This window comes from Struthio camelus, chromosome 2, assembly GCF_040807025.1.
Source record: "Struthio camelus isolate bStrCam1 chromosome 2, bStrCam1.hap1, whole genome shotgun sequence".
Taxonomy (NCBI): domain Eukaryota; kingdom Metazoa; phylum Chordata; class Aves; order Struthioniformes; family Struthionidae; genus Struthio; species Struthio camelus.
In genome coordinates this window covers 125,453,677-125,525,765 of record NC_090943.1, presented here as the reverse complement: position 1 = coordinate 125,525,765, position 72,089 = coordinate 125,453,677, and positions in this window count along the sequence as shown.

Here is a 72,089-nt window from a genome sequence, read left to right as displayed (position 1 = left end):
GAAGAGATTCCTTTTCTTTTGAAACAGCACCTTAAGCTTTTTAAATGCTCATTACTTCCTATGTTTAAAGAGACTGTGAACAATCGTCAGCTATTTGCTTTCTCTGTATCACTTGAGATTTTATAGATAAAATACACAGGAAGTTCCACCTAAACCTGGAGAAAAAAATCTTGACTGTGCGGGTGACAGAGCATTGGAGCAGGTTGCCCAGAGAGGTAGTGGAGTCTCCTTCGCTGGAGATATTCAAAACCCGTCTGGACGTGAACCTGGGCAATATGCTCTAGAGGTCCCTGCTTGAGCAGGGAGGTTGGACTAGATGGTCCCCAGAGGATCTCCCCTTCCAACCTCGACCTTTCTGTGATTCTGTGATTCCAGCAGGTGGAAATAAAATACTTACTTCAAAGGGCTAGAACAGCTATATGGGTGCAAACCTACAGGCTATAAGATGATATCACATTAATTATGTTAATGTGATACAGTTCACTATGCAGAACTGTAGAGGAGGGAAAGTAAGTACAACAGAATTAGTCTCATTGAAAAACTGCCTAGTCTATCTTGCCTAAATGAATTTGCAGTTTTTAAACAATACTTTTGTACATAACCAGCAGTCTGATTTTGCAATGCAAGGTCATAAGTTTCAACCCTGCTGAAAGCAACAGATGTCAGACATTGCTTTCAGCAGCCAATTTCACCGCAGAGTTTTCTGATTTATTGCTAGTGATCAAAAAGTACTGCTACCTATATGTCAACATGCCAAACTAGCACTACAAGTACACATACCAGCATACTGCATAGAAAGAAATTTTTGTAGCAGTATTTTTATGCATCTGTACTAATGACTAAATGTTCATTGTGACCACAGTCTCTTACTTAATGCCATTATATCTTTACCAAGCATATTGGGAAATTCATGGGACAGACTGATCATGATAGGCATTACAGTATCATGCTGCATATATGTCAGGGGTATTTTTACAGACATCAAAAATAAATTTGCATTAAATATTTTTAACTTGCTTCACACTTAAGTAAAAGGGACTGGGACTTTTTGAGCAGTTAGTCTATTGGAAAGAGATACAGACTCGGACTTAGCTAAATAATTTTCAAAGGAAGTAGAGGGTATGAATGCTAACATTATTTTAGTGAACACATCTGACGTTGACCATGTTATACCTAACAGATCAATAATTTTCAGCTACTTAATTATCTGGGTGACTGCATTTACTAATTCAAACATAAATAAATATCTTACCTGATCAAATACCTTAGAGAGGTCAAGAGAATTGCTTCAAAAGAATAAGAAGTTATAATCTTAAGAAGTCACAATAATTCCTACAGCACTGACTACTTGACTTTTTTAATGTAAACTGATTTCTTTTTTTTAAACATTTCTATTGCAGAAGTGACATTAAGAGGCCATTATTTGTACCTCAGAATAGTGTTCTGTCCAGGCTCATTTCCACATGCTCACAAGGAGAGTTTAAATGCACAGCCAAAGATGTAGAAACTTGCTAAATATAAAAACTCGGGCTGCCTCTGCAGGTGAAAGATCTGCTGCTATACAATTCTAATGAAACAGGAATGCGATCAATTAAATCATCTAAATAGTCAAAAGGAATGCAAAGTTTGTTTTTTTCAATAATGCAAAGAAATATTGGCAAGGCCTTTGCTAAGCTTTGTTTCCACCTAATTAAAGCAACACACATTGTATCTCCAAAAACGAAGATACCGTAAAACTAAATGTGCCATCAACAGAAACCCAGCTAAAGTGTACGTGTTTAGAGGTTATGGGGTCATTGGTAGTTAGTAGAATGTAATTCATCTGTGTGTGGAAATGATAACATTACTTCTAAAGTAGCATATGCTGTAAGTTGCCTCTTGGGGAAAAAAAAAGAAAAAAAAAGTTAAACTAAGGGAATGCGTTTCAGTGCTTAAAATAGTACATGGTGCTTTACTGTTTTTGTAGGCATTTTGTGAGAAATGCCATACGAAGCAATGACCTTGGACCCTATTAGATTATTCTTGTTCTTGTACATAGAAAGATTCAAATTTCAAGATTTATTCTATAGTACGGAAGAACTACGATATCACTGCTGGTATTTAACCACAGCACTATAGCTCATGTTCAGTTATAAATACTCACACTTCAAGGCATTGTCTGAAAAATATTAAGCTGTGGTGGTATGAAAGAATTCTTTTCTTTCCATATGTAATTTCTGAGATTGCAGTCAGACTGATTTTGGAGTCTGTTTTAAAAAGATAAAAATTGGAAATGGTTCAGAGAAGAGTTACAAGAATGACCTGTAGTCAGGTTTGGGAAAAATCTTAGGAAACAGCTAAGAACATTCAGCTAATTGATTTATCATAAAAGACAGTTCAAACGTAACCGTAACAAGATTGAATGCCTGGAAGATGAACCACTGTACTTACATATTAAGAGCCATGAAAAATTGAAAGAATGCTTCAGAGTGATAGATTTTCTATGAATTTGAAAATATCAATTGATTTAATAAAATATACTACCTCTCCCTGCACATCTTAACTTGCTTTTATCCTTAGACCATCACAGCTACAAAAATACGGACTGAATCTTCGAAAAGATACACTGTGGTTCGTCCTCAAGTTATTAAGCTAGTTTGAGAGCTCATTCAAGGCATGTTATACAGAAGATCAGACTGGAAACTCAGTTTAATTTCTTTTTGGCAATCATTACAAGTCTTTAGGAAAAAAATTAAATACTTAAATTTAGTCCTAATTATTCTTAGAGAAGCCTTGACCAAACAATTTGGATTTTTTTTTTTTTTTTTTTACATTTGAGGATTTGATTCAGAATAATTAACCACTATTTCAAGGAAAGCAAGGAAAAAATTCAAAGGATCTTTTTCTTTTATATTTTTTTCTTGAGTGAAATGATTCTTTAAGCTTATACTTTTTTAATTCTAAGTTTCAATTTTGAATTTTTATGACAGGGGAGTGGATTTGGGAGAAGGTGGGAATTCAAGACCTGATAATAATTTTGATCCTAAAACATTAATTTTAACTGTCTTATCCCTGTTATTTCCATTTAAACACTTCTTGTTCTTTTTCTTTAGTCATACTAAAGTCTTTGCACTTATGAAAAGAAAAAAACATTTTAAGCTAGTGCAGCTCACATCTCTGGTGGTATGTGACTTGACACTTCTGGAGGCGGAACTCTCTGTCAGAGACTGACAAATTTTTGCTACAAGCAGTGCCTTTCCTGACTACAAAAAGGCTGGGTAAAAGCAGCTATGTATGATATTTAAACAAAGGTGAAAAATCTAAGTTAAAAATATTTGTTTGACTCATATCATATAAAGGAAAAAACTTCAGACAGGATGGAGATAAAGTGTCTTCATCTTGTACTTAATCTTCCTAATATGCAGAGAAACTAGGCCATGAAAGGAAAGCAGGAGCAATGTGAATTCTTCCTTGCCCCCCAGATTTTTTTGAAAATAGATAGTCCAAAGTTCTGACTAAGATCTGAAGAGTTTTACGGGAGTGCTGTGGTACTCAGAGGAATTTTTGAAATTCTCCACTCTCCCCTTTCCCTTCCCACTCTGCCCTGGAAACACCAATCTGTAATTCACTGAAATTGCTTATGGTTAGGCTGGCCATGAAATAGATTTTTACTTCCTGGGAAATTCCACAATCTTGACCCCTCCCTGCCCCCCATTTTGTAATAAGATCAAACCCAAAGAATTTTCAAATATTCTCTGAAATGAACACAAAATCAATGTTTATTTTACTCAACCAAGATAAAATCAGAACATCTGTTGCAATGTTTACTTTTTAACTTAAAAAACATATTAAAATTCATTTCAGAACCAAACACTTTTATTTTTGGATGCTGCCTACAGAGATTTACGCTTTACCTTACTTGCTCTCTTTCCTCACTACATAAGGAATATAGATCTGCTGAGCTCTTGTTTATAATCGTTATTGAAAGAGCAGTCTGTGTAGGGTTTTGTGCTGTAAGAGAGGTATCCAAAAGGATCCTTCAAAGTTCTATAACTATGCAGATATTTTGCATTGAAGAAATAGAAATCTTTTCTACTTTGCTTTGTTTGATTGTATGTACCAAGCCTCAACAGCTGCAGCACCAGTAAGGATGTGGAAATCAGTATCTACTTAAAGTAAAGGGATGCCTTAAAATGCAACTTTTTCTACAGTTTCACTTTTTCACTGCCAACTGATTTATGAACTTTACTGATAATTGTGCTTCTTGCAGCATTCATGATGTGTTGCTTGCTATCTACACGTATCATAGTGCTGGATATTGTTGAGGATTATCAGTTTTCTTTGAGGATAGCATTCAAATTCAAATGGAAATGGATTGTTTCCTAGTAACACCATTAATATTCATAGTAGTCCTAATTGCTGTGCTTATCAAAATGTAGCAGTAGCTATTGTGTCAGGTAAGCTAAAGCGTTAATATCTTTTCAACGCTGAGGATGGAGAGGATGTTGGTTGTTGAAACATACACGTGCTATAGAGCGTAGAATAATGCTCTTTATTTTTCCACGGTAAGCCATGGACTTGCAGCAGCACCAAACATAATAGGTGAAAATAGAGTTATGATTAACAAGGAAGGCTGCAGCTTAGATCATTGTGGCTAGAAAAACTGAAAGGACAGACATGTTCCTCAGTACAAAACAATTCTCCTTTTTATTACAGTAGTGGAAAGAGAGAGAGAGAGAGAGAGAGAGAGAGAGAGAGAGAGTTGGCAGATCACTAAAGAGAAGTTCTCCTGACATAACCACTTTGTTCCTGTCTGAGCTGTCTTTTGGAGTCACCATGTAATGTTATATGTATGGGCCTGCTTCTGGAGCTTTGGATACTGCATTGCTGCACTACTGTAATTTATTCACTTCATGGGGTAAAAATAGTTACCTGAAACATTTATTACATGTGAAAAAAAAACAGGCAAACAGGCATCTGGGTAGACTGTATTGTTAGGTACCACACAGATCAATTGATTAATAGGGCAGAAGGAGATCCAGGAGGTGTTATGGCTCATATACCCTCCTCAAAATAAATATTTTCAGCTGAGCAGCTCGGATTTCCTCTGTAAAGTAACTTACCCACAATATTAATGAATGTTGCACACTCTGTCCAGTCCATTTAGTTTTAAACATTTTGTGAGTCAGGATGAACCCAATTTATTAAATTAGATGCTGAAAATGTTTTAATGACTTATGTCAAACATTCAGGCACACAAATATTTGAAAATTCACACAGTGGTACATTCTAATTCCATATATGTGCATGTATGTTAATTCAGTATCTTGTGCGTGTGTACACTGAGATCTGTATGCACGTTTTGCAAAACTTAGTTCCGTGCTTTTTTGTTCTTTAAACTTCAGTTTCCAAGAAGTGAGTGTATGTTTCTTGACAGAAAATCACCAAGCTGTCAGAGGTAGTTCATTTCATGAGAGCAATATGTATTCATTTTGGAGGAACGGTCCTGAGAATTTTAAAGAGCTGTCAAATGTAATTCAAGTCATTACTGATTAACATTAGATTGAGAAGTAAAGCCAAATAAAATCATTCATTGAAATAAAGTAAAAAAAGTACTCCTATCTGTTTTTTTGGACAGTACTGTGGGAACGAACTATATTGTTTCTGCTTTGCTATGGGAGTTTAGACTCTTACAGGAATTTCTTTGCAAATTCACTAATTGCAATGTTTGGGATTTAACATATTCAAAAGGAGAAATGTAGATAAGATATCATCATTTATTAATTATAAACAAATTCATTGTCATATAGATTAATACTGCCTGATATTTAAAACATGCAATAAGACTATGTATAAAAACAAATAAAACTTGAATGAAGTATAACTTCATTCAGTTTAGTCACAATGCTTATGTCAAAATGATGCATCTAAAGTGAATGAACAAATAAGTAAATAATTACATTTTCTTTTTATGTGAGCATATGATATAATTACCAAGATTTATGGAGAAGATAGACAAATGAAAAAGATGAAACAGGTTCCTCTTAGAGTTTATCTATTCAGTAAAGTCAATATCAAACCTACAAGAAGTGCAGTCAATAGTGTAGACAATATTTATTAATATTATTGTATTAACACATGCAGGTTCCAGACAGATCTATTATTTCTGTAGTCTAAGCTAGCAGATGTCAAACTCTAGTGGATAATTGACTTCAAAATGGTACATGAACTCGCACAGTTCTAGGCTCTACCACTAACAAAAATGATGTTTATCACTACATTTAGTGTGAAAAGGTTCTGATTCACTAATCTGCAGGGTACAAGTTGAGAAAAGATAACATAGGAGGGAAGAATGAATTCTCAGTTTGGTTTGACATCATATGCAAAAAATGGGCTACCAATGCCATCACTGTGTTCTTTTATATATTTTCTTGAGAGCAGGACACTTTTCAAGTGATGCCAGAGTGTGCGTGTATTGATTTTGGTATATTTTATTTCTAAGAAAGGTATAATATTGCTAATATATAACTTCAAAGATAAAAAATGCAAATAGACAATCTCATGCTACATAAATTTGGCTCTCCCTGGTAAAAACATCTATATTGTAAGTGTATAGGTTGCAAGTGAAAAAATAGTGGCTGTTTCTATCTTGTTTGCAATCTCTTTGTAGAAGGGTGTATACTTCTAAATATTCTATAAAAATGCATCTAAATTTTCATAGGCTTTTGAATAATAATAAAATAAGATGTAAAATAAAGCGAATGGCTGATCCTATTTAAAGGAAAGCATGCTGGCATTTCAGCCTTATGAAAAGCACACATTTTAAGAAAAACTGCAAAGATTTATACATTATTCATGTCTGAATTTCAGCAGTCCACATAAGCCATACTTTCAGTGTTGTTTCACACATGAAGATAGCCTCACAATTTCTCATCTCCTACCCAACCAGAAACGTCTCAGGCCGTACAGACTCTTGATTTTCAGCACCATGGATAGTTCCACATGTTCCTTCCGGGCAAAACATCACTTTCTTATCTTACTAAACAGGAAACATATGTTGCAGTCACACATCAGAGGCTGTAAAATAGGAAACCCTTGTTGTTATTAGCATATCTACCTCTGTTTCCAGCAGGTGGAGTGGCTTCAAACGTCAAAGAACACAACAGGCTATTTTTTTCATGCTTGCTGAGGAAATGCAGCAATTTTTTCTCTAGGCTATAAGTAAAACCAGAAAACAACTTTTTAGGAATTTGGTTTGAGCAATAAGGAGTTCTGGCTTGGTCAGCTTCTGGTGTTGAATGATCAGGTGGATTAAGACCTTCAGGCAACTCCTAAACCTTTGCATTCAGCCTTGACTCCTCATCTAAAAATGAAAAATGTAGCTGGACACAAACCTTTATGCCAGTGGAACACTGCCCTCAGGTTGAAGTCTAAGGACCAAGGTGGTAATTTATCTTAATCTACTCATATACTAGGTTTATTAATAGGAAGACAGATTTATGCATTGTTTATTACTGTGAAAGTTGACCATTGACAGATGTTTATCTAAAATAATACTTTCTTAAATGACTTAAAGTGTACCAATAGAAGCGCTGTTTAGCACTGGTGATTACTATTATCATATCTCTCAAAATATGTAATACTATAGAACAGTAATCTAGAATTAAACAATGTGCAAGTAATTACATTTCTGTTAGAAATATCCACTTAAATTCATCTAGGAATTATAAACTGCTTAGATAATTAGAAAAGATGGAAACAAACCAAAGAGTATAGGGAGCAAACTGTAAAAGATCATTCTCTCTTAAATTCTATACAGAAAGAGAATCCTGTGAAGTTTGGTACTATTACAGTCTACGCAGCTTGCCCATATGGGTATTCCAAAATACATTTTTGATCTGAGTATCAGATTGATCCACAGGATGAGTACACTATTAGATATGAACTATCATATACAGAGGGTACAGGATCTCTAGTGTCAAAGCTATCTACAGACAGTAGGATATATTATGACACTAAAAATTTATCTGCCCCAGATGAAGCCTAATCCACTGTGCTTAGTAGGGTGCTTTTCCACGCAGCCTTTGGGCCCAAGCCAGCTTGTGCACGGCCCTGTTGCTGTGCCCATCAGCCCAGCAGCTAGCCACGATGATAAAGCAGAGATAAGGTCTGAGCATCCTGGACATGACTATATTTGAGCTTGGATAATTATAAATGAACGTGAAGAGTTGAATACAGAGAATCTATTCCCGATATGGTAGCATTAAAGAACTTAAGCATTTAGAAAAACAAATTAAGAAAAAAAGGATATTCATAGCTAAATGGGTTTATGTTCCATGTTGCAAAATGGAACAAGGATTGAAAAGATATGTCAGTAATGTTTAGATGTGGACTGTGAATAAGCAAAATGCTCACTAAATATATAATATTATATATATCAAGGTATTTGTAAAAGCAGTATTTAAGTGAACAGTGACCTTGTCCAAAGTTTCAAAGTCTTGTATTTTAAGCTACTTGTAGCTTTAAAAAAATTGTTGTATCAGGAGTGATGGTTTGGCATCTGCTGTGCTACCTGCATCACAGTATTGATACTGGTTTACGTTACTGGTTACAGAGGTCAGAATCCTCGACTACGAAAGGCAGAGCCAAAGTCACATTGGAGAAAGAGTCAAAAACTTAACAGGAGTTCTCGCTCATCACTTTTCATTTATTTTATTTTATTTTATTTTATTTTTTCTTTCTTTTTTTTTTTTTTGGCCATTATTTTAAAGGTATTGCTTGGGAAAAGGGTGCCCAGATTTTAGGTGCCAGAAGTTCTATGATTTATTAAATCTCAGAAGAGGTATATATTGCTATTTTTCAAATCCAACTCTTGATTTATGTTAGTCAAGTAAATGAACCCAACCAAGTAAAATTCTACATTCTAGATCAGAGTATGGGTCTTGGCCCCCTGACTTCACTGGGAGTACTTATATGCTTTAAATTATAAAGATAGTCAAATACTTTCCTGACTGAGAGTCCAATTGACAAATGAGTTGCATTTATATTTAAATAACTGAATTTAAAGAAAAAAAAAGACAAAAATATCTACTTGCTAATATGATACGTTAGAAGAAAACATATGTCTATAAAACTATTGCAAGATCATCTTGTATATAATCCATTCTGTATTTTTGAAGAGTGTCTCTTTTGTATCTAAACGAAGACAGATGCATTTAATAATCTTTTGGAATTTTTTCTAAACTGTAATACTAATTTTATGACATTTTAGTGCTGCTACATATTAATCCCAGAACATGCTACTCAGAAAGTGATAAACATGGAAAGTATAGTACAGAAGACCTTGATAGCCACTAGCTTATCCAGAAACCAAAAGGTAGACTCATCTATACGGAAATACATTTCCCATATACTTGCATATCCTATCAAAAATATCAACAAAATTTAAAATGCTTTAAAATCTAATGCAGATATATTTAAAGAGAAAAGATATGGAGAATTATAGGTCTGAATAACACCTAAGCAAGTGCATCACAAGGAAATAATTTTTTGTTTCGCATGAAACATCTGTATGCTACAATTGCTGTGTTGATTTGCAAATGTCATGAAGCAAAAAAAAATCTTTATCACTTTCTACAAGTGATATTAATTATTTAAAGTTTATGAAGTGCTTTGAAATGTAACTCATTTGTAAATACACTAGATAAACGTTAAGTAGTGTTTCTATAATTTTACAATGACAAAAGAAATCTAATATTATTTATTTCATTGATTTGCTAAAATGACAGCAACAAGCTGCGTTTGTTCTACTGTGTAAATGATTTTATGTTAAATTGCAGTACAACTGTTTTTTTTTTTTTTTTTAAAAAAAAAACAGCTCTGGGAAAATTACCTCTACATCCATGAGGATCTCTGTGAGCCTGCAAGAGAAGTAGAGGTTTTTATGTCACATAACGAAACATGGATATGGCTGAGGGACTCTGTGGAATGTTAATTCCTCTGGAAACAGTTGCAACCAAATTTCTGGAACATCCCTGAGTAGGCTCTTTCACAGAAGAACCATTAGACTGGCATCAAGAAAACATAAAAATGAAACTTCTATCTGGAGAATTAAGAGTCAAAGCTTCTTTTAAACTCAAACGGATTATTGCAGAACACCACTGTCTCTGAGTGAGTGACTTCTGTACGGAGTTAACCATAAGCAAACAGTTAGATCTTGAAATCAAATCAAGATTTTCAAATTTTTCTAGTGCTGTACCTTGGTTGATAAGTTATATTATAAAATACGTATTGAAACGGTATTGAATTTAATCTAATATTTTATAGTCTAAAAAGGGTGCAATAGTCTATTCAAATTATTCAAAGAGTGTCAATCAGAAAGTAAACTTTTGAAATGCTTTATTTTTGTCTTAGGTACTCATCAAAGGCTTTGTTCTTTTACATTTAGGCCACAGCTCCTATCCTTCCTTTATAATGTATTATGAAATGCCAGTGGATTTTTCTATACTTATTGGTGTATCTCTGTATATATCTGTTCAACATGAATCCTTCTATTTATTTTAAGCGCTAAAAGTGATTGATGTTTTAGTGAGCACCAACATAATATTAAACAGAGGAGAAAGCTTCTTCTAAGTTATCATAACAATGATGCATTCTTTCTTTAACGCCAAGTAAAGTATTAATTTATTGAATAAGTGTAAATAAATCCCTGATATAGTGTGGAGGATTACATAACATTTATTTCAGAATGCACAGAATCACTCCTCCCTAGTTAGAAATGATTTATCATTACAGATAAAGAGTTTTTAAGCATTGTGATAGCAACAAGTTTTATTTTGAACAAGAAAAAAGTATAATTCAGAAGTGGAATGAAATGTATATGTGGAATGAGTGTTGCATATAAGTTATATCCTCTATAGTGCATGAGAAAATGTATTTATTTATCACTGGAGTAGAACACATTATTTATCTTATAAGTCTACCTAGATCCTCTGTGGCTGAGGAATATTTAATGGTAAATGGAGAAAGAATGGATTTTCATAACTGGCAGTGAAATTCATGCTGCTAACAGAAAATTGTTCCACCAATGTAAATGAAATAAAAGGACTCCCTTTTGCAGTAATACTTGTTCTATTTGATCTTCCATTGCTCTACAAATGGCATTTTTGTGTTCAAAATTTACCTTTTGTATCCCATCCAACAGAAACCAAGGACTCTCAACACTTCATCTTTATGGAACTCTGAACTTCACCAAGGAACTCAATAATATTGTATGAAGTATATTGCTGGAACATACATACATCTGAGGGAACAACAAAACAGAAAAAAGGGTCAAGGTGTTTTATGAAAGCCATATCTCTTAGTTATGACTCTTCTCATTATTCTTTCTTTTAAAAAATGAAAGGAAAAAATAGGATGGTGTTTCATCTTATAGTAGTTTGTCATGCACATATGTTCTGGATGTGGAAATAGAGAACTGGAAAATGTCAGTGCTTCACAGTCAGTTCTAGGAGAAAAATCATTTTTTGTGGCTTGATTAAAATACTGCAAACTCTAAAGGTGTTTTTTTCCTCAACTCAATCATATAACACCGATGTAATAACACATATTATTGAGTTGCTCTTAATATGAATAGTGTATGACTAGTATATGACTGGGTAGTTTTTGTATGACTAGGACATTAAAGGAGCAATTCTAATGCCAAGAAAATGATGTCTAGTGCCATTAGATTTGCCCTAGAGGGTCTGTTGTTCCAGAAAAGCAAAGCTCGGGATCTTATCTGCCAGTCCCATGAGCATGACTTTAGCAGTTCCTTAGGGATCCGGCATGGTACATGGCAGCTGAATTGCATCCTAAGCTAACCAGCACTTAGCCATCTAATCCCGTGTAGTTGTGTAAGTCCCATTAGTTAAGAAAAGAGAGGGTCACCTGTAGAGACTGATTCGTTAAAGGGATGAATGAATTGCCCTCCAGAAACACTTCTTTCTTTCCACTGTGTATAATGGAAGATGATATGACTAATTTGGACTAGATGTCTCTCCCCAGTGTGTCCAGGGAGGTGAAGCTCACTCTAAGATGTACTATGTGACCCCTTATTAGGATGCACTTAATTTTAATTCAGTCCACTGTCCCAAGAATAGGCTTCACTGTTTCTTTAAAATAATTTAGCCCTTTTTTATATCATTGAATTAAAATTCGATGGAATACAGTGTGCTTTGTGTTAGAGGGGTAGTCATCAAACAAAAGCTTCCTTCATTATGCTCCCTCAGGATTTCCTTCCTGAAACATTAGGTATTTTACTGATTCATAATTATAATTAGGGTATAAAACTACCACAAAATATAAAAAAGACACTTTTTATTCTTACTAACATTGGTAATGCTACTTTGTAGATACAAATATTTATTTCTTAAGTATCTTTCTATGCTTGCCAAACTGACCTTAGCACTTTCTTATTTTCTATAAGATCAATATCAAAAATGGATTTAATATTTGTTTTCAAGTTTCCTTTATATTTTTATGCTTACATCAAGTCTGGCTGAGTCCGTCCTTGCTTTAATTTGACACAGAGCTTGCTAGCTAACACAACTCTTTACTCATAGGATACAAGAAAGCCATAGATTTTTCAATAATTTGTGTAAATTTGTAAGGTTTAGATTGTTTTCACATTTGTGAGTGATTATATAAAATTTACCTGATTTGCTAGTAAAAGACCAACTACGTTTATCTGGTTGATAAAATAACATGTTTTGACACACCACAGTGATAAAAATGAACTAGAATGGCAATTAAAACAAGTGAAAATGGTTGATGTATGGAATGTCTATTCAAGTTGTCCTTAGCCTGAAAAGTGATAAAGCTATGGAGTTAGAATGTGTAATTTTACCTGAAGTTTTAAAAATAAGTCAAGAGATAAAGATACCTTCTCTTAGATGAATGCTGCATGCAGTGAAACAGACTATGATATAATCTGAAATGAAACGACCTTCACTTTTCTGTCAGACATTTGATGATTATTTTAAGTGTGGTCACAGTCTTTCCTAGCTGGGACATTTTTTAAAATGATATTCTTACGTTCTTCGTCTTCTTAGGGTTTTCAATGAATATTTCAAGTATTTCTGGAGGAAGCAGATCTTCAGGCAATGTTGAAATTTCCCAACTGATAGAATGAGCATGTAAACAGATTTAAAGCTGAAGAAATAACTGTTTGATATTTGAGCTTAGCCATTTATCTGAATGCATGGAGTTATCTTAAAACAAACAAACAAACAAAAAAACCCCAATCACGGAATTGTTATTCTCCTTTCAAAAAATGCAAAATACATTTTCAGTTTAGACATGAATAAATTGTGGTAATCTGTTGAATAAAATGGTGGTAGCTTGTGGAACAGGACCAATAAGCACTGGAATCCATGGGAAAATGTGCTGAGCAGGAGAAGGAAAAAAGTGATTTGTGTCACCTGATAAGGGAAGAGAGTTAGAGGCAGGGAAAGAAAAGGAGAAGAGAGGCAGAAATAAGATGATTGGGACAAATTGCTAATTCTGACCTCAAACAGGCTTGGGAGTGAAGGCAAGGAGTTGAATGTTGGTATGGCAGTAAGAAGAAATAGAGAAAGCTTTAATTTCACATAGGATTATATACCATCTCACATGGCCCGCTTCATTCAAGTAGTGTGAGAAATCACAGGATGACATGAAATCTAACCAAAGTCACTTCAGAAAGAAATATTTTAATATGTTTGTTTGGTATATAAACAAATACAGTGATGCAAGAATATGAAAATGGGAGGAAATTACCCGTTTGAGGATTCCAGTGACAAGACATCTAGCTTTCATGTGCACAGTTTATGGTGCTTCAAGGAGCTCTTCACAGAGTTATATCCATTTTTTACATGGTTGCATGCCTATTACTCTTATTACATTAAAACTCATGCAATTACTAGTGCCCAGGCACAGATCTTATGTATAAAAAAGCCTATTTTTTTTAGTCAGTGGAGTGATAAATTGATTATGAATTCTTAAACAGGTATTTCTTCAAAAAATGTAATTACAGAGGCGCTCTGGGAAACAGGACTATACATTTTCACTCAGATATACTCTGACTTTGTATTAGTTGAAAAATGCTCTGTTTGTTTTCAGTCTTCACAAAACAACTGCAAAACTGAATACTGCCACCTAAGAAAACATTCAGAGACATGCTTATTCTTCCAGTTTCCGGAAAGAGAGGGAGACTGGGTTTCTCTTGTTGGAAATGTTAAGGAGAAGGAGCAGGGTTAGAGAGGTGTTAGTGGTAGGGATAGAGAAAACAGTGCAGAAAAAGTTACCCCAAATACCTTTTCCCCAATTTCTAATCAGTCTTTAGTTTTTCCATGTTAATTAGTGTAATGGTGCCTCCTATGGCATATGCAAGCTGGCATAAGACCAATATTAGATGACTGTATTCTCTTTAAACAAGGACTAGTGGGTTTCACTGTGTGCACACCACTTTTTTTTGTAGGTACACCTCTAGATTGAGGTGTATCTCACCTGGAGGAAGGAAAACTCAACCGGGCTATGAAGATAGGCAGATGGGGCATTTACATTCCTTAATATTATTGCCTTAATTTATGTGGATGTTCAGGTAGACACTACTCGACTGGCTGCATGTGAGTAACATTTACAGGTATTTTGTCATAACCATTTTCATAAGAAAAATATTTCTAAGATTCTGATGCATTCCCACTGTTTTTGGAGAAGGAGCAGTAATTACATTATTATACTACATATGCCTTAATTCAGTGTTATTGTAGCTCCATACAGGAATGATCTTATTCTTGTTCTTATTTATAAGATAATTAGTATATTTTTCGAAAGAATGTGTATAAGTAGGGAGACAAATAATGAAAGTTAAAAAGGCAATTTATAAGCTGGATCAGAAGCAGGAAAATTTGTAACAGAATGAGTTTGCTAAATGATCAGAAAACAGAGGAAGATGGACATTTCAGAGAAGCTGATTCTGTTCTTTGCATCTCTCCTCTCTGCAGAGGTGAACCCTGAATCTATTCTCATTTCCATCTTTTTCTATTTCTGTTAATTACATTGACATAATTGCTGTTTTTGTTGACCTAAAGCCACTGAAAGAAGGAAAAAAAGAGTGCAGGAAAAATAGGTGTCATTGTAGAGAACTCAGCAGGATTATTAGTTTGCAGTCAAAAGAGAGAAAAATTGAAAACTATTTCCTTTGGTATTCAGTAATTGTTTCTAGTTCTGAGGAGGCAAGACTCTTTTTAAACTCTTATAGAATTTCATAGATTCAGTTCCTTCTAGCAAACTACGTAAGCTTCAAATGCAATGCATATTGGAGTTAGGCACCCATATATCTTTAAACAGAGGAATGAAGAGTACAGTAGAGGTACCCAAGCTATCTTGTGAAGTAACAAAGAACAATCTACCAGAGACTGTATAGAAAGTGGACAATTTGCTATTATGGCTAGGCTGTAGTGTGGTGATCCTCCTTTTCTCTCAAAATACGGGAGATCTTTGGATCGTGTGAGACAGAAATGATATTTTAATCTGTTTACCATAGGTGGGAAGAAGGAGAAGGGAAGCATTTTTCTTGAAACTGCATTTTATATGACATTAGGAATGATTAGAGTTGGGTGGGAGATGAGATGAGCATGTGGCTAGATACAGATTTGATATTGGAGTGGAGCTCTAAAGTGTTATAATGGCTCTCCATGACAAAAAATGTGCGATGCACTGGGCAGTGCTAAAGGTAGAAAGGAAAGAAGGGGCTAGAGTACTTTTCAGCTTCCTACCAATCCATTCATGACAGTAGAGACATTGAGTTTTTGAATCCCAGTAGCTCTTTTAAGATGTAGGTGCGTTCTGAAGCTCTAATTTCTGGATTGCCTGAGGTGGCAAGTAGGTACTGCAATGTGATAGATGATGCTAGGCTTAAAGCCAGATATTAAGGAGCTTTAAAACAGAGAGGAATGGAAAGAATAGAAGTGAAACAGACTAAAAAAAATGGTGTGTATGAAGACCAGACTAGGCTGCCTTGACAAGAGAATATAACATTGGTTTAATTGCTCTTTGAACTATGAGATATTGTGAACTATGCTATTAAAATCAGCAAAAGAATAAAGTGTAGGGTTCTGTGGGTGATTTGTGTAAATTTTTAAACTGAAGTCTACACTTTGGTAAGGAGAATTTTTTAGTTTCAGTATTGACTTCCCTGGAAGCCCCCTTGAACCCAGGCAACTCCTAGTTCTGTTGTGATTTTGGCAGAAGCAGCTGTATCCTCTTAAAGACTGTCTGTTTCTATTCAGAATAATATCAAGAATATTCTTACTGCCATTCTGCACTAAGGTTGCATCTCAGTGTGACAGAAGAGCTACGTGTAAGTTTATGCGACTTTCAGGTTCTAAAACTCAGGGTATTTCTGAGATTTTGCTCCTACCATTGCTTCAGGCTGCCTAAAAACCCCACCAGCCTTGGCGACAGGTAACACTGAGGGCTCCTTCAGAAGCTGGCTTCACAACCTGATTTTACTGACGTGGCACTGTTGCAAGGGTGCAACATTTTAGATGGACTAGTGGCAAATAGACATATGAGCATGCTGCAGCTTCTTGAAACCCCTCCAAACAGCAAGTTGACAATCTCCTGGAGTGTGCTTTGAAGTATAGGCATTTGCAAGGTTTCCCTTCCATAGTGCTAGAATGGTTGCTCCAGATCTGGCTGTGCAGGAACTACACCTTGTAAATAATTCGGATGTATGTCAAATCTGATTTCAAGCCTTACCTCAACACTGTTCAGTACAGCCTTGCAGATGCAACCAGTTATACCTGGCATTAGGGCTGCATGATTCCAGGATTCTGGGGCTACAGTTATATTCTGAACATCAGAAGACAAGGGCCTTTTTTCTGCAGTGAGTTCTTAACAGTCACAGTGATATTAAGGAGAAAGTACTTCAGCTGAAGGTAAAATAAATGGGATTGGAGTGCATTCTGTGAAGTTCGTGTCATATACAAAGGTATTTACAAGGTTTGATTTGAAAGCTAAAGCTGATTTGACTAGACGAAGTATGCCTTAGATTTTATCTGATGTAAAGTAGCCCTTCTACCATGAAATGCCAGGGAATGGCAATGTAATCATCATTCAGATAATCTGGATTCTTGGATCTGTTACTGATTATCAGTTTTATGTGCTGGTGGGCAAGCCACAGTTATTGCTCAGGGCCTTAGTTTCCCCATTTATAAAATGAAGGCGATGCTGCTTTAGATGTGATGAATAATGTTATGTAAGAATGATTTTTTTTTAGGAGTCTCAATATAACGATTTACACGAGCTAAGAATCTGACCTTGAATGACTAAGAATACTCAAGGGACACACGGAAGGAATAAAAGTGAAGGTAATTTTCAAATTAATTTTCACCCTTTCTCAGATAATTTTCTATAAGAAATAATAGAAAAAAAGTTACATTTTTCCATCCTAGCCAGGATTAATATGATGATATTCATTTTCTTTAAAAAAAAATAGTTTGAAAAGGACTATCATTTTGAGTAATTTTCCAGTTAAATGAAAGAAAGAGGTCATGGTTCATACATACATATTAATTTTGTTAACAGAAAGCAATTTACTTTTCCTTAATTAAACTTAACCACTGTGGTCTTTGTTTTAAATTGATAAAGGGATTGCGAAATTATCTTTTCAGGTTTGTATAGCAGTTAGTGTTTGAATAAAAACAGCTCTTGCCTGAACTGAAGTTACATTTCAGAATCATAAAGAGAAATGCTTTTCAAAAAATTAAAGTCATCTTGATGTTTCTTCATTAAGTGGTAGAGTTCCCTTTGCAGTCCTACAATATAAGGTTTGTGTGATTACCAGAAAACTATAAGTTGGAATTTGTAGGTAAATCCTGTCAGTTAAAATACAAACTCCATTAATTAAATGCATAGCTACTTTCTATGGCTATGCATTCACCAATATTCAAAAAAATAAAGTTTCTATCCTGAGGGCCAGGCACTCTGACTTAGTGGTGAGTAGAACCCCACTAACTTCTATGCAAGTATTGTTAATAAGAACTGAAATGCCCACTGAGAGATACCCATTTCTCTCATTTGCCTCCTGAATAATATGAGTAAGGTACAAGGAGCTGTAATCTTCTTCCGACCCTGCATCAGGGATGTGTCCTTGAGAACAGGGTGCTGGTATTCAGTAACTCTGAAAATCAAACCCTATTCTATATCCCAAAGAGATATAGACTGACCATATAACACATACACAGCATATAAATGAAAAGCTGAGATTTATCTAGCTGACTTTTGCTATGATTTGTCTATTTGGAACATCACAGCTGCATGCAAGAGTTATGTGATAATGAGCAGGAGTGCTTAGCTTAAAAGCTTAAGGCAAATGAGTAGGGAATGGTTTGAAACTGAGATGGATGAATAACCACCTAAAAATAGAGTTAAGAGGATGCTGAGAGATAAAATGTAACAGAAAAAGAAATAGTTGATCAGAACGGGAACACATTTTGAAGACAGGAAAATGAGAACAGGATTAAAGTGAGAACTGACAAAAGCTGAGCTTGACTACAGAAAGGTGTTTAAAACAAGCACTACGAATGTCTTCTGGCTATGAAATGAATTTAATTATAAGGAAAGAGCACAGACAAGGAGTAGTGAGGCCTCAATTCAGTGAGGATAAAAGTGAATATAAACGTAATGTATCTTGGGCTCCCAGACAGGAGGGTTTTCCTTTAAGTTTTCCACAAGGACAGCTATGCCGAACAAAGCAGCTGAGCCAGATTGGCTTGGGGAGGCAATGGCATGAGGATACTACCAGCAGAACATGAAGACCAAACAAAACTGAAACTAAGAGGGATCAGATAATCTGCCTTGGCCTTTGGAAAGAAGTGGCACAAGAAATTGCGTTTCCAGTGCAGATTTTTTTGCAATCAAGTCTCAAATAGTACAAGGCAAGAATACACAACAGAATACTTAAACCTGGGAAAGAAGGAAAGAGTGATTGATCTTATTACTTGTCCATTAATCTGTGCTTAACTAGAAAGAAAAAAAAAAAAAAAGAGAAGAAGATATATAAGCAGGAAGAAAGTGGAATAGAAATCATTGTGTGATTTGTTTAAAACATAACTTTTTTTGACAAAACAAAAGCAGTAGTTTTAATTTCTCTCTTCTTCCTGAAAAGGTTTGATAAATTCTCACAAATGAAATCATTACTTACGCTTTAAAAAGGAAAGATTTAAAATCAACATATTCTGGAGCAGCCAGCCTCTAGATGCTGTTCCAGTAGAAGTACTAAGAAAAAAATCTAACTTGTGTCAATATCCAACTAGATGAACATCTGAACTAGATCAGCGATAAAGCAGATTATGTTTGCAACTTGAGAAGGATGGAATACCTGTTGAAGAGGATAGCCTCATGCTCTGAATATATTAAATACTCAAATTTAGAAAATGCTAATTAACATTGAAGAAAGGTTATTATAAGTTGTGGCTTTAGCATGTAACTCTAGGAAGGAAGCAGGCAGTAGGAGTGTAATTCATAAGCCTGACCATAGGTGTCCTAAGCTCCTTTTGGAGTAGATAGAAACTAGGTTTCCAGTGCTGGACTGACATCATCATGCTAAGATTTGGGATATCTATGGCATTCAGTTGGAAATACCAGAGAGAAGAACATGTTTGAAATGATTGGTCTATATGGATCTGGGCTCTGAATTTAGAGCTGCACGTGGGATCTTCCTACCTCTTTTTCCTCAGTAGCACAACAAACACCTCTCTGGGAAGTGGGAGGACACCTTCTCAGTCCTTTTCAATGCGAGGGTTTGAACCTGCAGGTTACGTGGGTCATCAGATATTTTGCCAGGTGTAGTTGTCCATCACTGCTGCTTCCTTCAATTAAGCTTAATGTAATATGTTACGGTCAGAATGTTCTTAGGAAATTAAGCTCTTCTGTGGACATGACGTGTTTGTCTTTCTTATCCCAAGGTCTATAGGTGAAGGTTAGGCTCCTCAGTATTTATGTTAGTCAATACACCAGCAAAACTACTAGTCATACCTAATACCATCACTCAAACTATCCAGTGAGGCTAAATTCATTAAAACCAGGCTCCTGATTCCATCTCAGATGAAGTGTATATACCTGACAGCTTTGCTGACTGCCTGCTGGGGCATATGACAGTCCTGTGCAACTTTGCTGATTTACCTAGAATACATGCTTAGTTCTTTGGTTTAATCTTTAATATTTTTACTTAAGGATTCTAAAGTGCATGAGAACAAACATGAGTTTTATTGAAGGAAAGTATATCTTTAAAAACTGAGTATATACTTGTACAACTTCATGTGTATTTGTACAAATTACCCATGGGATTAGCTCATCAACACCGGTATGATTTGCAGTGTGTTCTAATATTGTACTTTAATGGGTGCGGCAGCTGCTAATTCCTTAGCTAACATCTTGGAGTAACCTCCAGATCAAAAAGTACAAGCTGACTCTGTTTGAGTTAATGGGTCAGTGCTATGCAACTGCAGAGGTAGAGAAAAACGTTTTTGACCCATGAAGGACCTGCTGCACATTGTTCCTGTAAGTTCCGATAGCTTGCCTTGTTTTCATTTATGTTCAATTCCATCTTTGCTTTTGTATATCACTAAGAATCAAAATGTAAACCATTTTCTGAACTATATTGCAGTACATATAGACTGCCTTTCATTTAATGATCTAAGCAAAAAGGAGAATTTTAATTTTGGTTAGATGAAAGATGTTTAAGGTTTTTTTTTGTTTGTGCTTGACCAAATCTTTGAAGTAATTTCTGGAAATAATATGCATACCTGCATTGTCCGTCATCATTGAGCAGAAAGAAAAAAAAAATCACATAATTATAATGCATTTATAGCTCAGATATTTTGTGTGTGCTATTCTTACTCATTTAGGCCTCACTGATTTTACTAGTGACTTTCACTGTCAGACAAGAAAATTACTTATATTTATATGCTGCTCACTTATACAACTTTGTTTAGGAAAATTATGCATTTTTTTAAAGGAAAAGTTCAGAAGCAGTGAACTGGTAGATCCATTACAGTACCCCATTCTAAAGAACTAGCTATGATATGTGAGATTAGAAATATTGCTGTTAAATCTTGTATAACTTTTTTCTATTTGTAAAGGTCAACCTTATATTACATCCTGTAATACTACCTGTAACAGTCAGGAATCCATGACAGTACACTTTACTGTGTGTAAACTCAATATACACTAGTGGGGCTTCATTGGCGTAGGCAAAATGTTACTGGAAGTAAGTACGAAGTAACTTTGAACAACATCACTGTTTACTAGAGCGCGAAAACAGCTGAGAGAAAATGTAAAACAGAGAGTCAGAGGAAAGGGGGACTTTTAACACTTCCATTATTATAAAAAACAGTTCAAAGAGTGTATGCAGCTTAGTTCTATATCTTATAGCCATAAACATGCCTTAAAAATAGGGCATGCAGTTAAATACAAAACGAAAGCATTATGATGGTGCATTTCACTGAATAAATATTTTGCTCTGTCAGGATTTCATCAGAGAAAAAATAGTATCTCGAAGTTTGTGAGGACCAACTACTATGGTGAGACTAAAAGGACTAACAGATTTTCTAGAGGTTTTTTTAGCATTTATGAGTTGTCCTTGTGCTCAAACTCTGCAAATGAGTGAAAGAGTTAACATCACCATTTATTATCCAGAAGATGGAGGAATTAGTATGCTAATAACATTCATTGGAGATGCTGAAGTAGGGGAGTGGTGAATACCAATTATGATAGAGTATATTACATTGAGTTCTGAAATTAGAAATATAGGGAGGGAAGTGACCAATTGTGGGGGGAGTTAACTTCAGAAAATTGAATAGAAAATAAATATATTTTAGACACAATTTTAAATCCTTAAGTAGCATAAATTCTCATAGGTACTGAGACTGATTTACCCAGCTGCTTTAACTCAGAATGTTTTAGTGTCTGCTGAAATGTGTGATACTGATGCAATTTCTTCTGTTAATATTTATTGTCAGTAATTATTATATACCATGCATCCATATTTTGAACTTGTAAAAGCACCAAAAAATTGAACAAAAAGAAAATTGTTGCAAGAGTTACTTTTGCTATAATTAAGATAAGCTTTTATAGAGTTGCTGAAAAGAAAGTAATGGTGAATATGGTAGAATTAAAAAAAAATTATGATATAGACAAAGACAGAGATAAGGCTTTTTGGTTTAATATTCAAAAAACAGTGTACCACATACTTTCTTACACTAAAAATTGTTCATATTCACTCAGATCTGAAATCTGAGACAGAGAAATTAAATACCTGAGGTGACTCTAAGTGTCATTATATTACGTATTTCATTCATTTGGAAACAAATAACTTGAGCAGCCAGCTTGATGGCATTATAGGGTGTTTCTTTTGAGCATATAAGCAAATAGAAAATTTGTTTGTTTGTGAATACGTGAAAATGAAAAGAAAGGAATGTGGTGCCATCCAAAAAAGACAAGCTTGGTGGACAGAAATTTTGAAAGATCATATTCAAAGTAGATAACATTAAAAGACAGGGATAAGAAAAATTATTCTGATTGCTAGTAAAAAGTGGATGCATATCATCTTTGAACAAAACTGGAACAAGATGTCATGGATAAACTGTCCTAATTCAGGATCCTCATGACAAAGAAATACACCTCATAAAAATTGCCGGAGGAAATTTTTTTTTCCCCTGTGCTCCAAGAAGAAAGGGTAGTGTTTCTTTAGACCTCTGCTTGTAGTGAATAATAACATAGAAATTTGAATCTATTTCCAATGTTATTGCAGCTTAGCCAAACCAGCTTGCAAGTTTCTGCAATCTTCTCCGCCCAGCTGTCTTCCTAAATTTCTACTTCCTCTCTTATTTTTTCCCTCTCCTAGGGCTGTTGCTGCTTCTTCCATCACTGCTGTTTCCTTGCAGAAACAACCTGCAGAGCTCTAAAACCTTTGCCATTGCCTCCCCTTCTCTGTGGTCCTGCCATTGCCTCCTCACATCCTTCATCTTGACTACTCCTTCCAATATCAGCTCTGAGGGTGCTGGGGCACTGCCCAAGCTAAAGGCCTCCACAAAGTTGACTGAGTTGAACTCCAAACCACTCTGCACCTCTCCTCACTTTTCGCATTGGAACGCCTGGACAGGAGATGTACTGTGAAAGTACCAAAATTACACAACGTATCAACTGTACAATGACAAAGCCGTAATGGGCTGTAGTATTCTTATATGACTGAAAACTATGCCATTATGAAACAAGTTATGCCTGATAGCTCCTCTCGGAAATCTAACCTTAGCAAATTATTGATTATAGAATACTTCACCCAAAAAGCACTCATAATTAGTGGAAGAATTAAGATTTATCTTCATAAACAAACAGATTCTAGTAGCACTAAGAATAGAAGAGCAGTTTTATTTTCTAGTGGTCTAACTGGATGATTTATGAGGCAGAGTTTTGTAGGACTGAATACTTACAAAACAAAGCCTGTCAGTAGCACGAGCAGACCTTTAAGCTGAAATACCTGTCATTCATGCCACTCTAAAGAAACAGGCAAATGAGTTAAGATGTGTCATGTCCCACTTCATGAAAGGAACTCAAAGAAACAGGATATTTTTCACTCCTGCTAGCAGGACTGTACAACTGATGCTTAATATGACAAAAAGTCATATGCCATGAGTTTGTAGGATTTGGTCACATAAACTGGACAGGCAGGAACAAATATAGCAAACAAAAAATAACTGCATACTGGCTGGAAATGGGAAGAAAAGCCTAATATTTGAAAAACAGAAAGTATGCAAATTTAGAATAGTCTCCAGAGAAACAAGAATGACCTACTGAGGAAAATGTCTTCATAGAAGGGAATGACTTATATCTATTAGGAACAGGAATTCAAAACATCCAGAAATTATGGTAGAAGCAGATTAAAGAGAAAATTATTCTTTTGTAACTGACATATACGGCCTATTCCTTGCTGCTATGAATATTCTAGAAAAGATTTAAGGAAATACACTTTAAGATGGAAACATTTTCTCAGGTCAAATGGTGTTTACGTAGAACTAATAGTGCCACTAGTTAATGAATAGTGCCAATAACCAGTGCATTACAAAGAGCAGTGTTGCAGGGTATCCATGTGTTTGTGTCAGACCTGCCATCCAGAAATTGCCTCCACATCTTTAAGGAGAACTGGTAGAACATTACTAAGATGAATATAAAATGTAAATTTGAATAACTCCTGTCTGAAGACTGGAAACATGTTATAAATTTTGTAGCACTGCGAGTGTGTAGATTATACTGAATAAACTGGTAAAACTAGAAGGTAAAATAGAAGGCCTGAGAAGGATAGTTCATTGGGTTGTTCTGGAGAAAGCAGTGCCTGAATGGATCGGTGAAAATGGAAGAGATCCCAGTGTTCTGACAAGATGAAAAACTGTATTAACATTACCGTGCATGTAGCAACAGGTCTTTAATTCTGAATTTCTAATTCCTGAATTACTAATAGACATTAGAAAAATCCATCAAAGTAGGATGAATTGTATCACTATATGAACTCTTTAGATTTATAGAATAGTTTCTTCTGAATGGTTTAAATTGCCACCAGCTTATTCACAGTTATTTATGAATAAAATTCTGTATTTTTTCCTGGAAAAAGAAGGCAATACAAAAGATGTCTATATGTACAAAATATGTATATCAATATAAGAAAGGAGCAAACCTTAAAATAAAATCACTTATTCAGGGATTTTCAAGAGATGACACTGAAAAGTAAAACATAGATCTAAAATCAATATAAGTTTCATGGTTGTAAGATATATTAAACAATGGAATACTCTCTCTCTGACACTGGTAATAGTTTTGCATTTGATATTATTCAATATTTTTTCAATGTACAAAATACTAAGAAGCAGTTCTACTACAATACTAACTAATTCTTCTACAATACTAACACCCACATGAGAAAACTTACTGAAGTATCTAACGATGGTATTCACTAACACCAAAAAGACGACGGTGCTCTCTAGCTCCTAAGAATTCGACAGCTACATGACATAATGGCATTCTCAAATCTCTAGGAGAACTTAGAAAACTTTGGGTAACTTTTCAGGAAAAAATAATCCTCTAATGAAAACGTAGGATTTTGTAAGTGCAAAGGGATGTCTAAAATTGGCACAACCTGAAAAATGTCTAATACATCTGAAAACTTTGCTTCTGAATTCCCTTTGTAGAGTCTAAAAAACATTATTTATTCTCATGTAATATTCTTAATTTTCAAGGCTAATAAAACAAAGGGTCAATTTTATAAATGATTTTATACATAAAACTTAGAAGCAACTGATTCTGAAACATTTATGTTTCAGTACTGAACTATGCTTCCCAGGAAGTTTTCACAACCCCAGATTCTCTTTCGTTATTAACTTAAAGAAGCAGATCCACCACTGACATTTTGTAATTATGTAACCTTATTTATATTTTATATAGAACAAAAGTATAGTAGTAAGGAAAATGTTAAAAGATTAGTTGTTTTTGTCAGTATTTTCAATATATTTTGGTTACAGTTCACAAAACATTGAGTCCTTGTCTCAAATTACCTTGATTTTCCTTCTGTTGTAGTTTATACCTTAGAGCACTTTCACAGACAGATATAATGTTAATTATAAAGATATTTTATATGCATAGTGACTTTAGGGTTATTAATCTACTGTTATGCTTAAAAGAAGCACAATTAAAATTGGCTTTGCTGATAAAGCTAATAGTGCGGCATAAGATTTTGTGACACAGTCTATCAACCTTAAAATTATGAATATTTATTTTAAAACATCAAAATGCTTGTAAAATATGTATTTGATAATCATTCTGGAGGCAATAACAATTCCAGAATTGTTATCTGTTCTTCTATCAAAAATTGCCATGTGGAAGTAAATTAATTTCCTCTAACTTTGCTCTAAAGATTTTCGACACAATTTAGCAATATTTTACAAAATAATACTTTTTATTGACATGAAAAAATAGTTAGCTTTGAAATATACTATTTTTTTCTGAAATGAAACAATCCCCAGTGACTTTCGAGATATTCTTATAAAGCTTGCAAAATAGAGGCTAAACTGTAATATAATATCTTATAGCAACTGACAGATTTAGCAGCTGCCATGTGAACAGTACATTCAAAACCTGATAAAATGTCCAAGCTTACAAACTGCAAAACCTCAGATAACCAGACTATAACAGAAAAAAACCCTGTATCTTACATGGTTTCATTGAAACATAATAGAGTAGAATTCAAAAAGTGGAATACTTTAAAGCGGAATCAATGGTTTGTTCCAAAGTTATCAATTATATAATAGTTATATATCAGTAAATTAGAGCTGAAATTAGCAAAGTCAACATATTTCACTATTATATATTTGGAGAAATTATTGTAAATTTAAATATAAGATATGGAGTTCAGAAGTTTTTAAAGGCTCATAACCTGACCAGATTTACTTGTATGGATGCATAAAGATATAATTAAGTCCATGGTTCAAAGTAAATATGAGCTACAGCTTCGAGGAAGAGGAAAAAGAAGAGGAAGAAGAAGTGGGTAAAAGTACCAAAACCCCACACCAAAACCCTGGCAGGGAAAATCTATTTATTCATATTTCAATTCTATTCCATTCTGTTTCCCTAATCTCATTCTCAGAAACATTTGACTAAGCGTTGCTAGCACTTCCCAGCAGTTTTAGCCTGGATCAAGGCTGTGTTTTTAGCCAGAACCTTTTTTTACTGTTTAGTTAAGATTGCCTTGCATTTCACCTTAACTTATAACTTAAGAAGGTGCTCTACCTACTTTACCTGTAATTGTCAGATATATTTTTAAAATGACTTCCTTTTGACACATTAAAGGATTAAAAGAATACACAGAATTCTTGAAAAAAAAGAAATATATAAAAACTAGCATGAAACTATCCTATTTTATGAAAAGGATAACAATAAATGATCAGATCTACTAATGAACAAATTAATAAAATTTAGCATTCTAGTGAAAACACTTCTACTAGTGTGTATTTCTGCTGTGGCTTCTTTCTATTTTTAAAAAATGTTTGAAAATGTTTGAAACTTTAATTGAAAAGCAATGAAAAAGTGAAAATTTGAGAAGACTGTCTGATTGAATGGACAGGAAACATGGAACTGCAGCCACCAAAATCTTAACAAGCTAAGACAGATTAGTATTTTCAACATTTCAAAATTTCTTTACCTACTAGGCAATATTCAGTTTTAGTTCAAATTTTCTTCATTGTATAATTTGATATAATAGCATATTCATGCACAAATGTTTCCTAGGCTAGACAAGTGTGCATCCTATGATCACCTCAAGTTCCTAAAAGAGTTAATTTTTATTGTAAAAACTGGTTACATATATCCTAAAATCATATTAAATCACATAAAAGTAAAGGATTTGTAGAGACGTTATTCTCCAAGTTCACGTCTATCATGAAGAAAAGGATGCAACAAGAAAATTTTCACAGCCTCTGAAATATATCAGATCATTTTATCCATGCTTTTGCAGCAACATAATTAAAAGAACAGTAAATTACTGCAATCAAGATGATGAATATTTTTTGTGATCCCTAATTATGCTTACTTGAACAAGAGCAAGAACTGATGAAGTATAACTCAAAAATGAAATTGTCTCTGATTGTAAGATATGTATTTTGTTCAATATATTTCAACATCAGAGTATTTTTTTTAATGAAAGTTTTCCATTGAAATGAATGGGGCTACATGGCTCAGCTTAATCCTCAGATTTAGGATTTTGCATTATCTGCAGAATGACTTTACTTTTTTCACATCTGGAAATAATAAAATAAAGTCCTTTTGAAATAAGTACATTGTTAAGATTCCCATTTTTGATAGATACATTCTTACCCCTCCCTTTTTTCAGTATTGAAACACTTTTTCACTGTTTGATGTAGATTAGTTCAATGACTCTAGAAATTAAAGTGCAATCCCTTGATAATTCTGGTAAAATAAGTAATATTTTTTAGCTGACATTATAAAATTATTTTAAATCTTTACTCAGAGGAAGCTACCCTTGAGAATGATTGGTATTCTTGTAGTTTATTTCCTGTTTTGATACTCTCTCATAACTAAATGTAGCTTTTCTGACTATATAGTGAAATCAGTTTTGGAAATCTAGTGTTACTTTAACCTGTTGGAGGTGCACAGAAGGAGTGGTAATGAACAAAAATGAGTACACAGAAAATTCCAATTTAAGTTTTTGCTTTGTTTTTTTATTTATTTATTTTCCATGAGGGTGGTCAAACACTTGCCAGAGAAGTTGTGGAATCTCTGTCACTATGAACCAAGTCCCTGAGCCTCCTGATCGAATTAAACCTGTTTTGAGTAGAGGGTTGGATTAGATGACTCCAGAGGTCCCTTCCAACCTGAATTATTCTATGATTCTATGGTTCTGTCAAAAACAAAATGAGACAAAGCCGCTCAGTCTTTGTCTTAGCCGGATTTTGCAAAATGAATACTGCACAGATGCATCCTCAACAGAAAGACTTGTCACTGTCTCATGTTTCTCACTGGTTTTGCACAGTGGGTGAGCTTGGCTTGTTCTTACACTGAAATTGCTTCTCGTTGTGCAGAACATGAGGAGCCATTGGAAGTTCATCCACGCTATTAAGGTAAGCAGTACTTTTTTTATTACTAGGTTGCAAGATAAAAAACATCATAGAAGATAAAAAACCGTGTCATATTTCATAAATGTCTCCTTAATTTATTTAAATATCTTTTAAAAGTTAATATACAATAATTATTACTTAAGCTTTATTATACACAAATTAATTAGTCCAGTTGGCAAAGAAAAACAAACAGTATTTTTACAGAATTAATGAACAAATACTAATTATGCAACATGCAGCCTTATTCTTTGTTTAATGAAGTATCACAAATATCTGTCTTGTAGTTTTGGCTCAGCCATGTGCTCATCCTCAGACAAGCTCATTGGAAGATAAAGGGAGTTTTTACAGAGGCACAGTACTCAATAATATAGTTCTATATCTGTGTCAATTCATCAATTAGCTCTTCCTGGAATCATTACATGGTAAAAAGGTACCCAGTAAATAGTAAATAAAAAGAACATATGCTATACTTGTTCCATTTTCTTTAAAGTGACTTTAAGTCACTGGCAAGAATCTGACTAAGTAAATACAGGATTATGCTGTTAGATCACATACTTGGGTGAAGAGCGACCATACTGATTTTTAAGTGTCCACGTACTTTAAAGATTTATATACATTCCCAGGTCCAAGGAAAATGCAGCTATCTAAAGACTTTAATGGCAGACACAAAGCGAATCAGTGGGACAAACTACATGTTTGAATTTGCAATACACAGTGTCCTTTGTTCTTTCAGTTTTGAGCGGTATCTCTGAAGTTCTAAGTGTCTATGGACTAAGCTGTTTATTGAGTGCGTAAAAGCTATCTTCAACCTAAATAGGGGCTGCCAGTCTTAGAAAACAAATCTCAAACCTTTCTGTATCTCCACTGAACTTTTCCAATAGCTGTTTTGTTTCAGTTATCTGTTACCTCAGGCAGACAGTGTCTCATGCCCCAGGCTTAGGGAACTTGCAGGATGGTTTAACTCTAGCTGATACAATTAACACAGCCTTTCTCTAAGCAGAAGAAAAATGTATTTAATTCCATGGCTGTTAGTACATCAAGACATCAGCAGGAAGCCTGAGAGCGGAGCTCACAGTTTTCCTGTAAGATTGTCCAGATATTTTACTTACCTCTGGATAGTATATCATAATAATTTCAGATTTTAAGAGAATCTTAAGAATAAAGTTAATGGTAGAGTTTGCATTTAAGGCCTGCTTACTTCCCAAACTTGAGATACACTGTTGCTCTGAGTTTGGGTAGAATGCATGAATATTCCACAAATTCTCTATTCTTCATTCTTCTGAAAAGTATCACCATATGCAAGCAGTCATATTGCACAATGGATTGCATTGAGGGGGACATTCAAAATATCTTACAGGATCTAAATGATATTTCATTGCAGTCAGAACTCCCACTGACTTCAGCAGAACCAGAAAAAACTCCTCGTAGCTACTCTCTCTGCAGTGGTATTAAACAAAATGAAGAAATATTTGCTGAGTCAAACTCTCAGTAGAAGGTTGAGGGAAACAGTTGTAAATGAGGAGATTACTAACCCATGTCTACTTTTATAGGAAGTGAATCACTAGCGAGTCACAAGAAGACTGACCTCCCCTCTGGGTAGTTAACATCAGTGAAAAAGCAGAAAGAAGGAAGAGGATGCCATAGGATGTTGTCCTGATACTTTTAATGGGGCAGATTGTGGTGCTAACAGCAGATCAGTTACCAATGAAGTTGATGATTTGGCAGGTAGATATCACAGTTTAATTTGTGTTAAGTGGTGAGATCCGTAATTAAAAAACACTGATCTACAATATCTAATATAAACTTATACGTACCAACAGAAATATGGCATGTAGAAATGGCAGATCTTATAACATTACAAGAATATTTTGGGGATATTACTTTGTTAAGAGTTATGGTAAGCAAGAGGTGACATTCCTGGGGTAATAGGAAAGGGACAAACAACACATGGCTTAGATCAATGTTGTTTCTAAGTACCATAAGGAGACCAAGAAAGTTATAAAAATAGTTCTAACTGTTAATATGAAAGTTTTACAAGGGAACAACTGATATTGTGAGAAATAACAGCTGCATCCCTTGACATAAACATTCTGCATCAGAACACAGCATGTATATTTATTGTCTTCTGAAAGGTCTGCATGCATGGCATGGAGAAGAGAGTTATTCCCTACAGGAAAAAAAAAGGTTTTTGTGATATAAAGTATATGAAAGGAAAATATTCCAGTGAAAAGAGATCACATTAAAAAAATGTAAGAAAATAGATCCTGCCTGCTTCTCAAGCAGGATAATTGCATAAATTATCTTAAATTAAATAAGATAGTGATACAAATGCTTGGAAATGATAGAAGGATCCTATCAGGTAACACAAACAAAAAAACTAGTAAGTTCACATGAGATTCTATTAGTTTAGAAACTGAAACACCTTTTACTCAGGTAAAAAGGGATTTGGGATATTTCTGGAAAAAAAAACCTGAGTATGAACATTAATGAAAGAAATACCTTTGAACCTAACAGAAGACTTAAAATGAAAGGCGTATTGTATCCTAGCATGGCAGTGTTAATACCAGAACTCTGGTCTCTGTCACACAAAGCACTTGATATAGTAATTAAAGTTGACAATGTGCAGTCCTCAGTGACCAAGAAATGAGATGACATAAACTTTTCCCTGTGAAGGAATTCAACCCCTCCATGCAAAGAAATGATATGAAAGGGCTATGTTAGTGACATGTCAGGGAGGCACAGTTGAAAGTATCACTAAGCTAGAAAACATGAATCTGAGAGTTCCAACAGCTATTATAAAGCCACCACATGCACAGCGGGTATTTTACAGCATATGTATCTGTAAAGATTTATCTAGTGTCCAGTATCCAAGTCTGCATCTTACACTTTTTCTATTAAGTTAGGTTAATCTTCTACCAGGCATGAATAGTACGGCAGCTTTGAGGTACTGTACTGAGATTCTCATTTTGGAAGGAAAAGTTTTATTTTTTTGATGGTTCAGAAAAAGTCAAGTAAGTGGCCTCTCAACTGCCAGCAAAGTATTTGGGGCGTAAGCTGTGAGTTCAGGGATTTCACACCAGTTTCATATTTGATTAACTTCATAAACTGCCACATTTTTGTGAGGCCTGGGCAGGTGTGTGTAAGATCTTACCACTGCTAAGCTGACCTGGAACCAAGACAGCATAACTGCATTCAAGTTTGGTCACTGTTATGTGGTTGTCAGTATTTCCTAATCTGCCTCTACCTCTAGCTCTCATATTGTGACAGAAGAAAGAGTAAATTTAAGAATTAGCAAAATCTAAATTTCAAAAGACATTTCACAAAGACTAGCAAATTGGCAATAAAGAATCCTGTCACATTTTAAATGACTTGCTTACCATAATAAACTGTCGATATGTAGAGAAGAACTGATACAAAACCAAACATTTTGACAGCAACCTGTCTGCTTCAGATTCACAGCTTTAGGGAAGGAAAAAAATTAGTGCTTAAAAAAAATTCTGGAACCTGTTAAAATAGAGAATCATATTCTGCGCATTCCCCAAACAGCTGATGGAATAGTACAGTCCAATAAAGCAGTAAAAAAAAGACATTAGAAGCTCCTTTCTTCTTCCCCAAACAGATGTTGTCAATTACTATATTGATTTTGTAAATGCACGCAAACACATGCACATACCCGTTGCTTCATATAGTCAACAAAAATAATTAATTCCGTAATCCAGATATATAAATACTCATGATTTTAAATCATAGCAGAAATGACAGGATAAATTAAATGTTTTAGTTCAAATTTCAATTTTGAAGTATATAAACATAGCTTTCAAAATGAAATAAGCCTGTAACAGTGAACTACAATGCAATCTGAGTCCTTTTTTTAGTGCAGGTGCTCAAAGCAGCCTCATCACCCACTAAATTTCCAGTACTCTATGTATTTCAATAAGGTTCAGAATACCCAGTATAAAAAGTCTCAACAAGAAAAAAAGAATAATTTTTAATGAAACAGAGAGTCGATAATATAATTTTGTGCAATTCTTCCTCAGACTGAGCAACAATACTAGCATGATGCTGACTATCTCAGATTTGTGCTGTTATACACTGATGAGCAACACAAGGAGAGGGGATACACAGTTTGGATTGCTCTAATTCCTACGTTTCCTCTCAAAACCTAAAACCAAAGTAAACACAGAGCTTTTATGGATTTTTGTTTTTTACAACGTTTCGTAGAAACCATTATATTATATAGTATAAGATATTATAAGAAATCATATAAGCTAACTTTAAGAGATAGAATAACAATATAAATAGCAATCTGAAAAATAGTAACCTGTGCCAAGAGCATATCTTCACCTTAGCTTTAGTTATACTAATAAGAATGGTTATATTAACAAACAATCAAATAACTGGAAAACACTGGGAATGAGAAGATTCAGAAGGCAGAGGCTATAAAGTCAGCTTAGCTACAAAGCCATGGATATATTTTGTACATACCTTGATATTAACAATGGATACATTTATTTAACTTATATAGATCAAGAATATTCATAGTGTTAATAATGCCTGGTTAATTCATATTTTTACCATTTGTAACACTAAAAGAAAGTCTTCATATTTCTGTGACATTCAGACTTATATTATCTGACTACCTCAAAACCTTCTTCTCTATATTTAGATCAGTTTGCCAAGGTTTTCCACCCTAAAAGGTTTGTCACTGGTTGATATTCTCTGAAGTACACTTATTTTTAAATGTAAAGATGTATCCTTCTTTTTTTTTCTCTTTTATTTCTTAATGTGTATACGATCATATGTTTCGTATGCTTAGTGTTATAGCAATGTATGAACTTGTAATGTTTTATCTATATCACCTTGTTGTTTATTAAATCATTGTTTTGCACATTAAAAAACTAAGTAGAAGAATTTTTCTTTATTACTGTGGGATACTAGGTTCTTTTGGCCAGATTTCATGAATTACTATGGTTCTAACGCATGTTCTGGATCAACATGTATATAGGGTAACAGGGTTATAGTTATCTAAGTAATCTGATGAGGTTCTTGTTTATTTTCTTCATGTCACTAGGAACTGAACTGAAAACAAACCCAAGATATGAGCCGCAGATCTCCATAAAATATATTGTTCAGGTAGGTTGACTTTCCAGTAATTTTAGGTTTTAGACCTTGTGCTATTGCAAGGCCTTTGCTTAGGCTAGAGAGCACTCATCTTGCCTGTAGTGTTTGGTGCAGAAGGGCCTAGCAATATAGCTATATTTGGTTTAGAAGGTTGTGTAGAATACAGACAGTTTAAGGGTCAAGAAGTAATAGTTTCTGTCAACCCCTGTCAATTAAAGCTTGGGTTCCTGATGCCAGACTTTCAGGAGGACTCATGGTGCTTCCGCAGATATAGCAGAAGAGAAAGTCTATGGGTAAGTTCTGCTTTTCTGCTGCTCTACTCCCCTCCCAGGAGGCTTTCTAGAGAAGGAAATGGTGTAAGTTAAAGTGATACAAATGAGGTAAACACATGAGTCTCAGAGACCCCCATCTGGCCTATGAGAATAATCTCTTTGCTAAGAGAATACTTGACCCACCCCTACAGATACAACAGCTAGTGATGTTCTACCCCATCTGTGGAATCAATGTCCAATCTCTTATGACAGTCTTGTTTTCTCTTTCTCTTCATGTATGCGTTCCATTTTGTATTGAGCCATCAACTTTCGTCACAGGCTTTATATTTTCTGTGGAAAGCAATTGCTGCCACAATGACAAGCCATAATTCTTGACATGCAGGCTTTACAAACCAAATGGATTTCTCCAGTGCGTGGGTGTGCTATTTTGAATGGTAACTAAAGGCAGGCAAGGTATTAGGGTCAGTACAGAGAAGTATGTCCTTAAAGGGAAGCTATTACCATTGTTTTTCCTTTTTGCTGCACTTCACATGGTTATCAATGCTAGTTGTATATTAAGTATATTAACTATGTGCTAGGAATTTGAAGATTTGCATGTCATATTCCAGTACCTACTTGCAATTTATTTCTGTGGAGCTACAAGCTATAAAAACTTTCATTAAATAGAGCTAGGGTTTTATAAGGAGCTTATGATTTTTTTTCTAATCTCACTGAAAGGTAATGAAATACATGCAGTCTGTTGGAAACTCCAGGCCTGTTGTGAGCTCCAGCAGTGGAGAACATTGCTTGCTAGATATGTGACAGAAAGAAACTCCTCTCTACTTTCTACCCATTGAGCCATTTTCCAGATTACCTTGCAGACCATCCATCTACTTATTTTTAAATGACCTCCATAAAGACACAAGGAATCAGAGGAGATTCATGGAGCATCTAGATTCTTCCCTTCTCTTCCTTTAAATCTGCTACTATTTTCAAGCAGTCCTTCCAGTCTAGTAGAAGTTCAAGAAACACCTTCGTGTCCCACTCACTTACAAACCTTTTTCCAAAGATTCTTATTGACATCCTGTAAAACAATCAGTATTACTTCAGATGTGCTGGGTTTGTGCCGTATTATGAAATTAAACAAAACTGAATATACATATTTTTTACCTCTTTGTCTTCTTTTCACATATCATGGTAGCTCTATTCACAAAATGCTAGAAGAATCTATATTTTTTCTATGCATATGCAAGGGATTGAATAGGTTATCATATTGTCCATAGAAATATAAATCTAAATAGAAAGTCCTGGTCTAGTTAAACCAGTCTATCATTGTATATTTCAAATGTAAAGAAACATTTTCCCCTGTTATTTGCATTTTTTTCTTTGAGTAGGGTCATCACAGCATAAAAACTCCCCAATAGAATAGCAGTGAAAATACTGCTCTGTTTTTTAACTCCTTAGTACTTTTTAAACTGTTTATTTTCTATGCCTTACTGCTATTCATTAGCATTGAATGATGTTAGGCTATACCTATTGTCTTTCGTAGGTCCTGGTTTATATTTCTTGGCCCTGTGCAGAGTCTCAGACACCCTACAGTGTCTCATATGGCACTAAGTGCCTATACATAGGCAACTGAATTAAGCCTGTGAAATAGAAATCACAATGTGGATTGCAGCTAGTGAGAAAAGTTGTTCATTCGTGCATGAAATGACATAATTGAGCAGATATATTTTCTTGATATACACTACTTTGACTTAAACTGCTTTTCATGTATGACTTTATCTGGGTAGGAGTGGAGATTACCAAGAACAGTCAGCAAACAGCTTGATTAAATCCAATTTACAGATACATTTATTTTTTTTTAAATAAAGTGATTGGCCACAGAAACCAACATAAAGAGACCTTTATCCAAATATTACCATTTAAATGATACTTTGTATTTTGGAAAGTTAATTTTAGAACTCTTGTAATCTTGTAGAATGGAATCCTTTGCTATTATAATAATGTTAATTTACACTAGGTTTTCTTTATGTGCTCATGAAATAGGTACAATGCTGTAGAAGTCAAATTATGAAGATAACTTAAAATTCTCAAATAAATATGCATATGTTTTCAAGTATTTAATTCAGAAAGATACTGGTAATAAGAAAAACTGCTATTGATAGGATCTCTTTCTCTTATTAGAGAAATGGGTACATAAGAGGATTTGGTGTTTGAAAGGACTGAGAATTAAAGTATTTACCAGCTTTTGGGATTTGGCAATGGGATTTACAGACTTTCATCTGCAGATCAACACTTCATATTCAATTAATGGGTGAAATGGTGCCCTTTACTAAATATATATATAGTTATTAATTATTCATTATACAATTATAATGCTATTATAAAATAATTATAATATAATATAATATTAATGCATAATATATCAATTATATAATTAATTTATAGGGGTATACTGAAAATGATAGAAAGAGATAAGTTTGGCTATCTGTCTGACACTAGACTTTTTCCACTAATACAGAACAGGATAAGGGTTTAAAGAGTGTAGAGTAGGCACCTAGTCTTTGGAGAATTAACTTACTAAGTAAAATAAATACACTAATGAAATGTATGATGGCTGCTTTCTCAACTTGTCCAGGTATACTATCTGGAGTGTGCCTTTTCATTTCCTTGGTGGTGATGGTATACCATCTTTCATTATGCTACATCTGCAATAAATGTCACTTAATAACAGAGTATCATGAACTGGTGGTGGGCTGCACCTGTATTTACCACTGTCTTCTCATTGACTTCAATAGTTTATCGTAATTTTACTCTATCTCCCACCTTTCAACTATGTGACCACTAAAACATGCTTAGAAAAAAAGAATGGTTGAAAAATCAATATCTTTTCTCACTTTTTTCATTTTAGAATATAGTTCTGACTATTGTGTTCACAAAGAGATTACAGTATAGGAGAAACATCCTGTTAGATTTGAATTGCTTATTTCTACACAGCCTGATCTGAATGGTGGGTGAGGATTAGCTGTGAAGCATGTGGGCTCCTGGTTGCAACTTTTTGTTATTATTGTTTTAGATCCTTTGAGGTCATCTGATCTCTCTTGTTCCCTAGACAGAGAGAAAAAACCTCATCTGGAACCACAAAGAGAAGAATTTTCTATCCTTAGTGAAAAGATTAGACATACTTCGTGCAATTAAGCAAAGGAAATGTAAAGTCCTGGAGAACCTGCACCTGGAGAACAATAACCACATGCACCAGTACATGCTGGGAGCCAACCACTGGAGAGCAGCTTTGGAGAGAAAGTGGACAACAAGCTGAGCATAGGCCAACAATGTGCCCTTGCACACAGAAGGCTGAGGGTCGCCGGTAGGTTGAGGGAGGTAATCCTTCCACTGTACTCAGCCCTGGTGAGGCCACACTTGGAGTACTGTTGTTCAGTTCTGGACTCTCCAGTACCAGAAAGACATGGACCTGCTGGAGCATGTCCTACAAAGGGCCACTAACTTGATCAAGGGGCTGGAGCATCTGTCATACAAGGACACACTGAGAGAGCTGGGACTGTTTAGCCCGGAGAAGAGAAGGCTCAGAGGGTGTTTTATCAGTGTGTACAAATTCCTGATTGGGAAGGAGTAAAGATGGAGCCAGACTATTTTGAGTGGTGCCCAGTGAGAGGATGAGAGGCAACGAGCACAAATGGAAGCAGAGGAAATTCCATTCAAACATAAGAAAACATTTTTTCACTATGAGCATAGTTAAACATAGGAACAGGTTGCCTAGAGAGGATGTGAAGTCTCCTTCTGAAGATACTCAGAACCCAACTGGACATGGTCCTGGGCAACTTATTGTAGCTGACCCTGCTTGAGAGGGGACTTGGACTAGATAATCTCTGGAGACGCCTCCCAGCCTCCAAGAGTTTCTGATTCTGTGACTCTGCAGGTAGATGGGGAGAAAAAAGATCAGTCTTTACTAGGCCTTCACAAAGTCTGTACTTTTTTTCTTTTTTTAAATTAAAAAAGTCAGTTTAAAGGGAACTTTTTATTGTAAGGTGGCTTTGATCTTGCCTCTTTGCTTCTGCCTCCCTTCTGTTTGCAATGTCAGACTAAACCTAGTGCAATGTGAGTTAACTGCTCACTGTGACACTGTAATCAATTGATCCTCTTAGCCTTTCTGCCTGCCTTCCCATTGGTTAATACGTAAATATGCTGTAGGTCAAAAAGCACTGACTGCCAGGTCATTCACTGGTCCAGTCCGTATTTTAAACACAACATTTGTAAAAGATCAGCATCCTACAAAGTGTCAAAAACTCCATCTCTAATACCTTTAATAAAAATAGAGATACGAATATATAGATGTGTGTGCATACAGCGATCAGAAGACTCACAGAGTATAAAAGTGTAGGAGCAGAGACAGTGTGCTCAAGAATAAACAGCTGCATAATATCCCTTTCATAAATATTTGATCAGAGAAGTTGGTCTAAAATTTTTCACAGTTCTACATCCCTTGCAATCTTCAATTTAAACATACACCCACGGCTGTATTTAAAAGGTAACAAGTTTGTAGAAATTCTGCCACCTCTAAAGGTTTGTCTTGAAACTCCACCGAAAAAAATGGTAACTGATTCCTATGGCATAACCTGGGGCAGAATGGTAGATCTAAATATTCCTGTGTGCATGACAGATATTTATATAATTACATTTGCTGCTTCAGATTGGCTCTCTAATCTGCAGTGGTGTAAAATGGATTTGTCTGTAGAATTAGAGGAGAATCTAAAGATGCTCTTTGTACTGAAAGTACAGAAAATGTATTGCTTTTGGCTATGTTCATAGTGCAACTTGAAATTCTTTCCCTGGGGAAAAAAATGATGATATCTTTTAAGCCTTCCCTCCTCTCTCCCCCTCAAAGAAAGAAATTGTGGTCAAAATGAAGCTAGCATGTCCTATAACATACCTATTCATATTCAGAGACGTTAAAATCTGAGGGAGAATTATGATCTCCTAGTCCCACCTTCTAGGAGCACAACAGCAAAGCAGATGCGACCTGGATATCTGAGACCATACCTTGATCTGGACTCTTCACTTTCACTTTTGCATCTGGGCAAGCCAGATGTAAAAGGCTATCTGAACACATTGTCAGGGGAGTTAAAAGCGCTTTATAGTCCATTAGTGGCTAGGAAATTTGATGTGACTTAATCCTCTACTTAATAAACAGTGCAGATTTGAGTTTTTCTATTTTTTTTGAAATATAACCTTGCATAAAATAGACAAATTGAAATAAAACCCCATAACTTTTTTTTTTTTTTGAATATGTCTTTTAGGGAGACATCCAGCATGTTCCTGAATAAAATGCTCAGATGGATACCCATTATGTATTTAAAAAAAGTGCTTACTTCAAGTTTGAATTTTTATATATCTTATTTCCTTCTAATCTCTTATTCCACATTCTTATAACATTATGAGCCTTTGCCACATGTTTTTTCCAGGTCCTCTGATCTAAGTACAAATCAGAGCGAATACTTCTGAAAAACCCTCCTGCTCCAAGCCCCTACTATCTTTTTGATGCTAAGCCTAAATAGACAGTAAACCATATGTTTTCTGCCTCATGTCTGAAATATCACAAACGTCGTGATCTGCTTAGGCTACCAAAATAATATCCTGAGCAAGACAAATATAATATTTTCCCTCCATATTCTTAGTGAATATGACCTCAGTAGCTTTATCTTTTATTTTTATTGCCATGATACTTGGAAATATATTTAATGACAAAGTTAATGGTACCATAGCTAGAATAAACTTTGCAGAAGAGGAATTGCAATGAAGGCCAAAAGTCTAGAAACACTTTGGACTTACTCTTTGCAGAAACTGCCTTCTGACAGCTCTCTTTCAGGGATATATAACATACTGTCATTCTCTTATGTTTGATATTAGTTCATACAGGCCAATATGTGTTAAATCAACATTAATGGTGTGTGCTAGCTCACTTAATTTTAAATTTCCAGGCTACCTTTATCCGTTAAAGCAGCACGATTCAAGGAGACTTGACAAATGTTTTAAAGCACCAAATTGTTTAGGTCTGCATTCAGATATGTCATTCTCTTCTCTTTAGCATGGCTGCTTAAACTGTTATTTATAACTTGTTGATGCACTCTGTACATTACTTGGGAAAAAAGACAGCAAGTGTTTAAAACCCATCAGCTGTCACCTTAACTTGTCTGTTTGAGATTAAACTTATATTCTTGAAAAACACTACTGCACTGCTTCATCATTAGAATACAGCCTCATGGGATATGCTCAACAGGAGCATAAGTGTGGCCGTAAGTGTGTGCCAAGTCTCAGTTGTCTGGTGTTATAGAGGCATTTCAGAAGCACATACGTTAGCCTATGTTCAAAGGGAGTTTCTCCTGAACTGTTTCCTGGTAAATTTGTAGGTGATTGGCAATAACAGAAGCATTGACTTTGATCAAACTTTTAGCATTCATAAGGTAAGAGACCTACAGCTCTGTCATCAACATACATGCTAAATATTCGTCTCTTTTTGTAATTGCTAGGGTCCCAACAGTTTATTCTCCTTGTGATGGCACCTGACCAGCAATAAAAAACAGTGCTTTATTCCAGGCTCATGTGAAAGTCCAGTGACACTCACACTAAAAACTTCAGAGACCTGTGGAAAGCAAACCCATGTTAAGGACTTGAAAAAGGAAGTTATAGGACTGTTAGAGACCTTATTTGTCTAATCGCCTGTGGTCAGCAGAACTTTCTGAAAAGAAATGGGCTTCTTCTCCTTACATTAGACATACACTCCTTGCTGCTAGAAAGATTCCTGGTAACGCTTCCGTGCTAGTCTTCCAGTTTGAATTAATCTTTCTTGAACATTAGCAACAAAATCAGTCCTTACTCCAGTTTCATGTATAATGGTACTCATCTTTTTCTTTTTGAAATACTTACCATGATATAACCTTGCTTTTTTTCATGGTTTTTTTCATGATTACACCACAGGGGCGGGTCTTCTTATGTTCACTGTTGAGCTCCAGGTTTTTAATATACAACCTTATTGGGCTTTGCAGAGACAGAGCCTTTATTTTGCATTATTAAATATCATCACATTCCTTTTAGCCCCAGTTTTTCATGTCAGCTAGTGCTTGCTGATTGTCTGATCTTCACTATGTAGACAGTATTTTCCAAATTTGATCCACTAACAAATTTTATTAACTGGCGCTTTTTATGCCAGAGTCACTAATGGAAAAGATCTTAAAGGCGAACAGTATAGTGTGAAAATGCTGTCACTCCAGTTATCTTTCCATTAGACCATGCCTCACAATCTTGGCCTAAGCTTGGAGTATGAAAGTAACAGAAATGTAGTCATCATGGCAAATCCATGGAAAGTGGAACTACAATGTTTTGATATAGTTCAGCTGCATAGTCTAAATCGCTGGATGCTCTCTTATTTGGACATTTCTTAAAAAAATAATAAAAAAATAGTGCTGGAATTCCCAAATGCAATATTTCAATGAAGGTTTTCTTAATTGCATGATGATAATCAGTTAAATAGCAAATCAAAGGAAGATACAAAAACTCTGAGAACAATTTTTAGACAACTTTATGTATATACACAAAAACATGTGGAAGAGATGAACATATCTGCAGAGCAGTCAGACTCAAAATTCAGTATTCGTTCCTATTTTATATGAGCAGTTTCACATCTCTTTTGTAACTAACTCTTTTTTTTTCTCTGCTTTTATTTTAAGCTAACTCGGTTTCAGTATATGAAGCCATTTTAGACGAGCAGAGGTGAAATTCTACTTTCATTTTATAGGATTTTTTATAATTACAAGCTCTAGGGAAAAAAAGAGAGAAAAAAGAATAGCCATCTAAAACTGAAAGCTGTTATTAAACTGAATCATTGTTTTGTGTAAACAAAATTGTTTTGTGAGTGCAGCAATTTCTTTATGCGCAAAATGGCAAGAGTAATTCTCCATTTGCTTTAAGTGTCCACGGAGACAACGTCACGTCAAGCTGACAGAAAAATTATTTCAATGCAACTATGTTATGAGATATTACCATGTCAAGACAATGGTAAAAGGATGTCAGTGAAAATCAACGGAAATTCAATAACGTGTCAACATAATGGTTTTCAATGAAAGGATTTGGAGATTATGTCACATTGCCAAGATAATGGTATGCTATCCATACAAATTATACTACTATTTGAAAGCAGAAAATTAAAACCAAACATCACATTAAGAAACATCATATAAAAGTTCAATAAAATTAAAGTTGTATTCATCATCCCTGAAACAATCTTCTGACTACTGGCCAAGTCCAGCACTGATTTTAGCTGGCACAGATTCACTAATTTACCCACATCCTATGTTATCACCCTCTACTAGACGTCCTCTGAGCAGTGGGAGGACGAGAAAGGTTCATTTGTATGAACTAAGTAGATAATTAAGCACAAGTATTTCATTAGATATAGACCAAGTAGAGTATTTGGATCCTGCTGAGGGTTAAGCTAGCTTTTGTATTTCAGGTCAAATCAGGATTATTGTTCACTTTCAGTAGTATTCTCCGCTCACAAACTGTCCTGGCAAGATACTGGCTTTGTTTAAATAGAACCTGGAAAGAAGCCTGTTCTTTTGAATGCAATCCAGAGGGAGGCTACTTTGACCATGTTGCAGACTAGTCTCATAAATAATGTGACAGTTTAGGCTGATTTTTGAATTTCATTTTAATACATAGCTAGAATTCTATGTCTGCTTTCTAGAAAAAAAAAAACAGGAAAAATGTCAGATTCTTTTCTTTCACCTTTGGAACGGCTCACTCCTTTTCGTTCTCTGCTTGAAGCTCCCCCCATCCCCTCAGACTTAAATATACACTGCTAAAAGAGTTTACTTTTCTTATCCCTGGTTGTGATTCTGCTCCTTTTTTTTTTTTTTATTGCTTTCTGGTGGACTTTTCACATCATATTGCGATGGAAAATGATGCCACGACTTCCAGTTTAACCTGCCTCTCTTTAATGTCTGAATTAATGTAAAACAAATATCTCCCTGTAATACAAATAAAATATTGCCTTCATAAACATGTATAAACTTTTTCATTAAAGGAACAAGAGGAAGCTGTGCAGCACTTGCGAAGTAACAATTGTATGAATGAAACATAAGGTATCAATGAGAGAAAGAATGAAAAGAAATATCCTTATTAAAAATCTTACACTTTAAGGCTTTCATATCCAGGACAGAACAGTATAGTTTGAACGTTACTTCAGATTATTTCTGATATTAATTTCTGTGCATGCAGAAAGGGTATAGGCCAATCTGGAGTTTGAAAATCAATGCTCTACCACTTGAATTAGCTTAAGACAAACTCTTGAGTTAGAGTAAGACAATGTATCTGATGTCCTTTTGCTGAAAATAAAATCTAATTATAAAATTATTTAAACATCATCTTTAGAAGCAGTAAATTTGTTATATCTGTAACATGTGAAAGCTGAAAATGAAAAGTTTTCTGAGCAGCTGGGTCAATTATTTTAAAGGCTAACATTCAATTGTTTGCATAGCAACAAAAGCCAAAAACATTGGCAACCTTTCAAAATCAATATGAGCACTGGAAAACAGCTGAAACACATAGCTACAAGACATACAATTGAGGAAATCACATAGAATGAATTACTCCTACCAGGTTAAACTGTACAACACGAAGAAAATTTTCAGCAGCCGCTTGGGAAAAATATCTCAGTTTAATATTTTTCCTTCTGTGTTTAGATGTGTTTATATTTAATAATTCTGGCAAAACTAATGAAAACACAGAAAATAAATGTGACATTACTAAGGTACTGAACATTTCTGAAGTGCCTTGAAGAGAATTGATAAGCACGTCAGTCTTGGAGTCTGACCATTTCAATAATGGATGTCCAAAAGTTTTTTATGATTTGTATGTAATCAGATATTTTAGTTCTGAACTGTTGTTTTGAAGAGAAGGATCAAAATTATCTTAGCATCAGAGTGTCTGTTAACACACGAGAGGTAGTGGAAATTTTAGAAAACTTATTATTCTGAGTCAGTTGCTCTTTATTTTGAAGCACAGTTCAGCTCCAGCCTAACTTGAATTTTTTTCTTCTAAGCTAATAATAACAATAAAAAAAGGCTTTCTGATGTTTTTTGTACCAGCTGTTAGTCTCAGGAATGGCAAATGCATGTAACATGAATGGCAAGTTGGGACTTCCTCTCCACAGGAATCTGACCCTAACTTAGCTATTTGGGAAACTAAAGCCAGGCAAGGACATCTGAAAGTAATATACTGCCTTAGTGCTTGATATGGGAACGGGTTGTGGATTCATATTCTAGCTGCTGGAATCATTCCCCCTTAGATCTCAGTTTCCTTATATTTATTACATCAGTTTATTGCTTTCACATTTAATAATTAACCTTGCTAGCTAATATCTGCTATAAAGTTTTCAGCTTATGTTTGAAATAATTAATGCTAATTGCTGCATGAACTTTGGGTGATCCACTAGGAAATAGTTCATTCCAAAAAGAACATTTTCCATTTAAGCACCTAGCCATTAAAATACGTTAATCTACTAATATAATGGTGTTTTACACGGTTTCTCTTTTTCTCTGCCAGAAAATCAACAAAAAGAGATGGTCAAGAGAATGACCAACAATGGTCATTCTCTTACAGGGAAGAACTCATGTGAATATATTTTGAAACTTGAGGGTTGAATCTCTCCTAAGAATAATGGGTAAATAATTTTAATATTTGCAAATATTAACAAAAAACAGTTTTATTTCAAATATGAACCACTATATTAATAATTATCTGAATAAATAAGTGCTTGAACGTCATTTACCACAGTTTAAATACAGGGCAGGATATATTCTCAAACCTAGCTTCCTAGCATAAACAGGATAAGATTAAGACGGATGGAAACCATGGTTACATATAACTCCATCGGAAGCAGGAATCAGTCTTTGCTGACTTAGAGTATCATGGCTGGCAGATACAGCTACCAAATTCATATCTGTCTATGTAGTCAAGTGCCTTAAGGAGAGGGCTGAGACAATGCTCTGTTTTGCCTCCCAGTGCAGGGGTGTGTGTCCCACTCCAACACATCAGGCAATGCCCTTCAGAGGCAGAGGCTGCCCCGAGGCTGGGCTTCATCCACCGCGAGGCCTTGACGAGCAAGGCTGTGGGGCAGGGATGAGCAGCTCACCACACTCACAGCAAAGTGCAGGGCACATTCTCCTGTGGTCCTTGTATTTCAGCAGCTGGGGAGCTGCTGTGCTCTGGAGTGAAAGCGAGTGCATCACTAGGTTTGCATCCAGGGCACAGGACAGAGCGCTAATGGTAAAATAATATCTTCTTGGTCCTTCTAGCTGCATAAATATATGTCACAATCCTTTCTGGACTGAATTGCAGGATTTTGTCCTTCTTATTTCCTTTTAATGGTTGCCTATAGATTACATTGCCAAGTAATATTATTATCATTATGCCAAGCAATATGAATTTAATAATCAGAAGTCTAAATCTTCAGAAAAAACAAAAATAAAAACTGACTAGGTTAATTTGTAAGTTTTGATTTTTTAGCAGGCCCTTTCTGAACATCTATGACAAACTCTACAGCTAGACACTCAGTGCAGCCACACTGAATTCAGCTGGGAGTAAATGATGGCAGTATTTGACCATAGGTCTTTTCAGAGTCCCAGCTCTTCCCTGACTTGTCGAAGGAAATAGCGTTTCTCCAAACCTGCAACTGGCAATTTACAGTCCACTTCTGCGTTGCCCTAGTGCCACCTCTACAAGTCTAGGGGTTTCAGGAAAACAGTGAAATATCTGCACAGAAGATTACTGAGCAATTTCTAAATATATCTGCTGGATTTGATCATAACTATTTCTGGAAATGAGTGGTAGCTAAGCTTGGAGGCTAACCTGATCAGAAAGTCCAGGCATTGCTATCAAATTCTTTTTGGGATGACAATTTTCACGCAAATGGTCATTTCAGAATGTACTGTATCTTAAAGCCAAATTAGATTTTTCAGGAAATCATCAGGAAAACCAAGAAAGATTTTTATGGTCTTAGGTTCACAGAATAACTGCAGTCAGATTACACAGCACATATTCTATGTTGGATCCTTACCCAGAGTTTCATATAAAACAAACAAAAAATATTTCAAAAATAATAGTTCCAGCTCACAAAGAACAAGGATTTAAAAGAATAATTCTATGCTGTGTTGATTTTTTTTTTAATTTATGTTCAGATGTCAATTAAACCATGACACCTCAGAGCAAAGGCAGCTCAAACACTAGATTCAGATAATTTGGGTACAAAGTCAGCCATGTCAGATGACATCTGTATTTTGAAAAAGCTAAAGTGATTTGAGATTATCTAGTGAATCAAGGATCTTCATGTTTTAACTAAGCTTTAGTACATGAGGAAGCCAGTAAATTCCAGGAGCTCCGGCAATAAAATCCAGTCCAAATAACATGCCATAGGTGCAAGAGATCACGGTGCAAAATAGGCTAATCTTTGAAGGACATTTGGAGAGCTCAAGATCTGGTTTGATTTCTTTAAGAAAATCTAGGGAAGAGAATCATATGGAGACTAATGAAATAATAAAAGAACTGTGCAAGGCAATTCCATAGGCGAGCAGAGGTGTCATTAAGACCCAGGAAAGAAACAGAAGACTTTTTTCTCCTTTCCTCTTCTTTTTTTCCCAGCTAGAATGTTATTTAAGATTTCTAAGCTAATCATAAGGGGAAAAAGACAAACGTCAAGCACATATATAGCGTTTTTACTTCTCCAAAGCAGAAGTGAACTGAAGCATTGTCAGTGCCTGATGTTGAATGTGTTATGCATTACGATGTGAGTTGTTTATCATTCAGCTGTCTCTGGAAGAAGTGATTGCAGGACAAGAATTCAGTGCAATTTCTATCATCATGAGAGGTACCTCTCATTTGGAAAGAAGAGTGAATATGCACTTGTTTTGCAGCTCCTGCTGGAATACAAGGAAGTGCTCTGGAAATGCTGTTTTCATCCTGAATCCCTTGGTTCATCTGTAGGCACAGTGTCTGTAACCGTGAATTATATATGATAGAGTACACATATAGTCATACTGGGAGCTAGCTGGTTTGAGAATGGTAGGCGAAACAGTACTATTTTTCTGGTGAGGACCTCATTTGGCGACTATGATCACTAAATTTTTATCAGCTTGTTGGAGTGGAAAGGTACCGCTCTTTTGCTTAGATGCTGAAAATACGAGGTAGAAGGTGCAGGGGAGCTGCAAGGTGTGCTAGGGGTGGAGGCAGTGTGTCTTTCCTCCGACTGGCATGCCCAGGGTCGTTGTCTGAGATGCCAATATGAACTTACCCAAGTTAAAGCACTTGCAATTTAAGTAATCTAAGATCAGTCTGAAACCTCACATAACCAATTTCCATTTCTATAGGAAATGGTTCACTGAACAGAGCATTCTTTGTGGCTTTCCTTCATCTGGGACATTCCACCTGCCATGATCTACTCACATTATGGATGGGAGATATTAAAGTTATTCTTTTTTCCATCTTCACTATAAGGGAAAGTAAATTGTATCACTGTAAGCTTGTCTATATACAAAGTTGTCCCGTTTTGCTTTCATTTACTTGTGATAACTGCTGCTAATTACTGGTAAAAGCCGTTTACAACTTCTGTTCCAAATTTGATGGAAATATTTTCATTTTCATCATTGAATCATGACCAAGAAATAGAAAAGCATTTCTCTATAACCTTTGAATAAACAAAGTATTTATTTAATTAAAAATCATAATTGAAACATAACTTAATATGGAAAACATTAAAAAATATTCAGGTGAATATACCTGCATATCTTAATTGGTATTTCCTTTGATTTGTTTGTTTCTGTTATAAGCATTTGTTTTGCTAGATCTGTTTTTCGGCGGTGAAAACATGTTCTCATCCAAAATACATTAATCCAAAGAGAATTCCTATTGCAATCTGATATAATTGATTTTACTTTCCTGTCTTAACCTTTTTTTCCCCCTCCTTTTGGACTTATTCTGTCCTGTTAAACAGTTGAAAGAGAGACTATGAGTATAATTTCTTTTACTCTCAATAGTGCACATTGAACCTGGAGGCATTTTAGTATCATATAAATTGTACATAGTACAATAGAACGGCAGTAGGTCAGCATCCTCTCCAAAGAAACTGCAGAGAAAATGAGGTGATCCAAACATCAAGCAGATAATCAGTAAATCTTACAGTGATGTTACCAATATTCAATATTCTTGTCTCCTTCCCTAGAGGAGACAAGAAGGTTATAACCATTGAGTAAAGTGCATTGAAGTAGCTATAAATTACTTCATGATCGCATACAAACATACTTGTAGTGTTTAGCTTGTTTTGCTAGAACTGTATTAGTTCATTCCGAAAAACTATTGTCTAAAATTTAGTTTCTTCACTGGAAAATAGTTAGATAAAAATTGCTGGTAACGTTGGTTTTGAAAATTTCCATACTAAAAAAGGTCAGTAAAAATAGACTGACTTATCCAAATATCTCATTCAATATATTCATAAGGAAAATTTGCAGCTTCTGTTCAAAATTACGGTTATTTTTGTTAATTATCTATTTTAATTAATTTAAAAAATCAAAAAAGTTCTTAGCAGTCATGAAATGTTTCAAAATTCTCAAAATAAAATAGTTTACTTCAAAATCAAAATATTTTTTGAATTTTTCTTGTTGAGACAAAATTGAGATTTGGTCTTTTTTATTCTGAAGAAGTTCATACTGTTGCCATTCTGAGGCTTTGGACCACTCAAGGAAATTTACTCACTGGAAACATTGGATCGCAAGTCAAATGAGGAAGAATTGAACAGAAGTTTTCAAAAGATGATCCCATATTGCCAAATAAGGCCAACAAGTCCGTGACTCATACACATCTGAAAGTTTGTTTCTTCTAAAAATAAAGGAAAAAAGGGAGTAGATGGTCTCATTGCTCTCAGACTTGTAGTGCAATTAGAAGAACCATCAAAATCAGTATATTCCCAGTTACTGTAGAATTGAAAACAAAACAAATAGGAAGTACTGAATGAATGTGTGGGAACATCTGATGCTATCTACAGAGAAAGAAATTATCAGGGATATGGCTGATCATGCCAAATATTTTTCTAAATTTTAGTTCTTTGTTAACAGGTTTCTGGCAGGGGTTCTGGAAGGGGGACTCAGTCAGAGTCCAATTCTGCTCCTATTCAGTTCTCTATTTTAGCAGACACTCTGTTTGTAGACCGTGTTGTGGGTCATATTAGCACCTGACATGTTCAGTATGAAAAAAAAAATCTGTTTTTTGCAGGTTTGTGGCACAGTGAGGTCTATAAAGCTCATGTCTGACCTACAAGGAAACAATAGTAGGCCATAATGAGAACTCGGAAGAGTTTTAGAATGACTGCAACAGCTGAATAGCTGTGGACAAATAGAAATGTTGAAGGTATTTATGGAGGTAACATAACTGGGAGAAGGCTTAACAAGGATAGGGTGTCACAAGTGAGCAAAGACCTAAACCTTACATAGGTCAGCTTTGATGTGGTTCATCCCATCTTCAACAATTCACTCATACATCAGCTGTTAGTACAAAGCCCTCCCTGTCTTGTGCATTTCTGATGTCTTCTAACAAAATAATCCTAGAACTATACACCGACTCTTCACTTTCTTTGCCATACTCTCACAGAATCTACATGTTAAAAGTTACAAATTTAAAAAGAGAGGTAGGAAATGATAATTTCCAAAACTCACAATTTGACTCAGAAATGTAGGAAGTGGGGTATGGGAAAGAGCAGTTACCATCAACAAAGAATAGCTTATCATTAACAAACTGAGAATCGAACACCTTGAAAAAGCAAAGGAAAAGATATGTAAATATGTCGTCTTCATTTGCAGCCATCATTGTGCTGTTAAAATTTATAGAAAACATTTATAGCCAATAAGAGAGTATCAGTTTTTATATTTTGCATCATTTAATGTATAATTCTTTTTACTATTGATTTACTGATAGCATGATTCAGTATATATGAGCCCTTTTTTGTAATGCATTTACTTGTTTACTTCCTTTTTAATATCATTTGATCATGTTATGTAAAAGATATCACAGCCATTATGTCAAAGCATTAGTGTCATGGGCAGAATAATGTCAATTTTTGTTTAAATGTTATTAATACATGTTTATTTAATATTTTTACAGAAAGTACTCTGTACACTCTGGAATATTAATAGTTTTACATTATCTTTTATATTATCACATTTCTACCTTATCACAATGGATGCTGTGTTCTATGGAGTGCCATAGATATGAATCAGAGAAGTCATTCATCTTGATTTTAAAAGTATCTTGTGACTCAAAAAAAAACCAGTTTAAACTTCCAATTTTGTTCTATGTTAATTGCTAACAACAGTTCAGAAAAGTTTAAGTGATGCTTCAAATTAGGTTAGTGACAACAAAAAATAGAGTGGAAAGAGTGACTTTTCTTTTCCTGGCAAGGAAAGCATCTAATGCCTTGTCCAGAGAAGTCAGTCCCATTCATCTCGCTTGGTGTTGATAAATTTATCTAATCTATGGAAAGACTATGCATAATCTACAAAGTGGATAAGGATTGTGTGTAACTGGTACTGGGTGAATAATTCATAAAGGATAATTTATTTAGCAGAATTGGAATAATCCTGATTTTTTTTCACCTTCCAACTGTGCACAACCTTTTCAATGAATAATGTTTTGTCTACCGATTATTTGGACAAGACTGGCTGACAAACAAATAGCATCCAGCACTAGGGTAAGGCCAAAGAATGTGGTGGCAGGATTTCTGGCCCAGCACCAGGAATTGGGATTTCCATTTCCTCCCTTAGCCACCCTCCCCCCGAAGACAGAAGGCAGGGAAATCTAGGTCCAACATTGAGCAGACAGGGGAAGAGAGAAAGAATCAGCTTCTTAAATACCCTGGGTGGTGTAGCTCTAAGGAGAGGATTAGCATTGGCAAGGAGTGAATTTTGTTGGAGACAGATAACAGCTTGCTCTACCAAACTGCCCGGAGCATGCTTTGCTTTGAGAATAGTTCATTTACAAATACTTAGCATAGAAAAAAATTTAAATCCTGTCAATTAGATATCTATGTAATGTTCATTTTCTACAAAAGAATGGCCAACACAACCAATTGAAAGAGATTCCTACTTTTAAGCAGTTGACTTACATTTCAGACCAAGAGGAAAAATTTACTCACAGGAAAAACTGTTGTCTACCTGGTGGGTAACAAAAAGCAATTGTGAGTAGAAGTTTCCCGAAACGTCCAGGCTAGGTAAGAGATGAACATGGCCTAAAGAGCCTAAAGAGATTTTCTGCATCGACAGATAGCACGGTGCTTTTCCATATATAGACAAACACTTAGCTATTACACACAGAAATGAGGAAATAATCTTATTGCCTGTAAAGCACTTTGAAATGTCCAGTTTTGCAGTAAGAATAAAGCAAGTGCAAACTCCCACAGTGCTAAATGAAGAGTAATCCACTTGATGTACTGACATAGTATAACTGCATAGGCTGAGAGCGGGACGGCTTTTCATTGCCAGCGCTGGTACGTGTTGGCACCCTCTCCCCAGGCATTTTCTTCTTCCCCAGAATCATTTGCTCTGCTGTGTGAACATAAGTGTTTGGGCGCTTTTGAGATGGACAAAGAGGGTCAGTAAAGAACAGAACAAAAGGGGCAAAAGTGTGACAATGCAGATTTTACACGTAGGGTGAAATAGCACTGCCACTGACTATTTAACCACGGCTTAGGAGTGATTTCACAGCAACTCAGGTTGTTGACATGACCGCTCTAGCTGGTGAGCTATGCCAAATCTCAATAATGGGAAAAATTTTAAAAATATGGCTTTTTCTAGATGCTAATTTTAATGCTGAACTTTCAATACAAACCATTCCTTGGTCTTAGTTCATATGATTTGGTATGGGGAGAGAATTCTGCTCTAAACTGAAGACAGAACTAAATTGTGTAATTAATAAGTATTTCCATTTCATATCTTTATGGATTTAATCTTTAGATATTTTCTATTTTCAGATTATTACCCCCTCACCACATATTATTTAGTATAGAAGTGCCCTTTCTTCTAGATCTGGTTTCATTTGTTTAATAATTTCTTCTGTGCTATCTGCAAAACTTTATTTAGCACAGATTATTGCATACAAAGCAGCTGCTCTTTTAACTTCTTGTCTGTAATTCCACTGATTACTGTATTTTACCAGTTACTCTGAATACATTTTACTATGCCCTCTATTTAGTTGCTGATCTGTTGTTTGCCTAGTTTGTTCATGCACAAAAAGAAGCTGATCTATTCAAAGGTCGTTTGTTTTGAAGTATGAGATATTTATTACTATATTCAATTTTATATTTTCTCCTGGAGAAAACTTGAATTATTGTAAATGTTTAATGCTCTTTTCACCACAACATGTGGAAAGATTGATGCCTTCTCTTCCACTTTTCTGCACCAATGCCATTATATATCTTTCAAAATGCTGTCTGAGTATTTTCCAGTTCTCTGTAATGTTATTAATAGGCTTATTAAATTAATAATTTATCCCTTTTTGGCTTTATTCAACTTGGGAACTGAGAGTTAGATTTAGGAATCTGCAGTTAGGTACCCTGAGCAGAGCCCAAATTTTGTCTGGTATTTATTACCACTCTCTGATTTTCTGTGTCTTCTTGCAGCCTTTATATGAAGATGGTTTCTTGTTCTAGCCAATAGTAACTGGAAGCCCCATTCAGCAATAGGACAAAAGAGGTATACACATACCTTAAGAGTTGATGAGTTTGTAGTCCAGATTCAATAGCTCTTGGTCACAATTTTCTCACACAAGATTAGCAAGGCCAATGGCTTTCTGGGTTTCTTGTGGATCTTCTCTGTGGGTCGTTTTTTGCTGCCACTTTAAAGTCCTAAACCTGGGAGAGAGACAGCTACACAGCACACGCAGGTTCCTGCAGGACAAAGTATTTTTAGTTCCTTTTTAAAGTCAGTCAGAAAGGAAGGATTAATATAATGCTGTGGGAAAGGTAAAAATGTATTTTCTGAAATTATAAAATAAACTTGTTGTATACCAACCCAGCTTAATAAAATGAAGTCTCCCAAGTTAAAAGGAAGCAGCCTCAAGAAAGGTGGTTTACAGCAACCAGAATTCTTAAACCTTCTCTGTGTGGCAAAAGAGGTTCATTTCCTTTCCTCTGGTTAATACCATAAGTACCTTAAGGTGAGCTGAGAAGCCAGGCCATGTAAATGAAAATGAGATCTCTTGTGGCTGGGAATAAGAATTACTACATGGATCTGGGAGGATTTCATTCTTGCAAGTTACCATACACAATGTAATCAAAACAGGATAAGTGAACTCCTACAGGACAATGTTGAAAGAGAATAATAAAAAATGTTGCTCATTTGGAGAAGATTAAAAAGAAAAGAACTATTCAGGGGTGAATTGTCCCTCCTGGAGGTGTTCATGGTCTTAGAGAGGTCCAAGAGGAAGGCTGAATAGCTCTGAGTAAAGCTTCTATTTCAAGGAAAAATTTCCTTCTGTCCTCTTTGCTTTTCTTTTTATTTATTTTTTTTTTGACAAGACAGTGATGAAACAGGGAAGATATTTTCAGACATTTACATCATTCTCCAAGTGTCCTAAGAGGGTCTACAGAATCAAGAGCTCTATTCCTTGTTTTTCTTCTGGTACAGATTAATACTCTGCTTTAACAAGAAGGGTGGGAAGTATTTCCATTCATTCAGCTCCATAGCATCTGGCTAGAGCATTTTACAGAAAATGTATCTTCAGTCTTCCAACCTAATAGATTTAATAGAGTTTTCTAATGAGATTTTCACAAAAAACTAGTAATTTTTTTCAGTAATTATATTTCTCTTACTGTAATTTCTTCATCAACTTATATTTTCTGTTTTACATGTTAATGCTATGGCTTACTCAAGTTCCTACTATAGCTTGTTCTAGCCACGCTGACAGGTGAGTCTATCTAATCAGTAATAAGATGGGAAAAAAGACAACTTCCTTAAAAAAGGGCAGAGAGCGCAGGAGGCAAAAAAAATTAAACGATAAAGAGCCTGGTTTATCTGGGATGCTTGAACTGGCATAACTTTCAGCATTTCTCACTGTGGGGTAAGAAGCAGCTGCCAGCATTTAGACCTTTTATGTGTGTTCTAAATTGTAGTAGATACAACTATTCGTCTTTTAGTTAGAAACAGAGCAACTGTAACAGGCCTTGCTTTCTAAAATATATTTCTTCTGCTACAATATTTTTTTTCTGAAAGTTACACTCTATGATAGAGCTTACTCCTGTCTATATTTACTGTAAGGTTCCCTGAGATTCAATGTCTGCATTCATTTCTGCTTGACAAGCTAGGATGAAATCATTCAAATATACTATTTGTTTTCTCCCGAGTGAGCTCCAGTGAATGCTTGGCTCAAGCAATGCAATGACAGTAAGGCCAGAGTTAATTCTCCCTTTATTCTGTGTTGGCAGTCACCATAAGCTACTGTAAGTTCAATTTAATGAAAACCCATTGCTGCATCAAGTTCCGTTCCTATCCAAACACAAGTGAAACCCCTTTGGTTCAATGGAACAGAATAAGAAATGCTAATAATAAGAATATAACAGTATTTGGGGAGAGAAAGGATGCATTTTACACAGAATGTCATTGTGATTCTTTTGAAATTGCTTTCCTTTGGCATAACCTTTCTCTCTCACCTCTTGAAAATTTTAAATTGCTCATTTCCTGAGCTGTGGGGAGTGGTTCACTGGAGATTTAGGCATGATCAAACAAGGCCTTTTGAATTTTTCAGGATCACTGTTGCTTGCCTGTAAGATTTACGGTGAAGGAAAAGTCGTATCTGGGACAGAAAAGTGGATGGGAAAGCACAGCTATACTAGGCATCCACTGTATAAAGATATCCACTCCATTAAAGCCTTCTGACTTGCCAAAGTCCCAACTGGCCAAATGAAATGTGTCCTGGCTAGTGTGAGCTGACGTTTAGTAGCTTTTATAATCTTTCTGTGAAAGCACAAAGCAAGGGCTGACTTTGTGCAGCACATGGTTCTTATTATCTGATTGGGGCCCAAAGAGTGAGTACATTAGGTAAGTAGCATAAATAATGGTATCATAAAAGATTAGTTAAAATAACCTTTATTATATGATTGGAATTAGCAAGGTGACAGAAGGATACTTTATTTCACCAACAAGATGCTGATACTGCTAAAAGTTATAATTCTTGCTGATAGCTTAGCTACCTAGTGTATCCTTGTATAAAGAAATAAATCGTAGTAATGTACTTTTTAAAGTATGTGAAAATTAGCCTATGTAAGTCTAAGGCTATATAGGGGCTTTCTTATACTCATTTATTCTGCCTCGGTCTCTCTCGATTCCAACGGAGTTCAATGCAGAAGTTATTTGCCAGAGTTAGTCTATGTAAATAATAGTATTTTTTCTCTAACTACATCCACTTATAAGAACTTATAAAGATCTTTTTTCCACTTTTATGAAGGACACGCATGAGACCGTTGTAGAGAAAGAGAGAGAGAGAAGAAGAGAATGATACATGACAGAGGGTAAAAAGGTGGGGAGGGAGCAGGATTTCGACGAATCATTTTTCCTCTCTCATTCTGACAATGGGTTAACAGATCTGGATTTATCGAAAGAAAGGAACTCATATTGTTTCATTTATACTTCTCCACCCTTTCTCTAGAAGTTTTCTTCACTTTGCTTGTCTTAAGGTAGATAAACAATTGTAAGGATCTTAATGGCAGTCCCCTGGCCAAGGATAGACCTGGCTAGTCTCCTTGGCCAAAACATAATGCTTATTTAGACCTTACGATGTTTCACCAATGTTCTCTTTTAACTGGCTTTCATTATGCATAAGTCCATTTCTTTGTTAGAAAGTGTGAAGAAATTTTCATGGTGAGTAGAGAAAACTTGCAAATATCTTCTGTCCGAAAATGTATCTTAGGAAAGGTCAAAGAGGGAGAAATCTGACCTAACATTAGTGATAATTGATAAAAATAAAAAAAAATCTGATTTAGAGAAACTAAATCTAATTTTGACAAATTATTAAAGATAAAACAAGATCATTTTGTGCATTTGCTTACAAAGAAAGCTTATTTCTCATACTTAACTCTGAAATTAGTTTGCCTAATACTTGGGAGACTGAAGGGTCAAAAAATGCAAATATATTTTGCCATTCTGATCACTTTATTTGTTAACTTTGCAAGCCTAAGCCATTTTATTTTCCTTGGCAATGTAAGAAAAATGAAGAACATGAGCCTCAGTTGACAAAAGTTTAAAGAATCTTTCCTATATAACAAATTGACCTGAAAATTAGAACACAATCACAAGCCTTAAAAAAATCTAAGAAGAAAATTTTAAAAACAAATATTCCATCAGTTTATAGATTTGTGCATTGCGTAATGCTGGCAAAGCTCAGTAAGAGAAATATAAAATATTGTGAAAGAATATGTGACAACATCTCTTTCTCAACAAGAACCTGAAGCTATTATCATACCTTCAAAGTGTGGATAAGTTCCACCCAGCCATCCAGAACTAACACAAGACTTTTAGGGTTGTCTTAGCAATAGCTATTTCTTTATACATTGAAAGCAAGCAAGTAAACAAACAAACATAAACCCAAACCCCGCAAAGCTGTTTTTTGGCAATAAAATACAAAAACCTACAGTACATTTTCATAAAATCCAGTGTGAAATTTTGAAGGAAGAGAATTAGTAATATTCCATACAATGGAACTGGACAAGTTGAAAGATTTATAAATATGGTTTTGGCATAGTGTTCAAGGGAATTTAGCTGTGTATCCTATGGACACTAAAATTGTAGACTGCTAAACTAATAAAGGCTAATAGATCATTCTAAATAGTCATTATCTATCATGAAAATTCATATTTGTGGACTTAGTTTTTGCAGTATATGGCCATGGTATATCCTTTAGCAAGCAGATTTCAGACAAAATCGACAGTTACAGTGTATTTATAACCTTTGTAGGTCACTGATCATTGAGATGATGTGCTGTTACGGCTCTCAGATGTGTCTGCTATTGGAACTCCTGGTCTACTAAAAAATTATTTCAGATAGTGTCGAGCATTCACAGTGAAATCACCTATTAAGTAACCTGTGAAAGTCCTACAGAAACTTATTGTGTATACACAAACTGTTCACCTTTTCAATGTGATCTGTTTGCATTTATATTCCTCAATCTACATACTTACGACTGAAGTGCTCAAATTCTTAATAGAAAAATAATTGAAATAAATATTAAAATCAAGATCCACTGAAAAGGAACTGTTTACAGTGCCTTTTTATCCTGCTAGAATTTCAAATAAAGAATTAATGTTTTTCAAAGCAAAGGTAGGGAGATACGTAAAAATGTGTCTGCTGGAAGGTGAGTATATTTACATTAACATTTTAGTTTGTATTAGGAAAGAGCGTCGGAAGAGAATCTCAAATTTTTTCACTTCCTTTGCTTCATTTGCATCATAGACTGATCTTGAGGTCTGGATTCCCTTTGGATGAAACTTAATCAAAGGAGTTGTGCCAAGGTGGGCACCCGTTGTGCTTTAACTGCTATCATCAAAAGTCAGTCCTCAAGAAGAGATGAAAGCGAGTCCAGCACAACCCCAACGTCCATGCATCGAACCACTTGCGCTGTGATGTCAGTCGCACAGCACCAAGGCTTATGCTGTACTAGGCTGCTTCTATTGCACCACAGAAATTGCTAATGTAAATATAATCTGATGCTTTCAATGCTTTTATCCAGCAAAGTGTTATATGCTACCAGTCTTTGCTCTAACAAGTCACACGAGATTGTATCAGTCAGAAACCTGTAATATCAGACTATTGATGTGTGATTCTTGAAAAACAAAACAATATTTAAAAAAAAAAACAGCTAAGCATTTATCACTTTTCTTTCAAGTGCAGCTTGTTCAAGCTCATCTAATTCACTTTGGCCAAAAATAGCTCAGGGTCAAATTTCCAGCTGGAATAATAAAACTCATAATTCAAACTTTTCCTGCAGTATTCCTGAATATATGTTTCCAGTAAAGTTATTATAGCCTGCAGATTGCCTTATCTACCTTTGTTTAAAGAGTAATTTAGAATGCTACTAGATGTGAGCCAGTCTTTGGTAAATAGGTTTCAGAAATTTTGTGTGTCATAAAATTTACTAAACTCAAATAGATTTTATTTTTTACTTTGTATTTGGACAAATTTGTGAGGAAGAGAAGAGAGACAGAAAAGTAGAATGGGCATAGGCTGTTATTTCTGCTCTAGAAATATAGATCGTTTGTTTGTCTGTTTTTCCTCTTGAGCCTTAAAGCACATTTTCACAGTGAAACTAGTTTATGAAAAGATGAAATCTATGCTTCTGCCTTAATTGCTGTATGGGATCAGAGAGAAATAAATGTTCAACTGCACATATCAGAAGGCACTGAAGACTGCAGTGTTTCTTTCATGTCTCTGTCCGTATAGCGAGATTATTCAATTACTGCCCACAATAATTTAAAATTATTATTTAAAAAAAGACCAAGTCAGCTGAAAAAATTTGTGTCAGCAAGTGTTATAACACTGAGTTATAAGATCATTAATCTGACAAGATTCTGCTAATAGATTAGCATAATATAGCATCATACAGAACTAGTCTTACCTATTAATCGAAACAGATCCCCAGGCAGGACAAAATGGTTCAGGATGTCTCACACAGTGTAATACATCTAAAATGGTATGAAATTCAAGAAGCAAAACTAGGTAAATAGGTGTATGTGTGTATGAGAGAGAGAACAAGAAAAGCATGTAAGGAACAAATATCTGGCTGTTCTGTGGTTAGTTCTTACTTTTCATCTTTCATACAGAAACAGTTGTCTTTCTGTGCTTATTTTAAATAATCATTTTGGTAACACAAAATAAAGCAGACAGGTTGAGGTTTCCTAGGTAAAGTTTTAGCGGGGAAAGAGATTGGCCAGCCAGCTCATTGCCCTGCTTCTTCAGACGCAGGGTGCTTCACAACATGCAGCTTACATAAACTGTGTATATATATATATATGTGCGTGTGTGTGTGTGTACATATATGTATACACACACACACATATTTGCATATATATATATATACATATATACATATATACATATGGTGTGTGTGTGTGTGCGTGTGTACACATATATACACACAGTGTATAGATAGATAGATAGATAGATAGATAAATACACACACCTTATACATACCATAACACTGATGCTACTCTAAGCTATGATGTTTGGAAAAAGGAAGGTTTGTTCTTTCAGAGCTACTTTTGAGTCTTCTGGGCCCATTAATTTCTGTGGTAGCATTTCAGGACCACGGGAGGGATATGCCTTTGCAAAACAGTTTGGTTAGTTTGTTTTAAATTTGCGGAGAGACTGCACCTCTTTTCTTGAGAGTGGTGGAAGTTTTTAGATGCAAGGCGAATCAAGCTTTCAGCAGTTTAATAGATGATCTATTAAACAGATAATTTAGACTTAATAAAAACAATCTCCTCTTACTGTTGCCCTACCAATCTTTACTACTTTTTTACATTCCTTTCCTTAGATATTTGCCATGCAGCCCTGTGCCAAAAATGCAAATGATGTTAAAGACGTCCTTAGGTCTCCATACTGTAGTCACACAAATGCATACATAATTTTAATTATAACCCTTGCCCTGTTGCCTCTAACAGATATACATATGAATAAAGTTATGCACTTGCTTATATTTGTAAGGCAATATTTTCACTCACTGCTGAACACACTCAATGCTGAATGCTTTGTTGTATGTTAAATATATGCCCGTTGCCAAAAAAGTGGAATGCATGTATGAAAATGTGCAATTGGATACTCCATTAGAACCCTTTAATGTGTCACTCAGACTATCTATGATCTGCCAGGCAAACCTGAGAAGTTCCTTTGTACTGCAGAGGAGCTGTTCAAAATAGAGCAGACACCCAGGTAAATCTTCAAAGACCATTTGTGACTCAGGAAGTCTGGAGGTAGGGAAATCTCTTGGGTTAAGCTCAATAACTGAGGGAAAGAAGAGAACATTGTTTCAGGAACCGATAAGCAGAACGCAACACTGTCTTTTAAGTAATATAGATATCTGAAAGCTCCCAGAAAGACAAACTGTCCGAACAGCTGCTTTGTGGAACAGGGTAGCAGTCCTTTCCTTACTACTACTTCAAAAGAGAGTTATCAGTGTCCAGGAAGCTCTAGGAATTGTCTTCTGTTGTGTAAGGATGAGCTCTGCAAATAAATGCATCATACAGGCAAAAGCTGACTCAGGTTTCTACTTCAAATTTCAAAATGATCTGTGGCCTTCAAAATATATTATATCTTGAGAAAGGAAAAATTTTTCCTGCATTACCTAAATGCTATAATATAATAGCTATGTAGTAAGACATATCCTTCAGCATTTAACAACATTTGATTTGTTCAGGCTTTACAAATGTTGATAAACAAATCATAACTTAATATGCAAAAATGATCATATTAATTCTTGAAATGCCTTTAGATACACTAGTTCAAAAGTTAATTTCCAACTAATGAATAATCGGAGACATAGCGACTGTTTAATAGCTATTTAAATCGTTATTTACTGCTTCTTGAAGTCATTAGTTAAGATTTTGCATACACTACAGTACTATGTTTAAATGTAAAAGAGAAAATGTGGCTCACTGACTTTCTGTATTGACTTCTGTACAGTTTTCATGAAAAGTCAGAAATAGCTTGTTATCAAATGGGCAAAACATGAAAATGATACATTTAGTGCACTGCATCAAACAAACAAACAAAAAGATGCAGTTTTCTCAGAATATTCAGAATTACATTATTCCCATCCAAAATAGAGATTATAGTTACATGTATGTATACGAACATAAAAAATTGGAGTTTAATATCTTAAAATGCATCCTCCCTAGAAGATGGAATGTCTAAACAGACAAGATATAAGAATAAATAAGTTAAAGAGAATGCTGTTAAGAAGTAGAATGATTCAGGCTTCTTACTAAAATCACAATTTTTGAAGTGTTTCCTGTATTCATTACTACCATTTATCAGTACGCAATATAGGCTCCCGATTGTTATGATACAGGTAACTTGGATCCCAGTTGAAAAAAAAAAAAAAGAAAAAGGAACATTTTTGATCTTTTTCGTATAAGCTAGATCAAAACTGTAGGACTTGGAGCACTTCCAGGTTAAAATTTGTACTCAGCCTGCATCCTGGCTAATTTTAGTACAAAACCTGATGAAATAACATCTCCCTAATTCTGTATGTGAGTGAGTGTGTGTGGGGCACAGATCATGGATATCTCCAGCCATGTGTCCAGTCAACGGTTAAATGTGAAAGAAATATAGATGTATCAAGACACCAGGGCATAGCTGTAAATGCAATGTAAATCTAAACACGCTGCAGATCACACAAAAGACAGTACTATGGAAATTAATAAGTGATTACATGTCCTTGAATTGAGATAGGAATATTATTAGATCCCGGTACTGGATCCCAGTAGCTCTCAGTACTGGACTGAAATGGAGTTACTTGTTTCTTAATGAAATTAAATGTGAAAAATGCAGAAAGCTAAGGAATCTACAGACTTCTACAGTATATTTCTAGCTCTATAGAAAATATTAGATTCATAATTAATCTTGAATAATAGAAAGCAGAGCTGGAAGTTGTCTCTAGAAATCATTTAGTTGATCCCTCTGGCTCCAGGTAATATCAAATGTAATCAAACATTTCCTGACATATAGTATACCACGTATTGTTAAAGATGTCCATAATGATGGAAATTCTACTGCTTCTAGATGTGATATAGTTCAATATTTAACTATGATTAGATAATTGTTTCCAAAACTAAAGTTAAATCTCCCCTGCTGTAATTTTTCTAATTACTCCTTTCACTTTCCTCATGAGCCACAGTGAAGCAGTTTACTTCTTTCCTCTTTGCAGCAACTTTTTACATAGCTGAAGGTTGTTAACAAATGTCCTTTCAGTCTTTTATTCTCTAGAGTATAGGAACCCAACTGCTTCAGTATCTTTTATAGGTCATATTTTATAGACCCTCCAATGAGCCATATTTTATGAAATAATATCTTGAGGATATTGTAAGCCTATTTTTTTAATTGAAAATTCAGAAGAGAGTGGAATTAGTTCAGTCATCCACTCAAAGGCAATTACCTGATATTAGATGTACATTTTCTAGTGTTTTCAGATATAAGCAGGAGTAATCCCTGGTCGACTCCATCTAAGAAATTTTCTCCTTTTCACGTGAAGTAACCAGTTACACCATTATGATAATAATTCCATAATATATACTCATCTGGCACATATTTTGTTCCAGATATGTTCTTATCATAAGAGTAGAAAAATGAGAGCTTGGAAGGCTACAGTTACTCTGAGAAGTTATGCCAATAAAAGAAAAAAGAAAAAAAGCTCTTGAAACAGCTTTATTTCACTCTATTAAAAAAAAAAAAAGACACCTCTATTTTGATCCAGGAACTTATTACCAGTCAAAGGTGTCACTTAAATATCTGAAAAGTAAAAAAAAATTATATTTGACTCATTTCTCATTTTCTCTGCTTTTTTAAAGGTGATCAGAGTGATATAATGAGTTATTTTGCAACACACACATGCCAAGGGTTATTATTTTATCCCAATTCATGCACTGAACCACTCAACTTGAATTCTGATATTTCTGTTTCGGATTAAATCAAAATTTATTCTGACTTGTGGCAGGTCTTGGGAGCTTCTTTTTTTTTTTTTTTTTTTGGGGGGGGGGGACTAGCCTAAGGAGAAGCTGTGAAATAGTTTCATGCTCTCCCAGTAAGAAGGTGAGCAGCTGATGGGGCTGTCATGGTGGTAGCTAATGCTCCCATCCTAACCTAGGAGCTGAACCTGCAGGAAATTCTGCAAAACTACAGCTTCCGAACTCTCTACTCCCAGATAGCTGAGACAGCAGAAACAAGGATACAATTATCATTAGTTTTACCACTGCCCTGGCCATCTGACTGTTAGTAATGGGACCTGCAGAGTGTCCCACTGGGTCCACTTCCCACTGCTATGTACAAGCCTAAAATGATTCCTGTATGGTGACTTTTTTCCTCCCCCTTCTTCTCTTTCTGTTCTTTTATCTCAAGGAGTGGAATGTGTGATATGCTCTCTGAAATCCTTGCTCTGACCCTTTCTTTCCTTGGATGGAAGGATAGACGAACAGCAGTTAGAGCAGTATATTCATTAGTTCCTAAGTTCCTGTAAGCCATACAGATCTTACTTGTTCCCTAAGCAGGAGAAAAATGGCTGAAGCCCTTCTATTTTTTTCATTTATTTCTTTTCCTTTCTTCTTGAGATGAAGGGCAAGGAATAACTAGGCCTCCCTCCCTCTTTTCCTTTTCTCTCGGTTTTCGCCTTTCTTTTTTACTGCCTCCTGTCTCTGAGCATAGAGATGGTACATATATAAGTCTGAGGTCTGGACTACAGTAGAAGTGTTCTTAAGAACACAGGAAGAACTGATAAAGACAACAAGCTAAATCTTTACAAAGCTCATTATCAGTCCCCCCAAAGCTTTTTTCACCAGCTTGAAAAAGCTAAAGGTAATTGTTTTGCTTGAATAAACTGTGATATTTCTAAATTGACTCTGGTGATCTTGCTGCAGGCTGACAGACAACGTAAAACAAATGAAGCTTGTGTAATAAGTCAGTCATCACTGAAATCAGAGCTATGCACATATATCCTAGGCATGTATATCCTATTTATTTGCACTGTTGTTTCATTTCATGTTCTATAATTTAAAAATGCTACGTAATTTTGTAGCTTCTGTTCAAATTCGGATTGAGTATTTTACAACCGTAATTGGATGTTGGCAACCGAGTCTGGGTATCACAGCCCGGACATATCAATCAAGGTAGAACATAGTCAATACATTCAGAAATTAAATTTTTTTAGCAGATATCAAGTATCCTTGAGGAATTAGATGTCTGAGAAGAGGGGTATAGTTGTACTGGATTGTTTGCGAAGGTTAAGGATTTCTCTGTCAAACTGGTTGAGGCTGAAGCTGCCTTTAGCTGTGTTATATTCCCTTATTTAGTCCTTTGGGATCTGAGCAGGTAACATATCTTCCATTTAGTTCTTACTGTACATTCCATCTTCCTTAATCTTTTTTTGTGTATCTGCAGTATACACCATTTTCTGAAATTACTTATGTGAAAGTGACAAAGGCTTTACTGAATCCTAAGACTGTAAACACGTTACACCTAGAAGAAGAAAAGTTACTACAATATGTTCTGTACAATGGCCGTTCCACGCAGAGACTTAATCCGGTAAGGTCATACACTTTTTAATATTTTCATTAGGGTCTTCCTATTGCTACCTTTTATATAAGTATTTGAAAATCCTGATTTATCTTTTTTGACACATATTCTTTATTGTCTTTTGAAGAATATCAGTTGCTTTGTAAAAAAATGAAGAACTTTATGTTTCCTAAGTTTTCGGTGAACATTCTGTGAGTTAAGAGAATTCTGACCATGGAAACTTCAACTTTGTTCTAAGAAGTATTTTGTTCTTAAATAAGAGGAAGAAAAGTTGCGCTGTCAGTGGCTTCAGAAAAATGTAGCGACTGAAAAGCCTTCTACTGTTAGGAGCAGACAGAATAGTTTTATATTCCAAAGTTATGTTGGTGAGGATGGAGAAGGCCAAATGGTCTGTATTTGTTTTTTATTTCAGGTAGTGGCAGATAGTAGTCATCGCAATTATCAAAAGTTGATTAATGTTCTGTTCACAGGTAGCTTCCTTAGCCATATTTACTATTGCACACAGTTCTATTTTGTTTTTGTTTTTGTTGTTTCATTCACATAGCATGCAGGATAAATGGTGAAAGACTAGAGAAACATAAAACAAATACAAAAAATAACAATGAATTGAAACATTTATCTTAGTTTCTGGTTTTATATAGTCAGTGAGTTCTGTGTCATCTCCAGGAATGTGGCAGAATGAAGAGAAATAATGGCCCAAAACTAAGCTGCTCATTTTACAGGAAAACAATAACTTTCACACTTTTCTTATATCACTCCTCTCTCATGTCTTCTCTTACCCATGCCTAACGAGATTGAATACAAATTATAATGGGCAACAATGACTCCAGAGCTTTCAGCTGTATTTCCCTACTCACTTGTGACTAGCTCAAAAAGAATTTAATATGAAAGGTAGTGGAAGAAAATAAAGATAATACCTTATCAGGATAGAGTCCCAAGGATTGGCAAGGCCAAATATTTCCCAAACTGAAGACTGTAAATAATTTTAATACAACTTCTAGACTTGAGAGCTCCTAAATTTCTACATACTTAGATGTTTGACAATATTTGACAAATATTACTTTGACAATAAAATGAAACCATTCATTTCATGAAATCGTTCAAAAAATAGGACGGCTTTTAACATAACACTTTTCATGTTAGATAAAGGATATTAAATGTCCGTAATGGGATTACATTATAATCCACGGGTAAAACCAGGATTCATGTCAAAGGATTCTAGCTATAGTTTTATTAAGCTTTCCTCTTACTTTTAGAGATTAACTAGCAGGACAATATCTGACATGCCTGATAGAGCAATGAAAAGGATTTCTGTGGTTTTCTTTTTGTATATCTGACAGTAACACTAATGGAAGAGCTGTGAGCTGAGCAGTTTTGAAAGGTTTACTCTCTGCCGTTTACGAGTTGGTTTACAATGTGCTTTCAGAGGAAAATGCATTGTAAGAGCACGTTTTTAAACTTCCTGATTTTAGTACGTTCATGAATCACCAGCACTTTACAAATCTTTACGGTCTTAAGGTAAAAGAAAATTAGCTACAGATGATATGAAAAGCAGTACTGTAGATATGTCTGAAATAAAAAGTTATGTTAAATACGTATCCTGAAACTTCTGTCTTGTCAGCTTGACAGAATAAGGCAAAACTCTGCATCTTCATCTGCCTTAAAGCAATCCGAATAATGACATATATGAACTGGATTGTTGTATACGTAAAATTGAAGTAATCAAAAGACTAAAATTAATCAAGCTAGACCAAATTTCACTCATAGCTAGATAATACATAAGCTGTACATAACTCATTTGAATCAGTAGTGACTCATGGTCCAATCTTTAGCACCCACTTTTCATTTCACATAAATGACATGAAGACAAAATTACCTCCTAATTTGAGAGGTCCTGCTTCACCTCTTTTCTAATTCATTTTTTTGCAAATTTTCAAAGTGTACGGTGTGGTTCGGTCTATAGAGTGTCTACAGTACAAAGAAGTGAGTTGTAGTGATGCTGATTCAATTATTCTTAATGTATATGGGTGACACTTCCCAATCATCTCGTAGTGTTAACTACGTAGTGCAACTTCTTGCATTGTTAAGTCTTACATGAATCTGAAATAGGTGGCACAAAAAAGTACTCGTAATTCATAATCTGTTTTCACTAACTGTTTTATACTAATATATCCTACTGGAAGCTAGGGCAGGTACTCAGCTGAAAGTTCAAATGGGGAATCTGGTATGTCTATCCGAAAGCCTACCCGAAAGGTCTATACTGTCAATACAATGTTATTTAAAAGTTCATTTATGTTTGGACTAGACACATGGATAACTTCCAGATGAAACCAGACTAATCTTTATCATTCTTGTTTCTGGATTCTTGGTGAACTCCTATGTAAAACAAAGTAATGCTACTTTCTTCTGTACTAATAAAGGGGGAAGGACATTGAAGAGTTGCAGACTGTTCAGAGACTACACAAAAGAAAAAACCTTTTGTGCTGTAGCACACACCTAATAAAGTATCATAAAGTAATAGTGTTGAGGAATAATTTGTTAGGTATTCAAAATAAGCAGACAGAGGAATTCACAGAGTGGACTAACAGGAAGAGTTAGAGATCTGGGTGCGGTCGCAGGGCCATGATCTCGTTGCAGTTACAGAGACATGGTGGGATAGTTCACATGACTGGGATGCTGTCATGGATGGCTATGCGCTTTTTAGGAAAGACAGGCCAGGAAGGCGAGATGGTGGAGTTGCTCTTTATGTGAGGGAGCAACTAGAATGTATGGAGCTGTGCCTAGGGGTGGATGAAGAGCAAGTTGAGAGCCTGTGGGTAAGGATTAAAGGGCAGGCTAACATGGGTGACACGGTGGTGGGGGTCTACTACAGGCCACCTGACCAGGAGGAAGTCATCGATGAGGCCTTCTATCGACAGCTGGAAGTAGCCTCACGATCACAGGCCCTGGTTCTCATGGCAGACTTCAACCACCCTGACATCTGTTAGCAAGACAGCACAGCTAGGCACAAACAGTCCAAGAGGGTCCTGCAGAGGACTGAAGATAATTTCTTGACTCAGGTAGTGGAGACGCCAACGAGGAGAGGTGCAATGCTAGACCTTGCACAAATAAACCAAGAAGGTCTAGTTGGAGATGTGAAGGTTGGGAGCAGCCTTGGCTGCAGTGACCATGAGAGGGTGGAGTTCAGGATCCTACAAGGAGGGAGCAGGGCAATGAGTAGGATTGCAACGCTGGACTTCAGGAGAGCTACCTTTGGCCTCTTGAGGGACCTACTTAGGGGAATCTCCTGGGGTAGGGCCCTAGAAGGAAGAGGGGTCCAAGAAAGCTGGTTCATATTCAAGCATCACCTCCTCCAGGCTCAGGATCAGTGCATCCCTCTGAGTAAGAAGTCCAGCAAAGTGGGCAGGAGACCTGCATGGATGAGCAAGGAACTCCTGGCAAAACTCCAGCAGAAGAAGGAAGTGTACAGAATGTGGAAAAGGGGACAGGCCACTTGGGGGGAATACAGGGACGTTGTCAGAGTGTGCAGGGATGCGACAAGGCAGGCTAAGGCCCGGTTGGAATTAAGTCTGGCAAGGGATGTCAAGGACAACAAGAAGGGGTTCTTCCAATACATCAATAGCAAAAGGAAGACTAGGGAAAACGTGGGCCCACTGCTGAATGGGGCGGGTGCCCTGGTAACAAAGGAGATAGAGAAGGCAGAGTTATTGAATGCTGCCTTTGCTTCAGTCTTCACTGCTAAGGCCAGCCCTCAGGAATTCCAGACCTTGGAGACAAGAGAGGAAGGCTGGAGAAAGAAAGACTCTCCCTTGGTGGAGGAGGATCAGGTTAGAGATCTTTTGTCCAAACCTGACATCCACAAATCCATGGGCCCTGACGGGATGCACCCACGAGTGCTGAGGGAGCTGGCGGATGTCATTGCTAGGCCACTCTCCATCCTCTTGGAAAGGTCCTGGAGATCAGGAGAGGTGCCTGAAGACTGGCAGAAAGCCAGTGTCACCCCAGTCTTCCAAAAGGGCAAGAGGGAGGAGCCAGGGAACTACAGGCCTGTCAGCCTCCCCTCCATCCCTGGAAAGGGGATGGAACAGCCCCTCCTGGAGGTCATCTCTAAGCATGTGGAGGACAGGAAGGTGATCAGGAGTGGTCAGCATGGATTCACCCAAGGGAAATCATGCTTGACCAACCTGATAGCCTTCTATGACGGGATGACTGGCTGGGTAGACGAGGGGAGAGCAGTGGATGTTGTCTCCCTGGACTTCAGCAAGGCTTTGGACACTGTCTCCCATCACATCCTCCTAGGCAAGCTCAGGAAGTGTGGGCTAGATGAGTGGACGGTGAGGTGGATTGAGAACTGGCTGGATGGCCGAGCTCAGAGGGTTGTAGTCAGTGGTGCGGAGTCTAGCTGGAGGTGTGTCGCTAGCAGTTTCCCCCTGGGGTCAGTCCTGGGTCCAGTCTTGTTCAATATATTCATCAATGACCTGGAGGAAGGCACAGAGTGCACCCTCAGCAAGTTTGCTGATGACACTAAACTGGGAGGAGAGGCTGACACACCAGAGGGCTGTGCTGCCATTCAGAGGGACCTGGACAGGCTGGAGAGCTGGGCGGAGAGGAACCTCATGAAGTTCCACAAAGGCAAGTGCAAGGTCCTGCACCTAGGCAGGAATAATCCCATGCACCAGTGCAGGCTGGGGACTGACCTGTTGGAAAGTAGCTCTGCCGAGAAGGAGCTGGCAGTGCTGGTGGACAACAAGTTAAACATGAGCCAGCAGGGTGCCCTTGTGGCCAAGAGGGCCAATGGTCTCCTGGGGTGCATTAGGCAGAGCTTTGCCAGCAGGCCGAGGGAGGTGATCCTGCCCCTCTCCTCAGCCCTGGGGAGGCCTCCCCTGGAGTACTGTGTCCAGTTCTGGGCTCCCCAGTCCAAGAGAGACATGGCTCTCCTGGAGAGAGTCCAGCAGAGGGCTACAAAGATGCTGAGGGGACTGGAGCACCTCTCCTCTGAAGAAAGACTGCAAGAGCTGGGCCTGTTCTGTCTGGAGAAGAGAAGATTGAGAGGCGATCTCATCAATGTGTACGAGTATCTGAAGGGGGAGTGTCAAGAGGATGAAGCCAGCCTCTTCTCCGTGGTGCCCAGCAACAGGGCAAGAGGCAAGGGGAAGAAACTGAACCACAGGAAGTTCCACCTGAACCTGAGCAAAAACTTCTTCACTGTGAGGGTGACAGAGCATTGGAACAGGTTGCCCCGAGAGGTGCTGGAGTCTCCTTCCCTGGAGATATTCAAAACCCGTCTGGATGTGGTCCTGGGCAATATGCTCTAGGTGACCCTGCTTGAACAGGGAGGTTGGACTAGATGATCTCCAGAGGTCCCTTCCAACCTAAACCATTCTGTGATTCTGTGATTCTGTGACTACTGTTTTTTTTCTATTTGAATGATATTTTAAACAAAAAAGAAACATTAATGCTGTTTTGAGGAGAACAGCAAATAGAATGAATAATGACAATAAAGTTTATATTTAAATACAGATATCATCCTTCACTATTAACCTTTGCTTGTTAAAACAAAATCATGATAGAATTGTATATTCTGCAAGATAGATAATGACTTTGTTTCATACATTCAGGCCCTTTGGTCACTACAGATAGAAGAAACTTGCAGTTTGACAGACAGTGACAAAATTTATTTTATTTTATTCATACATTTCTTCCGTCTTTAATGACAGAAGAAACTATTGCAACCATTTTGACCGACTTCTCACTATCAAATTTCAAACTAGTACTTACCACATCAGACCTATATCTTTTTTCAGTCTGCACCGCACATTTAAAGATTTCTAAATTTGATTTATAGACTCCAAGTGATATAAAATTAACCTCATTCTCACATAAATTATGCCAGTTATTAAACTCTGATAAAATATGTACATCCTATGTCCATTCTTACTTTAAGTTCTGTCTTCTTAAGTTTTTCTCTTCTAAAAAAGTTTGATGTTTCACTATAGAATCTCTAATGTAAAATTGATCTTAGATATATTTTGATCCTCTTTACCCTATCACCTTGGTATATTCTCTTCACTGTCCTTGTCCTGCTAGAATAGTACTTTTTAACAGGTCATCATTTTATATTTACCTGGAACATTTCAAAATAAGGTTAACTAATGCAAATTGAGCTTCAGCAAGGATACAAAGCTCAGTGTTGACTGCACAGAGTACAAAAAGCCAGCCAAATAAATCAACATCCATTACAGGATTATCCTTTTTTAGTGATTTCGAACAAATGCTGGTCCTGGAATCTTTGCATTTAATAGTGAATATCTATGCAGAAAAATAAAAGCCAGTAGTCTGTGGTTGAAGCATAACAGAACACCACAGAACAAGTTTCCACATTTATTAAAACATTTGTTTAGTTTTTTTGGACCAGGTCTACGCTATGTTTGGGATTTTAGGTCATCGATGGACTATCCATGTGTGATAAAGACAAACACTATGCAGAAATAGTTCTAGGATTTCAGTAGAAATCACTATGGTTTTATGATTTTAGATAAACAGTCCATGGCTTGGATCCCTAACTACGGAGATAGGAGTCTTATATGAGAAATGTAAACTACAGTATTGGCAGTTTTACACATGCTTTACATTATGTTGGGTTTGGTTAAATGCCTTGTATTTTTTGTATGTTAGAATAAACAAATTGATTTACTGCCCTATTCACATTTCGCATTAAGCATTTCAGTAGTCTCACTGACAACAGGTGGTTAAAGTTAAGCATATGCAACAGATTTGCATGAATCAAGCCTTTACTATGAGATTATAATTCATAATACTTGTAAGTTATAACTCTGTCAGTTTGTTTTCTATTAATAAATTAGCATTCCAAAGGCTGGAGTTTGATTTATACTCTCTGAGATCAAGATGCAGATGTTTAACTGCTTCATGCTGCTCTTGATACCTGCTTCATGGGGTGTTTGACTACTCAGTAACTCTGAAATTAAAATGCTTACCTATACAAAAATCGTGGGTCCAACAATAATTAACTTGTATATAAATATATATATGAAATTGATCTTTGAAAGCTGAAGTTTTCTTAATATCCATATGTCTATTAATTCTTCTACCCAAATATCTAATAGACAAAATAATCTCTCAAAGAACACTCTTCTCTCTAATTAGCCCATGAAATTTTCTCACATCTTTCCCCTTTGCATTCAAACACAATCAATTTTTCTACGTGCTGCTTCTGTAGAGGAAATGAGATATTTGACAACCTTCCTGATTTTTGTGAAAGATAAAACAGGTGGTGTGCAAGTTGTCATACTTCTCTTCTCTGTTACAGTTCTGTTTTGAAAGGATCGCCACAAGGGGCAAGAAAGTAATTTTCTTTCCAGCTTCATTCAATTATTGACAATGATACTGAGACTGCATACAAGGGAGGGTCTGCTGACATTTCTTTACCAAGAAATGAAGGAAGACGATGATAATTTCAAAAAGGTATCTAAAAAAATGTTACTCTAATAAGTATCAGTGAAGGGCTGATTTGGACCTGTAACCTGGCATTAAATGTCATTGTACGTTACTGACACTTTCCTAAGTCACCCAGTTATCCTTTAGATTCTGCTTAAATGAAGAATGTCATATGAAATGTTGTTTACCTACCCTAG